At 39.6% G+C, this 72,089-nt stretch overlaps 2 protein-coding genes and 1 long non-coding RNA gene across 3 annotated transcripts in view; all 3 read left to right on the forward strand.

Annotated features, from left to right (window-relative positions):
* Window positions 1–5,344, forward strand: part of LOC114688506 (zinc finger protein 120-like) — a 5,804-nt gene extending 460 nt beyond the window's left edge. Inside the window, exons 2-4 of the mRNA XM_037199717.1 lie at window positions 2,380–2,506; window positions 2,693–2,753; window positions 3,941–5,344. Of these exons, the coding sequence (XP_037055612.1) occupies window positions 2,380–2,506; window positions 2,693–2,753; window positions 3,941–4,985 (1,233 nt within the window). The 3' untranslated portion in view covers window positions 4,986–5,344. The remainder of the gene's footprint in view (window positions 1–2,379; window positions 2,507–2,692; window positions 2,754–3,940) is intronic.
* A 5,722-nt stretch (window positions 5,345–11,066) lies between these two features.
* LOC114688505 (zinc finger protein 431-like) lies at window positions 11,067–54,311 on the forward strand. Its single transcript, XM_037199776.1, has 5 exons — window positions 11,067–11,111; window positions 30,914–31,040; window positions 31,234–31,294; window positions 32,455–33,582; window positions 54,182–54,311. Exons 1-5 carry the CDS (start codon window positions 11,067–11,069, stop codon window positions 54,309–54,311), a joined length of 1,491 nt encoding a protein of 496 aa, XP_037055671.1.
* LOC114688504 lies at window positions 48,294–52,871 on the forward strand. The gene is made up of 3 exons (XR_005090733.1): window positions 48,294–48,405; window positions 52,487–52,611; window positions 52,809–52,871. It is a non-coding gene; the product is annotated as an uncharacterized LOC114688504 (long non-coding RNA).
* Window positions 54,312–72,089: the final 17,778 nt, after the last annotated feature.

Below are 72,089 nucleotides of genomic sequence, written 5' to 3' on the forward strand. Positions count from 1 at the left end.
AGCTGTAGGTGACTCACATGGAAAAGCTGACCTCCCTCCTGGCCTGAACCTGGGCTTTTATCACTAGATTCTCTTATTCTTCTGAATTCTTCATTTCTGTAATGGGCAGAACCTCCTACTTCCAACTCTCCAACTGTATCTCCACGAATCTTATCCTACCTCAGTTTCTTTTATCTCTGAATGAAAGTTTCTCATAAGACACTGCAGTCCTTAGCTCAATGCACCAGGCACTATTGGTCAGGGAGGTGAAAATCACTGGTTTCTGTATAAGGTGCTAGGACAACCTTTACCAGTTCTTAATGTCAATTGGCAGTTATCTCCCTTCAGTCTTCAGGCCACAGTGGTGGAAATGACCTTTCTTTCAGGGTTAGTGTGAGAATCATACAGTCCAGTGATGTGGAAACTGTGTTATAATTTCTGAGAATGAGAAATAGAGTGGGTGAGTGTATTGACTTGTAGGCATGTTCCAGAACATGGGGACATTTGAAGCAAGATTAAATGCACTTTTTACCATTGGATAGTTATAAGCTTATAGTGATATTGATTAGAATATAGTCTATTGGTTGAAAATCCTCTCGGATAATACGATGTATTTGAATCCTTATCTCTCATTGGTGGGTTTCTTTAGACTGCTTATGGATATTTTAGTGTTCGGAGCCTTTCTTGGGAAGTTCCTCAGTGGGGAAGGTATTTGTGTGTCTGTAGCCTCACCCCTTATCCTGTTCTTTGGGTCTATCTTCCTGTGGTTGACACTGATCATCCAACTTATTTCTTCTGCTATCATGCCTACACCACCTTTGAAGATGAGACCTCTAAATTACATAAGATACAGTAGGAACAATTGCTTTTTATTGCTAAGTCATTTTGCTAGACTGATGGTTTTGTTTGTTTGTTTTTCATTTTTAAAATACAACCTTTTTTTCAAGGACAGGGATTCTCTGTGTAGTCCTGGCTTTCCTGAAAATAGCTCTGTACACCAGGCTGGCCGAGAACCTGGAGATAGGCATGCCTCTGCATTCCAAGCGCTGGCATTAAAGTATTCACTACTACACCCTGCTTATTCATTTCTGTATTATTGAATGATTGGCCTGGAATGCATGCTTTTGTGCGTGTCAAGCATATGCTGTTGTTCTGAGTTTCACTCATATTTTGACTTTTGAATGTTGTTAGAGGATATCATTCTATATCCAGATGACATAGATCCATGATCTTAAGACTGCATGAGCCTTCGGAGTCATGGGGTGACAGGTGTGTGACACTCTTGTCACCTTTTCTGTAATTTTGAATTTTTTTGAATAAATACGGTTTTTGTTTTTTTTTTGCCTGTACGCACAGATACATACTATAGGGGTGACTGGAGTTAGGCATAATTGCGAGCTGCCATGAAAGTACTGGCTATTGAACCTACCTCGTCTGCAAGACCATCAAGTGGAGTGGTCTTAACTACTGAAGCTTCTCTCCTGCCCTGTGCTATTTTTTCATGTTGAATTATTATTACATTTTCATCTGTCTATCTGTCACTGTTTAAACAGGCACTCACTTTTACCAAGACCTAATTAATTTTATAGTTAACTGAGGCAATTCAGGTTTCTGTAGGATAACTATATAAGTGGAGTTTATGCATAACTATTTGCAGAAACTTCTGTGAGACCCTCTGAGTTTTGTCTACCTCATTTGTACATTCATTTAATTGGGGGCATGGCCTTACTGTGGAACTCTGGCTGTCCTGGAACTAAGTACACCAGGCAGGCCTCTATTTTAATGATTCACCTGCTTCTGCCTCTTAAGTGCTGGAATTAAAAGCCTAAGTTAAAAGAAACAGCTTATATATACTTATTTTATAGTTAGAAAATGTTTATACAATTTTTCTGATGGGTACTCAGTACTCTTGATGTCTTTCTCTCTCTCTCTCTCTCTCTCTCTCTCTCTCTATATATATATATATATATATATATATATATATATATATTTTTTTTTTTTTTTTCTCTTAAGTTATATCCTGTTCAGTGGACTCATATATGACAGTGGTAAACCTCATTTTAAGACTTCTTCTAAGCCTGGCGGTGGTGGCGCACACCTTTAATCCCAGCACTCGGGAGGCAGAGGCAGGCAGATCTTCGTGAGTTCTAGGCCAGCCTGGTCTACAGAGCAAGATCCAGGAAAGGCGCAAAGCTACACAGAGAAACCCTGTCTCGAAAAACCAAAAAAAAAAAAAAAAAAAAAAGACTTCTTCTAAATGATTAAATGATTACATTAGAACTTCTGTTTCATGGAAATGTAGGAAACACAGAATTATTTGAATATATAGTCAATGAAGAAAACATTTTCAATGCTGTCAGTATCATGATTTCTGTAATACATACTTATGGAATATTTTAGGATGCAGTGACCTATGAGGATGTGCATGTGAACTTCACTAGGGAAGAGTGGGCTTTGCTGGATCCTCCCCAGAAGAATCTCTACAAAGATGTGATGGTAGAAACCTACAGGAACCTCACTGCTATAGGTAAGACTGAGTTTTTCTTTAGTTGTTATAATAAGTGGACAAGCGTTTTTTGGTTGTTGATGCTTTTTTGTGATGTTGTTTGTGAAAGAGAAAAAAATGTAAATAAATCAGGCATGGTTCTAAGGTCCTCCAAGGACAATATATTTTCCAATAATATATCATACATTTTCTGTTGCTATATTTTAGGCTACAAATGGGAAAACCAGAGTATTGAGGAATATTGTCAACATTTTAGAAGACATACAAGGTAATATACATGTGAAAGCTGATGCAAATGTGTCGCTGAAGTAATGTTTATGTGCCCTGAAAGTTCTAATGAAAAGCAAGGGAAAAAAATAAAAGTAGCTTTAAGTGTCTTGATTATTAAATTCTCACAACACTATTTGTTTCGATGTCAGATAACTGATCCATGCTTGCAAAGCATTCCTGTTAGAAACAAGAAATAGAAATAATGACTTAACAGATATCACCATTTTATTACACCATGTTAATGTCATGTTGCAGATCTGTCAATTGTTTTGGTTTCATACCACTCAGGTATTGCGAAGACCTTACATGTTGACTAGGTGATCAGTGTATGTCCAAGAAATTCCATGGAGGAAATAGTCCATTAAAAAGCTAGTGTCACTCCTACTTTTGCAGTGAGTTCCAAATACAGCGAGGGGACGTTTACAAGAGTCAGAAGGGTTGTTGTTGTGGAGAAATTTCAATCTCTATACCACTTCTATATGAGGAATGAGACTGAACATTGTAAATACAATGTGAAAACCTTCTGTTTGTTATTTTTTCAAAGGTATATCATATGCCAGTATGGACATAAGCCATGTGAGCCAAAGGGTATTGATAGAAATAATGTACTTATCTCTCCAGATCATTTAGAAGATGTGTAGTAGTCCCCATTATAGACTTGTTGACTGTGATACAACTTTACAATAATTTTGTTTCCTAGCTTTATTGTGAATTAATCAACAAACTCACAGTGGAGAAAATCCATTAGAGAATAAGAATTGTGGAAACTGTTGTTTGTCCTGGTTCACATTGAATATATATTATGATTTATTTTATAGGAAAATATTATGAATGCAGTAAGTGTTATTAAACTCAGTCCTTCCATTTTCTTCAAAAATGGAAAGAAACTCATATGGGGAAAGGATCCAATAAATGAGCACCACTGGTATCTTCAAACACGTAAAAGAACCCATATTGAAGTTGAACCTTATGAATGCTAGCAACTTAATAATGCCTTTAGTTCTGATTCCTCTTTACAATTACAGTAAAGAATGTATATGGAAGTAAAAACTTATGAATATAAACTATGTGGTAAATCTTTAACATACCAAACTTCTCAATTGTATGGTAGAGTTAAAAAAGACAAAAGGTGCATCAGTGTAATTAATTTAGTAAAGATTTGACTCATGCCAAGTTTCTTCACAGGCAGAAAAGAAGTAATTCTGCACAGAAACAATATGAATGTAAGCAATGTGGGAAAGCCTTCACATGTCACAGCCTTCTGAAAATGCATGAAAAAATTCATATTGGAGAGAAACCCTATGAATGTAATCAATGTATTAAAGCCTTTGCATATCACAGCTATTTGAAAATACATGAAAGAATTCATACTGTAGAGAAGTCCTATAAATGTAAGCAATGTGGTAAAGCTTTTACACGTCTTGTTAATCTTCAGAGGCATGAGACAATTCACACTGGAGAAAAACCTTATAAATGTAATCAATGTGGTGTACTCTTTACTTTTCACCGTACTCTGAAAATACATGAAAGAATTCATACTGGACAAAAACCTTACAAATGTAATCAATGTGATAAGGTCTTTTTATGTAGCAGTCATCTTCAAAGGCATGAAAGAACTCATACTGGAGAGAAACCCTGTGAATGTAAGCAATGTGGGAAAGCCTTCACACATGACAGTAATCTGAAAATGCATGAGAAAATTCATACAGGAGAGAAACCCTATGAATGTAATCAGTGTGGTAAAGCCTTTGCATATCACAGTTATTTGAAAATACATGAAAGAATTCATACTGGAGAGAAACCTTATGAATGTAATCAATGTGATAAAGTTTTTGTACATAAAAATAATCTTCATAGGCATGAAAGAACACATACTGGAGAGAAACCTTATGAATGTAAACAATGTGGTAAAGCCTTTACACGTGACAGTAATCTGAAAATGCATGAAGCAATTCATAATGGAGAGAAACCCTATGAATGTAGTCAATGTGATAAAGTTTTTGCACGTAAAAGTCATCTTCAAAGACATGAAAGAACTCATACTGGAGAGAAACCTTATGAATGTAAACAATGTGGTAAAGCCTTTACACATGACAGTAATCTGAAAATGCATGAAACAATTCATACTGGAGAGAAACCCTATGAATGTAATCACTGTGGTAAAGGCTTTGCACATCCCAGTAATCTTAAAGCACATGAAAAAATTCATAATGGAGAGAAACTCCATTGAATAATGGAGAGAAACTCCTATGAATGTAATGAATGTGGGAAAGTCTTTAAACATCACAGTAGTCTGCACATATATAAAAGAAAACATACTGGAGAGAAGCCCTTCAAATGTAATCAGTTTGATAAAGCCTTTATAAGTACCAGTCAACTTAACTATCATGAAAGAATGCACACTAGATAGAAGACCTAAGAGTATAATCAAAGTGGTAAATTTCTTGCAAAATAGTCACTTTAAATCCATTGGAATACTGATACTCTTCAATATTCATACGATCAAAGTCTGATATCTTAAAGTTTACCTAATTTTTTAAATCCATAAGGTTTTTCTCTATATGAATTTGTAGGTGTAAAGAAAGTGAAGAAGGGCATAACAATGCTTGAACATATTGTTCACATAAGAATATTTTATTATTTCAGAATAATTTTGTGTAACTGAACAGAGTAGAGGGCTGCTGACTGAAGATCTTTCCAAATCTTTTATAGCCATAGATGCGCTTAGCATAGAGCAAAACATTACATATTTGAACAATAAGGTAAACCTTTTAGATACCAGACTTATCTTCAATCACATGAAAATACCCAGACATACTGTGTGTATTAGGTCCTTTTCTGTCGCTGTGTGAAAACAAAATGTTTAAAGCAAATTATAGAAGAGTTTATTTCGGCTTATGGTTCCTGAGAAACAAGAGTTCATCATGACAGGGCACCCGAGAGCTCACATCATCAACCTGAAAGCATGAATCAGAGAGTGGGAACTGCATGGGGAGTGAAGCTTTAAACCCTAGAACACCAATCCCAGTGGCATGTTTGCTCCATCCATGTGGCACTTTTTAAGCCTATCCCCACCACTGGACACCAATGTTCAAATGCCTGAAAGCATGGAGGATATTTCTTATTATAACCACATATATTAACAGAGTAGCAATGCCCTCCTGTATCTCTGTCACCATCAAAGCCATGAGAGAAATACTGGAAACTCAGTGAAAACAACGTGTAAAAACATGTTTGCCAATGTTTCTGCATTCTGTTCCAGCTACTGATTAATGATGAAGCAAAATTCCATAGGTAAGCCTTTGGATACTGCAACATGAATGAGTCATTCACCTAGAGAAAGTTATGAATAGGAATTATGTTTGATTAAAATTTTTTTTTACTTTAGTTATGTTATATCATTGAGTCTACATGTGAGCATATGCATGTTTTTGTTGTGGCCCAAGGTGCATCAGATTATCTTCTACCAAGAATTAGAGGACATTGCCAGCTACCTGTCCTGGATGCTGGGAAGGAACTTTTCTTATCGAAAGAGCAATCTCTCTATCTCCATAAATAGTAGGTTAATACCTTTGTATATCATCTTGATATCAGGAAATAGGGAAAAATTCATGCAAGAAGTGCCCTATTCATGTAAACAACTTGTTAAAGACATAAAATACCACAATTGTCTCCAATTCCAAGAGTAATTCTTCCTTTGTCTCCTTTTCATCAGTGCCTTGAAGGAAGTAAATATTATACCATCTTCACTCAAGTCTTATAGTAGAAATCACTGCATTATGGACTGTACTTTGAAATTTATAGATTAGCAATAGAAGTCTTCAGAATGTGTGGCAAGTGCCTTATTGAATTTTATTTGGAGGGCCTTACATTCATTCTGTGGTTTATTTTACTCTGCTATTGTGTTTATTTGGTGATAGTTACTTTTCTGCTACAATGTATAGACTTGGGTTGCCCATCAAATAGTCCACTGATTATGTATTTGAATATTAGGTAGTTGAGAATGACAACTTGTCAAGTAGTAATTTCTTGAAGAGTGGTATATTGTTACTGATTTTGTTTTTCATATTCACACAAATTTCCTTGTGATGGTCTTCTTTGTAATCTAGCCTTCTTGGTTTTCAGTAATTAACAGGGCTACATTTGAACTTATGATCCCATGTATCTGCCTTCTGAGAACTTGGATAGACAATGTATGCCTTATGTTTTCTATTCAGTCCACATATTTCAATAATGTCACTTTTTAAATGATTAATAGAAGAGAATATCAGAAACATTGAATGCCGTGTGTGTATGTAATGCAGCATTTCCATCTTTATGGTAGAAATGTAGTAAAGTAAGATAGGTAGCACTCAATTGTTTATGCATATCTCATAACATAGACTGAGGTAGACAGATATATATATGTTGTTCCATCCTGTATTATGTTATGATTAGATGAAGTATTACTTCCTCAAGAAATTGACTTGAGATACCAGAAAATCTAACTGCAAAAAGATTTCTTTCTAACCAAACATGTCTGTGATGTGGTTATGGGCATGTAGGCCATTACAGATATGTGAAAACCAGACGACATATTTTTTGAGTATTTTCTCTGTCCTGGTTACATGGTTTCTGTGATAATGTTCAAGTTACTAGCCTTGCACACCTCACATATTTTTCCCTTTGTACCATCTCACTGGTAAAGATATAAGTTTTGTAATAATATTGTATCAATAAAGGTTTAAAATGGTAAACAGTGTTTTAATCTAAACATATGAGAACAAGGGCCAATTGAAATAATATAACTATTTGCAAGTGAAATGATAGTCATCCACATTGTGTTTGGGTTCATGTTAATTCTGAAGAGCAAATGTACACCCTTGTTCATAACACTCTCGTAAACATTGTCTCAGAAACAAAATGATCGGCACAGAGATGACTCAATGGTAATAGTGGTTGCTACTAAGCCTGATGAATTGAGTTCAGTAAGTAAGAAGCCCTGAGGACTCCCACAAGTTTTTCTCTGACTTCTAGCTCCACTTGCACTATGGCATATGCACACCCCTACACCACCACTTAGATATTTTTTAAAACCAAAGGCCTTCCTGTGTTGTATAAGCTATCATCGAATCCCTGGACACAAGCAACCTTCCCGGAAACAGCCTCCAGAGTAGCTGCAGCAGTCATCTCCCCTTAAAATCCTAAAGTACTTATGGGCATGTCTACTTAGCAGTTCTGGGACAGTCAAGGCTATGTTGTCAAAAAAAATTTTTTTGTTTATCCACAGGTGACAATCTCTAATATGCTTTTTTTGTCACCCTGCTGCATTGTGATATGCATTATGATATATTACATGGGGATCCTGAGGGTATCCTGAGAGTGCAGCGAACCATGATGGTATGCTGGGCATTTTCAGATTACTGTCATCTGTAAAATGCCTGGTTGTCAAATGGAATCAGAGGATAAATGTCAAATGGGGATAAATCATATCTGAGTGCAGACCAGGCAGCTTTCAAATCTGTTAAAAATGACAGGGACCAGTCCAAACTCAGTTAACCATACCCAGGTCTCCATGTCGTTGGCAGAAGTATCAGAACAGCATCAATCTTCTACCCACCAGGACCATGAGGTGGAAGCTTCCCCATGGAAGAGGGACATAGGGAAGACTGACCTTATTTTGTCTAGGCAAAAGGGGGTCCTGTTTGTTCACAGTCTGGGCCAGGTCCTAGCAGCAGGTACTGCATTTGAGCAACTTGCCCAAAAGTCTGTGTTGCCATTATCCAGATGGAAACATCTTTGGAGACTTTGGGTCACTGTCAGAATCTGGGAGTCTCTGTCTGATATAATAAGCTTTTTTTAAATTAACATTTTAAATGCCATATTCTTCAGATTTCTGAGCATTTGAGGACTGCCTGTCAATTAGGTATGAATGGCTGACTGTCAGCTAGTATTCTCTAAATCCCCTATATCTTAGCAGCTTCCATAAGGCGAGGACTTACTGTCGCTTGAGAACGCAGAGTGACGGGAAAGATCCCAAGGCCAAATGAGAACAGGAGAAAAGGGGCTTGTGACTCAGGGTGCAGCCCAACTCTGAGAAAAGGACCCTCTTGGTGGACCACAAACTCTATCCTGAATGAATTATATAGAAATAATAATTCCCTAGGCAATCAGTCCTCTATGCCAGGGGTTTCCTTTTGACCCAGCATTTCAGCCTATTCTGGACAGGAAAAATGGAATGATGAATTCTCTTCTGGAACTGCGTAGAGGTGGTGTTGGGGCATTGTGTTGTCAGGGCTCCAAAAAAGGCTGAAAGGCTTAGTCCAAGGCTGGGCAATGGAGCATTTGTCAGAAGCATGTGGTTGTCTGACCTGGCTCCTGAGGCAGGTGACAATCACATTTGGCTGGGCTAGTCCACATCACTTAGACAAGAATCTCTGCTGGTCCACAACTGCTGCTTTGATGTTTCTGCCAGCCTGCTGGAATATAGACTAGAGATGGGAGTTAGAATTTATGAATTGATTTGGAGATTTCAAGCCTGTAGTTTTGGTAAGTGGAGACTGGGAGAGAAAAATGTCATTCTCAGCAATAGACATATGAGAAAGACTCCTGAATTGGAGCAGGGATGGGTCCTCTAAAAAGTAGCAGTAGACCGAAATAGTATCAGAATTGTATTAATGTTAAAATTTGAAATTTAAAATCTTAAGTATTAGTACTGCTACTCTATCCTAGCATAGGGGTATGCTGTCCTCACCCACATGAGCAGCTATGGACAACTAACATCAAGCTTCCACTGAACCTCTCCCCCACCCATGCTGCTCCTATTAAAAGTAGTGGTGAGGTCATATGACCTGTTTTGACCTTAGCTAAGATGATGTCTTGACCATGTGGTTGCCCTCATTAAAGGTGCCTGACCACATGGCTGCCCTTATCACACATGGCAGCTTACCATGTGGTTGCTCTTATTTAAGATGGCAGAAGATAAGGAATGGATAAACTGAGGCATTTGAACAGTGTGAGCAGCAGTGGTAGTGGCAGTGGCAGAAATGTATTTCTGTGGCAAGTCCACCACCCTTTTCTCATGGCAGACTGTGGGGTGGGGCTCAGAACTGTGTGCCAAATTCCCACCGGTGGAACAGAAGGTCCTGGCAGCAGAGTTAAGTGACGCAGAGAAAAGATTTAAGAGATAGAATTACAGATAAGGATAGGACTTAGGAGCAAGGGACAGGCAAGGAGAGTGAGCTTTTCCTGGTGGGCAATTTTGCATGTCACAGAAAGGAACCTGGCAACAGTTGATGTAATTGCTTAGTGGAGGCTGGATATGCACGGGGAGTTGTGGATGAGGAAGGGACTGGGATATGGTAGGCATATTTTTCCATAATAAGGTATAATAAGATAGTCAATGGACCATCGTCACAGAGAATATGGGCTATGAAATTCAGAGGGCATAATGTGCCTCCATATGCCTTCATATGGGGTGGTGGACAAGAGCCCAAAAGACACAAGGTGCCAGTGAATGAAACAAGACTGGCCTCCAGCATCCCAGAGTGTCAGTGGAAACAAAGAGTGCAAGACAGCAAATGGACCATAGTCACAATAGCTATGGGCCAGGGAAGGCATAGACATGACGGGTTTAGTGCTGTGAGATGGTCTGTATGTCAAATTGCTCTGATTGGTCAATAAATAAAACACTGATTGGCCAGTGGCCAGGCAGGAAGTAAGTGGGACAGGGAGAGAGAAGAATTCTGGGAAGCAGAAGGCTGAGGAGAGAAACACTGCCAGCCGCTGCCATGACAAGCTGCATGTGAAGATACCGGTAAGCCACAAGCCACGTGGCAAGGTATAGATTTATGGAAATGGATTAATTTAAGCTTTAAGAACAGTTAGCAAGAAGCCTGCCACGGCCATACAGTTTGTAAGCAATATAAGTCTCTGTGTTTACTTGGTTGGGTCTGCGTGGCTGTGGGACTGGCGGGTGACAAAGATTTGTCCTGACTGTGGGCAAGGCAGGAAAACTCTAGCTACAGTTTAGAGCCCAAAAGACAAGTGGTACCAGCACCACAATCATGAGAGATGAGCAAATCCTCAGTTGTAGGAAAATGGCCAAAAGAGAGGCTTATCAAAGGGGTAGTGGGCATGCCAATTATGCCAGTGTTGGATGAAGTGAGTGTTGAAGGTTCCAGGGCTAGGAGCTTGTCTCAGAGTATCCCAGAAGGTTGGTAGGCTGGAGAAATGTGTCAGGAGGACCTCTGTCAAGTCCATAGCACCAACGTAATGAATTATTACTCAAGGAGGCAGGGGGTATCCCACACATTCAGGGAAACATGTTGACATGCTGCGCAGATACAGCAGTGAGCTGGCAGGCAAGCTGCTCCATGTGAGCATGGCGGCTGGGGCGGTGGCTAGGCATTCACAACGCAGATGCTACATCCATGCAGAAGTGGTTTATTATAATAGCGAGCCAAAGAGAAGATAGGAAAGAGGAGAGAGAGAGGAAAAGAGAGAGAATGGTTGAGGGGTACACACCTCATGGGAGTGGAGGGAGAGAGAGAGAAAAATAAAGGGGCAGAGTTTTTCCTTAAGAAGAGGATTCCGAACAGCATCCTATCCCAGTTCCCAGGGGAGCTCTCCTGGCTCCGTAGCCACGGTGGAAACTATATCAGCTACAAGTTCTGCTTCCAAGTAGAAGGGTCTGAGTTGGTTCCACCTTGGACTTCAAGGCCAGAGCTGAAATTAGCTGCTTCCAGTGGAGTTTGAACTGATGTGGTTTAAATTTACTGTTCACCCCAACAACAAGCCTCCCAGTTTCTCAACGAAATTTCCACTGTTTTCCAAGGTGGCCCCAAGCTGGGGTGGACGGGAATTATCCTCGTTGAGCATTGCAGTAGAAACCCAATGGGATATGACAGCTTGCATGGATTATAATAGCACCCTAACTAGAACTGAATTTTGTCTTTATTAATTTTAAAGGAAAGTTGTAAATTTCAAAAATAATAATAAAAAAAAGAAGAAGATTCTGTCAGGACACAAGGCGGCCCCAAGGGGCAGGTCAGAATATTAACAATAAGTCTGTCGCTGGATAGCCAACTTGAAGCAGTTCATTGTTGGAGACCACAGAGGTTTCCTAGTGAGATCTGAGCTTGCTTTACCAGCAGGGCTGCATAAGAAGATGATTGGACCACGGGCCTGGGTGCCAGGTGTTTGAAAGTGGCCACACTTGGTTGTATCTAGCGTGGGGAAGTCTTTTGCCTCACCCCTTGGCATTGTTATAAGAAGCCTTTTTGAATAAAGTTCTAGGCCTGTGGTTATTGACTCAGTTCCTCCCAAGGCTATCATGTTTTTCTGTCTTTCCTCTCTTTATCTAGGTACCTTTTCTACCTAAATATTTCTTCCTTCTCCTCCTCAAGAGTTCCCTGAACATAAATGTGGGAGCAGGTCTCCCACAGATCATGAAGTCTTAGGCACTTTAAGACAGCTCTACAATGTGCTACATAATGGCCCAAAGCATCTAGATGCCAGTCTTTTCCACCCCGTTGTGCAGACGCTGCAGCAGAAAGCATAGGTGGACAAATATGTCAAAGTTGTCAAGGACCGGGTTATGATGCTGTTTGAAACTGCTCTGTCTCCTCTGGGTCCTCCTTTGAGGATCCCAAGGTCCACTTCAACTTTGTCAACTGTGTGATCAAACTCAGCCTGGTTGTGGAAGGAGGTTTGTGAGGTACAGATGGCAAATAGTGGAGCATGCTGGATTCTAATATTATGTTCTTATAAGTCATTGATGAAGATAAGGTGATAGCATAGAAACTCAGTGCTGCTGTTCCTCATTAGTTCTCCCCCACATGAAGGTGATGAAGGTGCTTCTCCTATGGAAGGAGTAGACTAAAGACTCCTCATTGGAAAGCCCATGTACTGTGTGTTCATAGTTTCCAAGTGACTCCCCAGCAGCCTTGACCCACCCTGACCCACCTGGCTCTCTGCTAATGTCTAGAGGATCTCCTCTCCCTATCTCGGATTTTCCTTAGGCAGAAAAAAAAAACTGCTTCCACAGAATAGCTATTTGGGTATTATATATTTTCTGTAGCTTTTAAAACTTTATTCTGAAATTAAAATTATGCAAAATAAAAAAGATGTAGTTTTATAAATCTCACTCTCCTTGTAAAGTAACACCAAGGATACTATAAGGTTTTCCTGGCTCAGGGAACAAAAACAATGGCAGCTGGGCTATTACTAGTTGATGTGCCTTTCTTGGTAAGATGGATTGGTGACCAAATGTGAAGATTAATTCATTTTTGCCCTTGGCTTCCTGATATGACTTAATAAAAAATTGTTGGTGATTACACACCCCACGGATTTAAAGTAGACATGACTAATGGTTTTTCATCTTTAGAAGCTTAGATTTGTGATTCTTTTAAGATTTTAATAAGATTATATTTTGATACAAATAATATTTTGATCGATTCTCTCTTTGCAACTGCAAAATGAAGCCTGACAGTAAAAGAACTGACTGAGAAGAATACCCCACATGCTAACAATTTGTTAATCTGTAATGAGTTGCTTAGACATGAATGTATGTGGGTCATTGCAAAGAATTTTTTTACCTATAATGTGTAAAACATTGAATTATGTGAGGGTATTGGGGGGCATACCATTTTTTACTGGTGCTCATTTTAATTGTTCACTTGAAGAAAAATAGAATGTAATTGCATAGTAAATTTTTATTACTTTAAAGATTTTTCTGAGGGATATAAGTTGTGGGGAAAATAAAGCCATATACCATGGTATGTTGAAGTGCGTTTGTATGTATGCTCCCTCCTTTTGCTGCCCCAGATAATTAAGTTATGCTCCCTCATAGAAACAAGTCTGCTGTATGATTAGCCACTAACTCCACTGTCCTCTTCACTCCCTGAGCAGCTGAGAGCCGGTTTCTTGGCAGCACTGTGTCTCTGAATTATCAGTGCAAACTAGACCCACAATGATCACATCCATGCAGAAACTCAGAAGAATCAGCTTAATGGAAAGTCAGGGCTGATGGGGCTCTTAAGGCAAAAGATGCAGCCTCCAAGGCTCCAGTCTTTGCCCTGATACTGAGAAAACAGTTTGCCTTTGAGCAAGGGCCTCCTTGAGAAGCTACAGAAAACTAGTGGAATGAGAACAGTGACTAGGGTTGCTCCACTTCAGACTTTTTTGCCCTCCATTGGGGACTGTAACAGGGAAGTTCTCAGTGTCTTCCCTAATCTCACTCCTGTAGTCCAGGTGGATGGACAAAGAGGCTCTATCTCTCTTTCTCAATGAAGTCCTTCTCAGACTTGGTAGATCTATACCTTTCTGTTCTTGCCTATCCAGGCCATAGTTCAAGTCTGTTCCCTCTATCACAAGGACAGCTTGGGCCATAGGCATTCCCTGCTTTGCCCACATGATCACCACATTACCATAAAACCTCCGTGGAACACATTGAAAGCTCCTGGGAAGGAAAGGCCATAACTGCACCCCTATCTACACAGACTCCCAGTAGTGCTATACTGGTTAGCAGCTGGGGGTATTTGTAGTTGAAAGGTTTCTCAGACCCATTCCACTGACTCCACAGTCCTGCAATATTTTATAAAATAATCAACAGAGTCTTAATAATTTGATAACTGCTCAGCCATTAGCTGAGGCTTATTTCTGACCAGTTCTTACACTTAAATTAACCCATAATGCTTATCTATATTTAGCCACATGGCTTGGTAACTTTTCTCAGTTCTGCTTTGTCATCTTGCCTCCTCTGTGTCTGGCTGGCAACTCCTCACTCTGCCCTTCCTCTTCCCAGCATTCTCCTAGTCTGCTTGCCCTGCTTATACATCCTGCCTGGCTACTGGCCAATCAGCATTTTATTAAACCAGTGTACAAGAGCACTATCCCACGGCATTTCCCCTTTTCTTTCTAATCAAAAAGGAAGATTTTAACTTTAACATAGTAAAATTATATATAATAGAACAGTTATCAAGCAACAACTACAGTTAGTTTCTAGTCTATTTGCATTTATCAAAATTAAAGAAAATAGTCTATCATCTATCCTATACTTGTGAGTCTAAGGTTTCATATCTAATTTATCTTTTATCATAACCAAGAAGAATTATAACTATAACTATCTAGTCTTCAACTCCCTCAGAGACCCGAAAAGGAAATAATGTTACCTACTAAAACAGGAAGTGCAAACAAATGACTACAAAAATTTAAGTTATGACAGAAGCAGTCACCTGAGGTTTCTCTGCAATGTTGGGGCACCCGTTTTGGCCTACAGGCCTAGAATATCTGTCAGACTCATCTGTGAAGCAGGATTTTCAACAGAGCCTTCCTACTTTCTGTTGGCAAGGATTGGCAGTCTTTTGCTTTGTGTCTTGCTTGTCCATTTTGGAGAGCATAATGCAGCAATTAATGCTAGGGCACTTTCTTGCCCAGTGGCTAAATTTTGCTGCAATGAAAGTAAACTCCATATGGAGTTTCTTCAATTTCCATCATCTTCTATGAAGTAGATTGGTGCTGCCACAAGCAGACACGTCTCTTAGGCATTAAAAAAAAAAGAAAACATCTGTTATTAAAATGTCTTAAATGACATATTCAGTAGATCTCTTAAGTGTTTGAAGATGACCTGTATATCTAAAATATATCTCTGCTTGTTGTAGATTTCCGAAGTCTTTGATGATAACCTGTTTATCTAAAACATATCTCTGCTTGACCTTGAATACATACTTAATATGACTACAAGTCTGATTTTAATGACTAACTACTAACTTTCATTTCTTTATATCCTAATTGGTTGGTAATAATAACTTTCAAGGATAAGCAAGTTACATTACATTGTTAAATGAATTGCATAGGTACAATACCTTGAAAGATTAGAAATATATGTACAGAATTTTCTAACAAAATCAATCTCACATTTGTATCATTATACATAATTTATATACAATATGCAAAAATCCAATCCAATGTAAAATATTTTAAAACTAGTAGTTGTCTTCTAAAAGTAGATTCAATAATCTATCTTTTTATGTTATCATATCTATATTCTCTCTTTTTTCTTTTCAGAATACATTAAATATTCTACCTTTTATTCTACCATTTCTATATCTTTTTTCCAGAGTAGATTCAATAATCTACCTTTTATCCATATCCTCTTTTTTTTCTACTTCTTTTTCTTTTTTTCCCAAACAAGAACCTTAAATATAATCTTCTTTGTTGAGCCTTTTTCCTGATTATTAACAATAACAACCTGTAACCACCCATCCTAAACAGTGGAAATTATCCAAAACCCATTGAAAGACCAAAAAATCCCCTACCTTTTGGGAATATGGGCGTCATGTTCTTAAAATTACTTCCTGCTGTCTGGGGGCAAAGGCATCTTTAGAGGATCCTGAAAGGAAAAAAAATTGAGTTAATTGTCAAGTCCTGGGAGAGGTAGCTGTATCATTTGTTGTCCAGTCTCTGGATAATGAGAAAGTACAGGGCTTGTCTCAAGTCCTTGCTCGAGTAGTCTGTGAGGCTGGATCATCTCAGCTAGCCATCTCAAAATTGTCCTGAACAGTTTGTAGTGCAAAGCTGATCTTTGGGTGGTGTTTGTCGTTTAGTGGTATTATCATAATCCTGATTGAATCATCATTGTGGAGCCCCATCATCTTTTTGGAAACTTCAAATTTGCTGTTAGTCATAGTCATGATTCCCTGCAGAAAAATGATAGAGACTCAAACACAAAAACATGTACAGGCAGCTAAATGAAGACTTTTTTTCTAGAATTACTTAGTACACTATATGATCATTAATATCATGACAAAAGTTTAAAATATATACATATAAATTTTATAAATTCATACCTTAAGAAAAGTTTTAAAGAGTCAAAATAAAACCAAAGAATTATTAGGTGAGTGACAATGGAATAGTCCCTTAGTTTTGGTTTTTCTTCTGTCTCATATCAGGTTTCTCTTCTGACATTTGTAGTAATATTCCATCAGTAAACATTGTATCTCCTTTGTAAACTGCAAACAGTATTGTCATCCAAGGACACAGTGAAATAGGGATATTTGAATAATACATCCTATTTGCCAGTCAAAATGATAGTTGTACTCTTACTTTGTTGTTTTTTTTTTTTTTTTTTTTTTTTTTTTTTTTTTTTTTTTTTTTTTTCTTTGTGTGTATGTCACTTTATTTTGAAGAATAAACATAAACGTGTTTATAACAGCTTTTTTAAAAAAATATTTATTCACATTTTATGTATGAGTGCTCTGCATATATACATGCATGTCAGAAGAGGGATTCAGTTTCTATTATAGATGGTTGTGAGCCAACATGTGGTTGATGGAAATTAAACTCAGGACCTCTGGAAGATTAGCCAGTGATCTTAATCCCGGAGCCATCTCTCCAGCCCCCAGTGTTTATAACAGTTTTATAAACAGATTCTCAGAAATTCAATTGAGTGCCAGAGACATTGCTCAGTGGGAAAGGTAGGCGGTGCTAAGTATGATGACTTGAATCCAATCCCTGAGAAACTGATATGACTCCTGTAGCAGGAGTCTTAGATGGTCTTATTAATAAAATCAAACCTGAGCCAGGTATTGGGCTGGACACCGGAAGATCAGAGAGACAGAACAAACCACAGCTAACTTCTCCTGGCCAACTTCTCAGCTGATTTTGTTTCCTCAACTGGAAGCCTCTGTGTTCTCATATCCAAATGGCTCTCAGCTGAACTGTGCTGCTCAAAACCTAAAAGCTTAACCAGCTAAATGCTTTACCAGCCAAATGCTTCTAGTTCCTGGTCCTCACACCTTATATACCTTTCTGCTTTCTACCCTCACTCCCTGGGATTAAAGGCTCGCTTTCTGGGATTAAAGGCGTGAGTCACCATGCCTGGCTGTATCCTTGAACACATGGATTTCTGCCTCTGGGATGCTAGGATTAAAGGTGTGTGCTACCACTGCCTATGTTAAGCATCTAGTGGCTTTTCTGTTCTCTGGCCCCAGATAAGTTTATTAGGTACACAATTTTGGGGGGAACACAATACTACCACAGACTCCCATAAATTTTCCTATGATTTCTTGGCTTGGACTGTTACATATGCACATCCACACACTATCACATAAGGGAACATTTTTAAAGCCAAATAAGGGTCAGTCAAGCCCTTACTGGATAAAGGCACTTGCTGCCAATTTGAGCACTTTCATTTGATCTCTAGATCTCAGACGGAGGAAGGAAATAAACTACACATGTTAGTTGTCCTCCTATTTCCACATGCACATCACAACACACAAGTACACATGTAATTTTTTTTCAAATTGAAGAAATTAGCAAAGTACAGAAAACAGCCAAAATATTACATGAGAAAATACATGATTTAGAAGTTGAAATCAATGCATTAGAGTATTCAAAGAAGTGTTACTGTTTCCCAAAATGATAATGGTTTCTGTCTAAATTTGATATTACTTTTCATCTATGATTTAAAAATAGCTCATTATAAAAGAATATCTTAAATTTTGGAATTCTCTATTATCTGGTCATGTTTATTAATGTGTTACCTTAGGTATTGTTTGGTGATGTTCACTGAGATATATAATATGATATATTTTACTTGTAAAATTATAGTATTTAATACAATAATAATTGTATCAAAATAGGTAAGTAATCGAGTTACAGTTGAAGTTTCATGAAAATAAACTGATTTTTTTTCTGATATTCTCCCTAATGTTTCTATGATCTGTCCCAAATATATTATGTCTGTGAGAAACAAGTGATCTAGATTAATCAAGACGAATTGATTTGGCCACAGTTTCAGAGATTTTAGTCCATTTTCTAGGATGAATTTTCCTCTGTTTGTTTCATTTTTAATGTGTGTGTGTGTGTGTGTGTGTGTGTGTGTGTGTATACCTGTGCATTCACATGAATGTAGGCTCACATGGAGGATACAAACTAATGGCACACATTCTTCCTGGAGCTAGTGTTACAGGCAGTTTTATGCTGCTTGATGTAGGTGTTGGCAACTGAACTCAGCTCCTCTGAAAGAGCAGTGTGTGTTCATCTCAGTGAGCTATAACTCTGTCCCATTGGCTACTTTTCTTATGCCTCCCAGAACTACCTGCCCAAGGTGTCACTGAACAAGATTATACTGAGTCATTTCACATTAATCAAGGAAATGTCCCCATGAATTTGCCTAAAGTTCAAACTTATAGTTGCATTTTTCAACTAAGGATCTCTTTTCCCAGATGATTGTAGCTTGTGAGAAGGTTAAAAAAAAAAAACAAAAAACCTAAAACTAAATATCTTGGGACACAAACAAGTATCATACAAGCATGACTAAGCAATGTTAGGCAAACTGGCATTTTATTTTTAGTGATTCATTTGAATGAATGAATGAATGAATGAATGAATGAATGAATGAATACCACTAAATGTTTGTTGAAATTTGTTGTAATACATGCGTTGGAAATGCATGCTTTCCCACATTTTTCTTAATACAAGGCATAGATCAAATTATGTTTTCTTAAAATTGCATCATGTAGGCAGATGTATGTAGTGGGAATTTGTTCCACCCATGACCTTGGTCTATCTGGCCTGAGAGAGGTGATGCTTTTTTTTTTGTTTGTTTTTTGTTTTTCGAGACAGGGTTTCTCTGTGTAGCTTTGCGCTTTCTGGAGCTCATTGTAGCCAGGTGGCCTGACTCACAGAGATCCGCCTGGCTCTGCTTCCCAAGTGCTGGGATTAAAGGCGTGCGCCACCAACGCCCGGCTGAGAGGTGATGCTTTTTATCTGCCTATGTGACCACATAAAAGGAAGGTGAAGGGGTCATGGGTTCTTAGGTGGGTAAGACTGGATCAGTCACCATGAAGCAGGATGTGATAGATCCCCAGCTTTAAGGATTTGCAATTGGTTATACTTTATCCCATATTAGGGAGTCTGTTTTCCCCATAGAACCCCATATATGTAGACAGACCATTGAGGCTCTCATTACAATGTACTTACACTATTGTAAATATATTTGTGTTAAGTTTCCTTTCTATAGTGAAAATTACTGAAGATGCAGTGACCATGTATTCTACTATCCACAATGCATGAAGGATTGCTCTTTATATAATAAATGGGCTGTTACAAGTCTTTTCAAAAGCTACTTGCCTTGGAGGTGGAGAGAATGGGGAGTGGATTGGGGGGAAGACTGGGTGTTGGGAGGAGGGAGGACAGGGGAATCCATGGCTGATATATAAAATGAGATTAATTATAAAATAAAAATACCTATGGGCTAGAGAGTTGGCTCAGAGCTTAAGAGCACTGGCTGCTCTTCCAGAGGTCCTGAGTTCAATTCCCAGCAACCACATGGTGGCTCACAACCATCTATGAGATCTGGTGCCCTCTTCAGGCCTTCAGGGATACATGCAGGCAGAACATCGTATACAAAATAAATAAATAAATCTTTTAAATAAATAAATAAAATAAAAAAGAAGAAGGGACAGGGTGGATACATAGATTGGGAAGGGACATTGTATGGAACACTAATCTTTGACCTGAGATTCCATTGCCTTCAAATAAATTATGTTCTTTAAAATAAGAAAAAAAGCTATATATGTGAATAAATAAACAAATAAATACAACACTAACTGTGGCAAGGAAGAACTAACATATTGTCACCTTACATATTCTGAACTGAGATAACATAGGGGGATGCTGAGACCATCATCATCAGACAAGACCACAATGGGACATTCAAGGTATGGTAACAGGAAATAACCATGAGAGGTTGCTCTAAATGGAGTGGCAGCAGTTCTTACCAAGTGCTGGTTTTGTCAGAGAATTCAATTCCAAGTTGTGGGTGGCAGGCCAAAATGGGCATATGGTAGACTCCACACAACTGGCAGGGATAACTAAAAGAGGATTTGGTAACCCTAAGACCTCTGGCAACTTGGTCCTTTGAAAGGTCTTTTTTAGAATTCCATGGGAAACACCCCTTTAAACTTGCTAAAATTGCCATTGGCTATTAACTTTACCATTAAATACAATATGACCTTTATAACATAAGAGAGAGTGACTTTCTCTTCTACAAACATTGTGAATACCATATAATATGAACAAATACTTGATGATACCCCAGACACAAAATTCACATTACACTTAGATTTACTTTCTAAGAGAGAAGACCAATGTTTCAGGTGCTACTAACATAGACCTTCTTGATCCACTAGCAAGAGTTTTCCATTTATAAATGAACCAAGGACTTTGAAAAGAAAGAAAACTCTGAAGTCCATGCCGACGCTGTAAGCAATCTGTTCCTGAGGTCCACGTACCTTGTCGGGGAATCTCAGTCCCTATTACCATTATACTTTTATGTTCGCTCATGGATAGACTGATGTTGTCATTGAGGTCCAACATGAAATGTGTTAGAAGAATTTCCCCACTTTGATCTACCACACCTATGTCATGCTTCCACTAATGTATTTTAAATGCCTTGATTCACAACTTCTTTGTTGTCTTATCATAGGTGGAGAAATCCTTTGTGGGAGTGTTATTATATGGGAACACAGACTTTGTGTTAATTTAACCTGTGTTACTAGGTGATTGTCACAGATATTTGTCTCCAGAATTGAATTTTTTGCCTGAATGTGAAATATCCTTCACAGTTCATGTGTTTGAATACTGGATCATGTTTTGAATTTTTAAAAACTTTGGGAAATGGAGTCATCTTTGAGAAATTAATTGTAGTGGAGTACTCAAGGTTTATGGCTGTTGGAAATTTTTATTTGCTGCCTGATTTCTGAGCTCAAACTAATTTCTCAAGCCATACTTCCCACACTATTCCACAGTCTTTCAAAAAACAATAGAGTATTTGCCTGGAACTACAAGCTGGAAAAGACCTTTAATCATCTCTAATGTCACCTATTGTCAGGTTTTTTTTCTGAAAAAGTGAAAGTAAATCAAAGAAATCTCTCATGTTCTCTTGTAGGACAGAAGTATATTTTTGTGTCACTGACTTTTTTTTTTTTAATGAGACAAAGTTTCTCTGTGTAGATTTGGCTGTCCTGGAACTCTCTTTGTAGACCAGGCTGGTTTTGAACTCACAGATCCACCTACCTCTGCATCCCAAGTCCTGTAATTAAAGGTGTGCACCCCCCACAATGCCACTGATGTATCTAAGTGTCAGGACTCATAGAAAATCTTCTCATTCATACAATCATCCAAGTCAGTGGCAGGTACCAACTAGCTTATACGTAACTACTTAGCATTATTGTTTCCATGGGCATGTACTCACAGACTTTTGTGAGCAGTCATGTGGGTGCTAGGAATAGAATCTGATTCTACAGCCAGTGCTCTTAACCATTCATCGATCAGTCTCTCCAGCCCCTCTAACACACTTTCCACAGAGTAAAATAGAATGCCATACAGAGGAGAGTGGAGAAATGAAGGCCATGGGATGTCCTTTGAGGAAGGCTTCAGGCCTGCAGTGGATCTGTCCTAAAAGAGAAGCTATGTGTGTTGCAGGGGACAGGGCTGGAGGACTGGGCCTACATAAGCCCCGTGGAGTTTAGGCAATTTCACCATAATCTCAGGATCCTGGACAAGGAGCTTCAAGAGCTGATGTTCGCTGGAATTTGATCTTGCTTTGTCTGTACATTCCTTGCTATGCTCTGCTTCTTTCTTTGTGGAATAGGAATGGTTGTTCTGTGCCATTGTATGCTGGAAACATTATAGTCTCCCATAAGGCTGTGGTAGAGTTTGGTCAGATAAGAAGTTATTCTCCTATCCAATTGTTGAAGAGAGCTGGGGTGGTTAAATAAGAACGGCACCCCTAGACTCATATGTTTGACTCCTGATTTCCCAGTTGGTGGGACTGTTTGGAAAGGAGCAGAGCTATGGCATTTTTGAAGGATGTGTGCCATGGGGGTTGGTTTTGAGAGTTCAAAAGCCTCTGAGCATGCTTAGTGTACTCTCTACCTCCTGCATGAGGTTCACAATATGAACTCTCAATTCATCCTACTCTCAGATATTTTCTCTGCCATCATGTACTCTAACACTCCGGAACTGTAAGAGCAATTTAGTGCTTTCTTTTATCATTTACCCTGGAATGGTGTGTTTATCACAGCATCTATAGAAATGGAACAATACAGAAGTGTTCTGTGGAAGATCAGAACACAGGAAAGTCTTCCATTTTAGATACAGAAATTGGAGAGGAGTTTCTTCTAACTGCAGCTTGAGAGCAAGTAGTATCAGTCCCTTGCCTTTACGGGTAGGAATGATCCCAAGATTGACAAACCTAGGAGGCCATGAAGAAGAAACCCTTTTCAGAATATTCTTTTTATTTCCAACCAGAGCAATACTAAATTCCCTGGATGATCTCTCTTCTCCAAAAAACTGGCAAGCTAGGAATGATGAGCCAAAGGCAAAGGGTTAAGTATATACCAGTTTTATTAAAGATTCAGACTATTATAGTGCACTTAGTGAATCAAAATCAGCTGGCCTTCAAAACAAGATGCTGTCTCTAACAAACAAGAAAACCAAAACTACATTAACTTTTATTTTGGAGATGGCTCTTGCTGTGGAAGTGAGTAGGGAGATTAACATGCCCTTGAACTCCTGATATCAGCCTGTCTTTGCTTAACAAGTACTGAGATTAATGGGATACCCTCTCATGATTGGTAATATTCATTTTTGGGAATTGTGATATGGCACCTGTGGCAGATATCTGAAATAACTTTAGGCCGTATTATGTTGTGCCAATTCTACAATGTTGCTTTTCTTTTATGTTATTCAGTTTTGCTCTTTTTATCGTGTGTGTGTGTGTGTGTGTGTGTGTGTGTGTGTGTGTGTGTGTGAACTATGCAGCACTGGGTTCCATCAAAATTATAGTGATCTTGTTGCCAAGATGTCCTTGGTGGTATATTACAGGAATGCAGTATCACATCCAGCTTGCAAGATAAGTTTGCAGGGCAGTGGTGGTGTATGCCTTTAATCCCAGCACACTGTAGGCAGAAGCAGGTGGATGTCTTTAAGCTTGAGGCCTTCCTTGGCTACAAAGTGAGTTCCAGGGAAGCCAGGGCTACATTAAGAAACATTGTTTGAAAAAACAAGGAGATAGAGAAAAAGAAAAAGAAGTTTTATGGTACAGGTTCTCTCATTTTACACAAAGAATATTAGTCATTATTTTATGTATAAGGGTGTTTTGCCTGTATGTGTGTCTTTGAAGCCCATTTATGACTGGTGGCCAGGGAGGCCAGGATATGGTGTCAGAAACCAGGAACTGGAGTTACAGAGAGTAGCAAGTTGAAGTGTGAATGGGGAATGGTAACTGGGTGCTCTGGAAGAACCGTCGGTGCTCTTAACTATTGAGGTATTTTCTACCCCCAGTTTTCTATTTTTGGTAATGCTTCCTGACCAAGGCAGCCTAAGTCACGTGGGGTCAGACTGCTGTTGCCCATTAAAGAACAGAATTCTCCAGCACGTGGGAGAATTAGCCTTAGGAAGGGATGAGCTCTCTAGTTATCCAGTACAGCATGGTTCCTCTGAAACCATATACACACAAAAAATGGACTCACAGGTAGTATTCATATATTTGAGCATAATTATACATACTTAACAAGGAAAAAGTTGGAAGGGAAGGATTTGGAAGGGATGGAAAGAGGACAAGGAAAGGGAGAAAGTGATGTAATATGGTTTCTTTTTTTTTCTTTTCTTTTTTTTGGGGGGCGGTTCAAGACAGGGTTTCTGTGCCTTTCCTGGAACTCAGGCTAGTCTTGAACTCACAGAGATCTACCTGCCTCTGCCTCCCCAGCGCTGGGATTAAAGGCGTGTGCCACCACCACCCAGCCATATTTTCATTAAAATGTAGAAAAATAAATTTTAAATTAAAAAGGAGAGGTCAAGGGGATGACTCAGCAGTTCAGAACACTGGGTGTTGTTTGAGAGGCCCTGGCTTCCAACCATAGCACTCACATGTAGGCTAACCACATGCTGTATCGCCAGTCCTAGGGGATCTATCAGCTAGTTCTGCACTATACAGCACTGAACACAGACCCAGGCATGCAAACACCATTATACATAAAAATAGGTTATGTTATGCCCAGGTCACAAGAACCCCAAGCAAGACCACCACAGAGTCAATATCCGATGCAAGCACACAAAGGTTTTTATTAACAAAACAAGCAGCATCCAACATCCAACACAACAGGAAAAACAGCCCTGAGCACGCACTTGAAGGGGTTTATATAGGAAAGGTTTACATGCAGCTTGGGATTGGACGAGGGGGTTAGGGGTGAGCTATTCCTTTGAAGTTACTGGCTGAACTACAAGCATGAGGTTACTGATGGCTAACAGGATTCAGGGTATCTACAGAGAAATAAGTTTTTACTCCCTATGTTCTGCTTTTGCTGAATCCAGGATACATACATTCAGATTTATTGTTCCAGTCCTACTCTCCTCTGAGGTCAACTTCTGGTCAGTTGAGCGCATTACTCCCTATGTCTTGTTTTTGCCAAGTCCAGGATACATAGACTTATTGTCCCAGCTTATAAGTTCAATTTTTGGTCTCTTCTCAAACTGCTGGTCAGCAAATATCTTTGGAGGAGGGGAGAGGGAAGCATCTCACAAGATGATTACTAATTTTCTTCTTTCAGTTAAAAACAGTAGAATTTTCTACAATGATGAAACAGAACTGAGACCGACAACAGCCCGGGCCAGTTAAAATGAATGCTCTCTGGTCCTGCATTGAAAAGGCTGTGGTCTTCCTCAGAGCCAGACTGCCCAAGGGCTAAAACAGTCTTATTCTGAGGTTAGGATGGCTCAGGACAGTCATCCAAGAACAGTGTTCGCCGTGCTGATCGGCAACTTTGCCTTGGTCTTTCCTGCATTCACGTTCTCTCTCCTGTGTATTCGTGTGAACTGTAGCATCAATACGTCTATCTTTGAGAACATACATCATTTTTAAAAGGTAGCATTGGCTCCTAAGCAATCTACATCCTCAGTATCAGTTACTTGAGTTTAGACCTGTGAGAAAGGAGGAACATACTAGAGGCATTTCTGTCCATCATTTTGGAATTTATGTATTTATCTGCATGACTTTGAGCTAAGAGTGCCCCAAATGTGTCTGCTTTTGTATTATGAGTATGAGCACATTCAGAAGTAGATCTGTTCTACTTCTTAGGACATACATACACCTCTAAACTGTCATGTCCAGACTCCCCATGTTAAGTCCCATTCTTCCTTTGTTGAAGAAAGGCATTGATGTGGAAATGGCTCCCATGCTCTCCATGTCCGCCACAGGTAAGAAATCTTTCTCAGCTCTTTTGTGTTGGCTGCTGTGGCTATTCTTGACAGTCAACTTGACCATATATGGAATTAACTTAAATCCAGATAATTAGGTACATCTGTCAGGTTTTTTTTTTAATTAAATCATGTGAAAAAAAGAAAATCCATCATTAATTCAGGTCTGCTTGAGTGATAAGAGACACTTCTTAGGAATTCCTATGAACAGTGAAGCCCAGCTGATACATCCAGTCTCTTCATTTTCTCTTTCAATTGTAGGTGGAAAGCCGTTGCTGGTCTAGCTGGAACACAGCCAATGAACCATTCTATTAAATCCCCTTTTGACATAGAAGAAAGAGATTCATTCTATCAGTCCTGTCTTCCTCGAGAACCTTAACTAATACTGCTGTTTTATTTGATGTTTGCTCTTTTTTGCTGCTGTGTTTTTTCTACCTTTTCACTCTGGAAGATGTGCTGGGTAACAACCAGACTCATCCAAAGCATTCTTCCTTGTCCTATTTCTCTCTATGTATTCATGTTAACTTGGAGACTATTCTTTTCATTATTATTCATTTTTCAAGAAATTGACTTGGATTTCAGGAAGAAAACTCCTACAGAATGGAGCCATCATCCAGCCTAGACTTATTACAGTGTTTGTGCTCTGGCTCCTGCTTTTATCTCAGTGTTGCCTGAAGTCCCTGAGCTGATTAGGTAAAAAGTAACTACCATTAGCCTGAACTCAGCATGATGCCACAGAAAGTCTCTTTAATTTTTAACATCCCAGGCACCCTTCTACCTGAGGTACAAGACTATCACTCCACTCCACATTTTGTAATGAGCTGTGCAAACTAACCACCTTGTATCCAGGAGGAGAGGGGAAGTGTCTAAGGAATGCTGGAAGACAGAAGAATCAGCTGTTGGAGGCCATGTGCAAGTGCTATTAAAATGCACATTTCTGCAGACCTGGGAAAGGTCTGGGCCTGGCTTGAAAGCCTTGGCCAGAACCCATTGTGTTGAGTCCTTGAGCACACTCAAACCCTAAGGGAGGTGCTCCTGCCACTCAGACCTCACTAGCCAATCAAGATCTCCAGACAGACCACCAGTCAGAGGGGGAGGAGGGCTCTTCCAGACTCCATGTTGCAGGCTAGGATCCACAGCTGAGCAAGCAGGAGTGGTTTGGAGTTCTGTGCTGTGACCTCTGCTGAAAGGAGCTGTGTGGAGAGAGTGGAAGAACTTGGAAACAGCGACATGGTGAGTGAGGTGCTGCTCTCCTCAGATGGGGAGGAGCAGAAGCCTTAGCCTTGAGAGCCACGTGGTGGATTCTTTGTAAATGGGAGGCAGCAGGCAGAAATGGCATCTTATAAAGTCCTTGTAACTCCCTGGCCAGGGCAGGAGCCTGTGTATAAAGTTCCCGTGGGGCTGCATCTGCTTAGAGCACTAGGAGCACGGTGAGTGAATGTGGGTGCAGTAAAGAAACCAAACTTGCAACTCGGTGGGTGAAAAAATTAAAAAATTGGCAAGGCTGTGTGCTGGGAAACTGTCAAGAACAAGAAGGTAGATAGACACAGTTTAACAAACGTTGTATTTTATTATGCTGAGGGTCCTCAGAAGGTTCACATTCTGAATTCCTACCTGCAGGGTCAAGCCTGTCTTCCCAAGGCCGCTCACCTGTGCCTTTTATTTCAACAGAAAGTCAGGTCCATTTTCTGACAAGTCTCTTATTCCATCGTCTCTGATTCAGGCATCAGGATATGGGGGAGACTCTCCAGCCACAGGACAGATCAAGGTGGCGTCTCACCAGATGAGGAGAGCAGAGCACTGCTCTTGACCTCTGCTAATATACTATCCAGTGGGTGTCATGGGGCTCTAGGACTGTGTCTAGTTACCTTTAGTGAGTGATATCACTGAAGTCTGCTTATCTGGTACAACCTTGGGTGTGTTTGGGGGATCCTGACTAAGCTGTCTTTACATGCCTAAAAAGCCGTTTTCACTATGCTTATTAGAGGTTGAACGGAGAAGCAGTAGGGAATGTTTCCAGGGTCAAATGGGAACAGAGGAAAGGGAGTTGTGAGCTGAGGGGTTGGGGTAGGGTTTATGAGCAGGAAGCCAGGAGGCCAGCACTGACCTTGACAAATTAATAGGCACACAGTCCTGTAACTGGAAGAGCTACACGTCCCTCTTGCCTGAGAAAGGAGTATGACTTGGTGTTTTTGCAAGTAGGAATGTTTGTCAATCCCCTCAGAAAATGGTGACTTTTGTCTGAATGTCTGATCTTGGGAAAAGGGGTTTCTTGGGGACCAGACACAGGGAACTGTGTGTAGAAACATCCTGGTTATTAATGTCACAATGCTTTTGGTGTCTTGGAAGGCATGTTGCCATACTCAGAAAGGTCTGGTTTCTCTAGTATCTTCTAGAAGTTCTGCACTTCACACTTATTATTATAAAGTTATAAAATCCATTTGGAGGTTATTATTATTATTATTATTATTATTATTATTATTATTATTTTGGCTATAAACTGCATCTCATGTGTTGGCTAATTCTCCACTAAGCTGTGATGTAGAAGCGTGGAGCTGATGATATAAAGGATTTACCAAAGTTTAGGAGAAAGTAAGTCACACAAAACAGGATTGAGCAAAAGGAGGGCTGCCTCTAAAAGTCCCCAAAGATAAGTAGTATGCTAACCACGCCTGTTAGATATGAAGATGATAGAATGTAACTGTGTGTTCATGAGGATTAACTAGAGTTGTGGCTACAAACCATAACAAAAGAGAAACCTTGATTTAAAATCAATCACTAGTCCCATCCTCATATGCAAGAGCAAGCCTCTGAGAAGCTGCTCAAAAGAGGATCACAGGGTCAAAACACACACTAAGGGCTGGTGTTCCATAAACGTCCATTCCTGCAAAAAGTATAGTTTTGCCAGATGGGCAACATGACCCTGGGTGACAACTATTAGAAAAGGAAAAAGTGGTGTGTTGAGGGATGGCCTGCTGAAGTGAGACTTTCTCAAAGAAGAAGAAATAGCTCCTTCTTAATCCTTGGAACGTGCGTGGTAGAGCCAATAAGAGCTTGAAGCCTAGCCCTTGGCGGCTTTTCCTATGGCACCAGGTATAGAACAAAAACAGCTCCTTCTTTTAAACCAGGAATATGCTTGGGAGAGCTGGCAATGGTCTGGGACAAGGGCCTTTGGGAAAGGGGTTGCTTCAGATCCTGAGAACCATAGCTCTCCCTCCTACATGGGTTTCTGTTTATCAGTCCCATGTCTACTGTGGACTTGGTCAGTAACATTCTTGAGACAATAATAATATGATGTATTTGAATCCTTGTCTCTCATTGGTGGCTTTCTTTAGGGTGCTTATGGACCTTTTAGTGTTAGGAGCCTTTCTTGGGGAAGTTCTCCACTGGGGATGGGACTTGTGTGTCTGTAGCCTCACTCCATAGCCATTTGTTTTTGTCTAATTTCTTGTGGTTGGAACAGATCATCCAACTTCTTTCTCATGCTGTCACGGCTACACCACCATTATAGACTAGACCTCAAAATTACACAAGATACAGCAGGAACAATTGATTTTTAACCTTAAGCCATTTTGCTAGCCTGATGATTTTTTTTGTTTGTTTATTTGTGTTTCACTTTTAAAATACATATGTCTGTCCATGGCAAGGGTTCACTATGTAGTCCTGGCTTTCCTGAAAATAGCTCTATAGACAAGGCTGGCCTGGAAACCAGAGATCTGCCTGCCTCTGCCTCCCAAGTGCTGGGATTAAAGGTGTGCTCCATCATACCTTAATTTTTTATTTCTATATTATTGACTGATTTACCTGGAATATATATTTTTGTGCATGTCAGTCATATGCTGTTGTGCTGAGCTTCACCCACATCTTGAGTTTTAAACTTTGTCAGAAGGTATCGTTCTGTATCCCAGGATGGCATATATCCATGATCTTAAGACCGTATGAGCCTTCAGAGTCAAGGGATGGCAGTTGTGTGACAGTCTTGCCACCTTTTCTGTAGTTTGAATTTTTTGAATAAATATGAGTCTTCAGCCTGCATGTACAAATACACACCATAGAGGTGACTGATATTCACAGCAGTCAGATTTCCTTAGAATTCCGGATCTTGGAGTTTTGAATAGTTATAAGCCCCCATGTAGGTATTGGGTATTGAACATACCTCTTCTGCAGGACCAAAGTGTTCTTAAATGCTGAGCCATCTCTCTTGCCCTATACTTTTTTTTTTGTGTTCAACATTTACATTGATTACATTCTTTTCTGTCTAACTGTGACTGCTTAAATATGAACTGACTTCTAGCAAGTTCTTACTAATCTTACAGTTTAAACTGGGGCAATTCAGGTTTCTATGGGATAAAAACAGAACTGAAGTTTATGCAGAACTATTTGCAGAAACTTCAGGGAGCCCCTCTGAGTTTTGTCTATCTTGTTTGAATGTTTATTTGTTTGTTTTTGGTCATGATCTTAACTATGTACCTCTGGCAATCCTGGAACTAATAGCAGACACCAGTCAGCCCTCTATCTTAGTGGTCCACCTGCCTCTGCCTCCTGAGTGCTGGAATTAAGGGTCTGAGCCAAATGAATGAGCTTACCCATCCTTTTTTTGTAGTTACAGTTTTCCTGGTAGGTACTCAGTACTATTGATCTCTTTGCTTCTCTCTTTCTCCTTCTCTCTGTGCACATCTGTTAATAGATATATCTCTTGTAAATGTATATCCTGTTCAGTGGGCTCAGAAATGACAGGGTGAACCTCATTTTCAAGTTTCTCCTAAATGACTTGGTGATTACATTAGAACTTCTGTTTCAGGGAATAAGTGTGGGAAGCACACAGAATTATGGGAATATATTGTTAAGGAAGATTACATTTCCAATGCCGTCAGTATCATAATTTCTGTAATATGAATGTGTGGGGTATTTTAGGATGCTGTGACATATGAAGATGTGCATGTGAGCTTCACTAGGGAAGAGTGGACTTTGCTGGATCCTTCCCAGAAGAGTCTCTACAAAGATGTGATGATAGAAACTTACAGGAACCTCACTGCTATAGGTGAGATAGAGTTATTCTTTGTAAAAAATACGTGGACAAGTATCTCTTAGTTGTTGATGCTCTTCTGTGATGTTGGTCATGAAGGAGGAAGAAGGAAATAAATCAGGCATGGTTCTAAGGTTCAGCAAGGTTAGTATTATATTTTTCATATTTTCCAATAACATATCATACATTTTCTTTTGCTATACTTTAGGGTACAAATGGGAAGACCAGAATATCAAAAAACATCATCAATGTTCTAGAAGACATGGAAGGTAATTTTCATGTGAAAGCTAGTACAAATGTGTCTCTGAAGTAATGTTGATATGCACTGGAAGTTTTCATGAAAAGCAAGGGAGGAAATAAGCATAGCTTTAAGTGTCTTGATGATTATTAAACTCTCACAATAGTATTTACTTCAATGTCAGGTAGCTGATCCATGCTTACAAAACATTCCTCTAAAAAGTAAGTATGGAAACAATGGCTTAAGTGATATCACCATTTTCTTAAACCCTGTTTATGCCATGTCATAAAACTGTCAATTGTTTTGGTTCATATCATTCAGGTTTTGCAAAAAGTTCACATGTTGGCTAGGTGATCAGTGTATGTCCAAGAAATTTCAAGAAGGAAATAGTCAGTTAAAGGTAGCTAGTGTTACTCCTACTCTTGTAGCAACTTACAAAATAATGAGTGTGCAGTTTATGAGAGTCAAGAATGGTGTTGGCATGGAGAAATTTTAATCTCTATACCATATCTCTAAGTGGAATGAAACCAAACTGTATTAATTCAATGTGAAAATATTTTATTTGTTATTATTTTATAGGCATATCATATGCCAGTCTGGACACAAGCCATGTGAGCCTAAGGGATATGTATAAAAGTAACTCTTCCCAGATAAATTAGAAGATGTGTAGTAGACCCCCACTATGAGTAGACTTGTTGAATGTGATACAAATTTACAATAATTTGATTTTCCATCTTCTCTGAGAATTCATCCACAAACTCACAGTGGAGAAAATCTATGTGAGTGCAAGGCATTTGGAAACTGTTGTGTTTGTCCTGGTTCACATTGCAAATGCATTGTGACTCGTAATATAGGAAAGTATTATGAATACAGTCAGTGTCGTAAAGCTCTGGGCCTTCCAGTTTCCTTCAGAGATGTAAATAAAGTCATATGGAGAAAGGATAGTACACATGTGAGCCATGTACTAAACGATTGAAGCACCACAGGTATCTTCAAACACATAAAATAACCCATATTGAAGTTGAACCCTATGAATGCAATGCCTTTAGTTCTGATTCCCTTTACAATTATAGTAAAGAACTTAAGTGGAATTAAAGCCCTATGAATATAAACCGTGTGGTAAATCCAAACATCTGTATTATATGGTAGATTTCCAAAAGACAAAATGATGCATCAATGTAATTAATGTAGTAAAGAATTTACTCATGCCAAGTTTCTTCACAGGCACAAAAGAAGTAATTCTACAGAGAAAGACTATGAATGTGAGCAATGTGGGAAAGCCTTCACATTTCACAGCACTCTGAAAATACATGAAAAAACTCATACTAGAGAGAAACCCTATGAATGTAATCACTGTAGTAAAGCCTTTACACGTCTTGTTAATCTTCAGAGGCATGAAAGGATTCATAATGGAGAGAAAGCCTATGAATGTAATCACTGTAGTAAAGCCTTTACACGTCTCGTTCATCTTCAAAGGCATGAAAGGATTCATAATGAAGAGAAAACCTATGAATGTAATCACTGTAGTAAAGCCTTTACACGTCTCGTTCATCTTCAAAGGCATGAAAGGATTCATAATGGAGAGAAAGCCTATGAATGTAAGCAATGTGGTATAGTCTTTACTTTTCACCGTACTCTGAAAATTCATGAAGGAATTCATACTGCAGAGAAACCTTACAAATGTAATCAATGCAATAAAGTCTTTGTATATAACAGTCATCTTCAAAGGCATGAAAAAACTCATACTGGAGAAAAGCCCTATGAATGTAAGCAATGTGGTAAAACCTTTACACGTAGCAGTTCTCTGAAAATACATGAAAGAATTCATACTGGAGAGAAACCCTATGAATGTAATCAATGTGGTAAAGCCTTTTCACATCACAGTTATTTCTTGCAACATGAAAGAAGCCATACTAAACCCTACAAATGTAGTCAATGTAGTAAAGTCTTTACACGTAACAGTTCTCTGAAAATGCATGAAACAATTCACACTGGAGAGAAACTCTATGAATGTAAGGAATGTGGTAAAGCCTTTATATGTAATAACCATCTTCAAAGGCATAAAAGAATTCATACTGGACAGAAACCCTATGAATGTAGTCAATGTGGTAAAGCCTTTGGATATCACAGTTATTTGAAAATACATGAAAGAATTCATACTGGAGAGAAACCCTATGAATGTAACCAATGTGGGAAAGTCTTTGCATATCACATTAGTCTCCAAATACATGAAAGAACACATACTGGAGAGAAGCCCTTCAAATGTGACCAATGTGATAAAGCCTTTATATGTAACAGTCATCTCTACTATCATGAAAGAATGCACACTAGATAGAAACCCTGTGAGTGTGGTAAAGCCTTGGCACATCCATCAGTTTAAATACTTTAGAATACCTGTATTCTAGTACTCATAAAATCAAAGAAAAGTCATATCTCTAAAAGATTTGCCTTATAGTTTAAATCCATAAGGCTTTTTTCTATATGAATTGGTAGGTACAGAGAAGAAGAGGGACATCAAAATACTTGAACATACTGTTCACATTAAACAGATTTTCTTTCTTTGAGATTAAATAATTGTGTAATTGAACAGAGCAGAGGGGTATTGGATGAAGATCTTTCCAAATCTTTTATAGCTATAGATTCTCTTAGCAGAGAGTATAATCTTATACATTAAAACAATAATGTAAACCTTTTAGATATCAGTTTCAATTGCATGAAAATACTAAGACATACTCTGTGTATTAGGTTTTTTTTCTGTTGCTGTAGGAAAACAAATTAAAGCAAATTATAGAAGAGTTTATTTTGGCTTATGGTTCCTGAGGGACAAGAATTCATCATGACAGGGAACCTGAGAGCTCACATTATTAACCTGAAAGCATGAATCAGAGAGTGGGAACTTACTGGGGACTGAAGCTTGAAATCCTCAAATACCAATCCCAATGACATTTTTGCTTCAACAAAGCTACATTTCCTAAACCTTCCAAACACCACCATTACTAGACACCAATGTTCAAATGACTGAAAGCATGGAGGACATTTATTATTCAAACCACCACATGAATTAACAGAGTAGCAATGACCTTGCATGTCACTGTCACAATCAAAAACATGAGTGAAATACTGGAGAGAAACCTTGTGAATGAAAGCAATGTGTAAAAAGCTTTTTGCCACCTGGACTGCCTTTTGCTACATCTACTGATTCAGGATGAAGCAAAGCTTTGGAGGTAAGTCTCTGGATACTCTAAGACTTGTGTTATAGAAATGAATTGTTCCCCTAGTGAATTATGTTTGTTTAAAGATTTGATTTATTTTTAATTATGTCAATGTGTCTACATGTGGGTATATGCATGCTTTTGTTGGTACCCAAGGTATCCAGAGATATAAGATTATTTCTGTCAGGAATTAGAGGACATTGTTAGCTACCTATCCTGGATCTGGGAAAGGAACTTTTCTTAACAGTAACAACCTCTTCATCCCCATAAATAGTTCTCTAATGCCTTTGTATATCATCTTGATGTCGGGAAATAAGCAAAAAGTCATGCAAGAGAAAGTAGTACCCTCTTCATATAAACAACTTGTTAGTTAATGACATTAAATACCACAACTGTCTCCAATTACAAGAACAATTCCTCCTTTGTCTCTTTTTCATCAAAGTTTGAAGGAAGTAAATAATATACCATGTTCACTCTAGTCTTATAGTAGAAATCACTGCATTGTGCGCTGTACTTTGAAATTTATAGATTAGCAATAGATGTATTCAGAATGTGTGGCAAATGCATTATTGAATTTTATTTGAAGGTTCTTACATTCCTTCTGTGGTTTATGTTACTTTTCTTTTATGTTTATTTGGTGATAGTTACTTTTCTGCTACAAAATATAGAATGTGTTGTCCATAAATATGTGGTCCATTGATGATGTTGATGATAATATATTTCAACCACTAATTTCTTGAAAATGTGGTGTATTTTTATTGACTTTGTTTTTCATATTTACACAAATTTCCTTGAAATGGCCTTATTTGTATTCTAGCCTTCTTGGTTGTCAGTAATGACCCAGGGCAGCATTTGAACTTATGATCTCATGGATCTACCTTCTGTGTACTTGGATAGATGATTTACACCTAACATTTCCTATTTAGTCCATTTCAAAAATGTACCTCTTAAAATGATTAATAGAACAGAATACTAGAAATATTGAATACCTTTTGTCTATGTAAAACTGCTTTTTCATCTATATAGTAGAGATTTAATGCAATAGGATATGTAGCATTAAATTGTGTATGTATATTTCATAACAGACTGAAGTTTTATGGAAATATATATGATATCCCATCCTCCCTTATGTTATTATTAGATGAAGTACTGCTTCCTCTTGGAATTGACTTGAGATACCAGAAATGGAACTACAAGATTTCTTTCTAAACAAGCATTTCTGTCATGTGGTTATGGGCATGTAGTCCATGACAGATATGTAAAAACCAGATGACATCTTTTTGGAGTGTTCTTTTTGCTCTCTTTATATGAATTCTGGATCATGCTGTAGTTACTAGCTTTGCACACCACACATATTTCTCTTTGAACCATCTCACTGGTGAAGAAAGATTTGTAATAATAATGTATCAATAAAGGTTTAAAACTGTAAACAATATTTTCATCTAAAACATTGGAACATGGGACAATTGAAATATATCTATTTGCAAGTGAAAAGGATAATCATCCCCACTGTGTAATACTCCATTGTGTAAATGTACCACATTTTCTTTATCCATTCTTTGGTTGAGGGGCATGTAGGTTGGTTACAGGTTCTAATTATTATGAATAATGCTGCTGTAAACTTTGGTGAGCAAGTGTCTTTATGGTAGGATTGAGACTCATATGAGTATATGTCCAAGACTGGTATTGCTGGGTCTTGAAGTAGATTGATTCCCAATTTTCTGAGAAACCATACTGATTTCCAAAGTGGCTGTTACCACCCTTTGCCCTCCCACCAAGAGTGGTGGAGTGTTCCCCTTACTCCATATTCCAACATAAGCTGTCATCAGTGTTTTTTGATCTCAGCTATTCTGACAGGAGTAAGGTGGTATCTCAGAGTCATTTTAATTTGCATTTCCTGATGGCTAAGGATTTTGAGCACTTCCTTAAATATATTTTGGACATTTGAGATTCTTCTGTTGAAAATTCTCTGTCTAGATTTCCACCAGATTTTTTTTAATTGGATTATTTGGTTTTATGATGTCTAGTTTCTTGAGTTCTTTATATACTTTGGAGATCAGTCCTCTGTTAGATGTGGGGTTGGGGAAGAAATTTACCCATTTTGTAGGCTGTCATTTTGTCTTATTTACTGTGTCCTTTTCCTTACTGAAGCTTCTCAGTCTCAGGAGGTCCCATTTATTTTTTATTGCTTTCAGTGTCTGTACTACTGGTGTTATATTAGGAAGTGGTCTCCCTTCCCAATCCATTCTAGGCTGCTTCCTACTTTCTTTTCTATCAGGTTCAGTGTAACTGGATTTATATTGAAGTCTTTGATCCAAAGGATTTGGGTTTTGTGCATGTGAATAGATATGGATCTACCTGCATTATTCTACATGTTGACACTCAGTTATGCTAGCACCATTTGTTGAAGATGCTTTCTTTTTTCCATTGTACAGTTTTGGCCTCTTTGTCAAAAATCAGGTGTTCATAGGTATGTGGAGTAATGTCAGTTCAATTCCATTGATCCACTTGTCTGTTTTTATGCCAATACCAAACTCTTTTTCTTACTATTGCTCTATAGTAGAGCTTGAAGTCAGGGATTTTGATGCCTCTGGAAGTTCCTTTATTGTATAGGATTGTCTTTGCTATCCTGGGATTCTTGTTTTTTCCTTGTGAAGTTGAGTATTGTTCTTTTTAGGCCTGTGAATAATTATGCTGGGATTTTGTTGGGGATTGCATGGAATCTGTAGATTGCTTTTGGTAAGATTGCCATTTTTACTATGTTGATCCTACCCATCCAAGCACATGAGAGATCTTTCCATTTTCTCATATCTTCTTCAATTTCTTTCTTCAAAGACTTAAAGTTCTTATCATACAGATCTTTCCTTGTTCTGTTAGAGTTACTCCAAGATATTTTATGTTATTTGTGGCTATTGTAAAGGTTGATGTTTCTCTGATTTCTTTCTCAAGCCAATTATTTGTATATAGGAGAGCTCTTGGTTTTTGTTGTTTTTTTTTTTTTTTTTTTTTTGTTTTTTTTTTTTTTTTTTTTTTTTTTTTTTTTTTTTTAGTTAATCTTGTATGCTGCCACATTACTGAAGGTGTTATTCAGTTGGAGAAGATCCCTGCTGGAATTTTGGGGGTCACTTATGTATACCTTTTTTTTTTTTTTTTTTAGTTTTTCAAGACAGGGTTTCTCTGTGTAGCTTTGGAGCTTGTCCTGGATCTCGCTCTGTAGACCAGGCTGGCCTCGAACTCACAGAGATCTGCCTGCCTCTGCTTCCTGAGTGCTGGGATTAAAGGCGTGCACCACCACCACTGCCGAGCCACTTATTTATACTATCATATCATCTGCGAATAGTGAAAGTTTTACAACTTCCTTTCCAATTTGTATCCCCTTGATCTCCTTTTGTTGTCTTATTGCTGTAGCTATAATTTTGAGTACTCTATTGAATAGATATGGAAAGAGTGGAAAGTCTTGTCTTCTTCCTGATTTTAGTGGAATCACTTTGAGTTTATCTCCATTTAGTTCAATGTTGGCTGTTGGCTTGCTGTATAATCTTATGTTTAAGTGTGTTCCCTGTATCTCTAATCTCTCCAAGACCTTTATCATGATGTTAGATTTTTGTCAAAGACTTTTCAGCATCTAATAAAATGATCATGTGGGTTTTTTTCTTTGTTTGTTTATATTGTAGATTACATTGGCATATTTTTGTATGTTAAATACCCCCACAACTCAGAGATGAAGCCTTCTTGATCATGGTGGCTGATATTTTTGATGTGTTCTTGGATTTGGTTTGCTAGTATTTTATTGAATATTTTTGCATGAAAGTTCATGAGGGAGATTGTTCTGTGATTCTCTTTCTTTGTTGAGTCTTGGTGTGGTTTGGGCATCAGGGTAACTGTAGCCACACAAAAAGCCCTGATGGTTTTTGTCTAAGTTTGATGTTATCTTTTCATCTATAACTGTACCATGAATCTTTTTTTTTTTTTTTTTTTTTTTTTTTAATACTTAAATTGCTTTAATTCCAGTAGGAAGATTTATTCTTAATGCCTTGGTGGAAATGGGTTCTGTTGCCATGGAGCGTAAGTCCAAGGAACTTGTGGAAGCACGCCTGGGTTAGGAGGATAAGGATATGCAGCTTGTGGTACCAGCTGATGAGACGCAAATTGTGAATAAACTGGTTGTTGATAATTGTAAGAAACAGGCATGGGAAATGGAGAATAGCCATTTCCTGGATAAAGGCATTTGCTTGCGGGTGCCTAGCAAAATAACTAAAATGTTCAGAGTACGAATGATTAAAATGTGTGTTCTGGACAGAACTTGCAACTGCAGTCATCATGGGAGGAGGAGGAGGTGTGTCGTACGTCGTCATCCCTTGGTACGTGTGAGTAACAGCAGTGCCACTGCTGCTGCTGTACTGATAAAAACACCAAGCATAGTATGGATATGAAGTTCCAAATGAATGCTCAGAAGAATTATATACTGCAGTATGTGTGGCTGTGGAGGTGCGTTCCAGGATGTACCAACTTTCTGAGTCAGGACTTTTGGATTCTCTCCATCCTGTTCAGAGAGAGTATGTTGTGCTGTTTGATTCACATCAAGGGCTGAGTTCCCATATGAACCAAATGGTGTGGTACTGGGATTCAGTGCATCTTTTATACACATTTCTGGTGACTCAGTTTTTACAAGCTGTGTTTATCTACTTGTAGGACAGGAATTTTCTCCTGGATACACACAGGTTCTGGAGAGCTGGTATATATACAATCTTTAATAGACAAATTTAGTACTTCATTATCTTCATGTTTAAAGCCTGTGTCATTCATTTCAAGATTGCTATGGTTGGCCCTCACAGAATGGGAAATAGGCGCTGATGAATTAGGCACAAGAGGATCATCATTTCCTGCTCTTATGTTTGAAGGACAGATCTGTGTGTGATCTGTAGGGCTTTCATGCAACTTCTGTGCAGGTGTGTTGTCAGGTGAGCAAGTGGCATCTCTATCCTTTTCATCACAAGTTACTAAAGGACAGTCTTCCTTATCATTTGTTTCAGCAGCACTAAAAATCCCATTTCTTTTCTTTATGATATTTAAGTTTTCCTGCTGTTCAGTGAGATACTCTGAAACATCACATGAGCTATCTGTCGGCTCTATTTTGCTTTCTGACTTTGGTATGCAAGTGTCTTGTATGTTCTCAGAAGGTGAAAGCGAGCCAGGTATTGAGCTCTGTCTTTGGACCATTTCTGGAGATGCAGAGTCTCTTTTCAGACTGTGAAATGAATTTGTTCCTGTTTTGTTTTCATCTTTGGGATGAGATGCAGTAGTCCTTGGACTCTTGGATACTGTCTTTTGTCCATTTCTTTCATCTTTCATGGTAACCAAGCCTCTTAGGAAATCCTGTGGATGGGAATCTCAGCGATGTCATAAGTTGTCCATTACCTGCCTTTTGACCAATAAATTTTACTGTTACTACTGCATATGGAAGACACTGTCTAGGTTTATCTACTGGCCTTGAAAAGAAATCATATTCATAGAAGTACACCATTGAATTATAGGCTTGTAGCTCAATGGTATCTTTCAGAGAAGGCATATTTCTTGACATGTGGCAATCAAAGTTAGGAGAAGGATCCAGAGAAACTTTGTTTTTATCCATACAAGGTTGAATTTTCTTTACTTTTCCAAAGAGAACCTTAAAAATCATAATACTTTCTACAGTAGTGCTTCGACTATAAGCGTAGCTCAGGGCAACATCAACATGTCTAAACATATAAACTCCAAGAACAGGATTCCCGAGTATCTTCAGTGTGGATGCTCTGGTACTCGGCCCATTCTGGTAGATTTCTACCATAGCACTCTGAGGAAGTGCTAAGAAGCAGAAATGTTCTTCCAGTTCTCTGCCATATCTTCCATTCTCACGCATCTCTGACCTCTTAGCAGAAAACTGTTTTTCGAGATATTCGTTGCGGACCAGTTTGGTATCTCCAAACTGCCATGTGACCTGCAGGTCACAGCTTGTATTAAGCCTGCACTGCTTCAGAGTGCCATGTATGAAGTCATACTCTCTAGTATTGGTGAAACACGAAGACAAGTAAACTTTCTCAGTTGTCCTCCTGATCTTTGGAATGGTGAATTTCTTCCCAGAACTGGCTTCTGCATCAGTAGTCCATGAAGATTCACTGTCTGGGCTCATTCTCCATGTCTTATCATTCTCTTTCATTTCCATTTTGTTGGTGGCCACTGTGCAACAGTACCTAGTATCATATAGTTATGATCAGGACTCAGTCCACACATGGAGAACAATAAAGGAACATCTGGGGCCGTCGGCGTCCACCCGCTCCTGCAGCCGGGAGCTCAAGGACATCGTCCGAGCTCGGCGGCGGCGGCGGACGAGGCGCGGGCCCCCATCTCCGCCGCCTCGTGAGCCGCTTCGCCGGCGAGCGAGTCCCAGGGGCGGCCCCCCCGCGCCGCGCGTGGGTGGCGCCTCCGTGGGGTCCACCCAGCCCCCCGGGACCGAGCGGCAGCGCCCGGGAGAAGCCAGCCAGGGCGCCCGTCCGCTTTCTCGCACCCCCCGCCCCGCCCCCCCTGTACCATGAATCTTAAAAGGTCTTATTAATAAAAACAAACCTGGATCCAGGTATTGGGGTGAATGCTGAATGATCAGAGAAAAAGAATGAGCCACATCTAACTTCACCTTGCCAATTCCTCAACTGATCTTGTATTCTCAGACTGAAAGCCTCTGAATCCTCATCCAAGTGGATCTCTGCTGAACTGCTGCTAAAAGCTAAAAGGTTAACAAGACTCTAGTTCCTGGTCCTCATGCCTTATATACCTTTCTGTTTCCTGCCATCACTTCCTGGAATTAGAGGTGTGTGTCACCATGCCTGGCTGTTTCCAGTGTGGCTTTGAACTCACAGAGATCTGGGTGGATCTCTGCCTCTGGAATGCTAGGATTAAAGGTGTGAGTGCCACCATTTTCTGGCCTCTATGTCTATCTAGTGGCTGTTATGTTCTCTAACCTCAGATAAGTTTATTAAGGTACACAATATATCGGAGGGACACAATATCACCACATATCACTTTAAATAGCTCATTATAAAAACATATCTTAAATTTTGGAAAGTTTTTATTACAATCTCATCATGTTTATTTATTTATTTGGTTTTTCGAGACAGGGTTTCTCTGTGTAGTTTTGGTGCCTATCCTGGATCTCATACTGTAGACCAGGCTGGCTTCAAACTCACAGAGATCCGCCTGGCTCTGCCTCCTGAGTGCTGGGATTAAAGGTGTGTGCCACCACTGTCCGACACTCATCATGTTTATTAATGTGAATTAACTTGCATATTGTTTTCTGATGTTTACTGAGATATAGTATGATATATTTTACTTGTAAAATTATAGTATTTTATACTATAATAAGCGCATAGAAATAGGTGAGTAATCGAGTTAAAGTTACAGTTTCAGAAAAATAAACTATAATTTTTTTCTAATATTCTCTCTACTGTTTTCAATGTATTATGTCTGTGAGAAAATAGGTGATCTAAATGACTCCAAATGAATTGATTTGGCCACAGTTTCAGAGATTTCAGTCCACTGTCTAGGATGAATTTGTTCTCTGTTTTGTTTAATTTTCTAGCATGTGTGTGTGTGTGTGTGTGTGTGTGTGTGTGTGTGTGTCTGTGTGTCTGTGTGTATACCTGTGCATGCACATGAAGGCTCACATGGAGGATACAAACTAATGGCATGCCTTTTTCCTGGAGCTAGTGTTACAGGCAGTTTTATGCCGGTTGGTGTAGGTGTTGGCACCTGAACTCAGCTCCTCTGAAAGAGCAGTGTGTGTTCATTTCAGTGAGCCATAATTCTGGCCCCATTGGCTACTTTCTTATGCCTCCCAGAACTACCTGCCCAAGGTGTCACTGTGCAATTGATATGAGTCATTTCACATTGATCAAGGAAATATCCCTACGAATCTGCCTAAACCAAGCTTATAGGTACATTTTCTCAATTGAGGATCTCTTTTCCCAGATGATACTAACTTGTATCAAGATGGAAAAAAAAAAAAACTATGATGGGGACACAATACAAGTACCATATACACATGACATGTAAGGTTAGGTAAGCTGGCATTTCATTTTTAATGATTTATTTTGATCAAATACCACTAAATGTATGTTGAAATTTGTTGTAATACATGTGTTGGAAATGAATGCTTTCCCAGAATTGTTCTTAATACAGAGGCACAGATCAAAGTATGTTTTCCTAAAATTGTATCCTGTAGGCAGATGAACTTATATGATTGTAAACAAATATGTGTTAAGTTTCCTTTCTACAGTGAAAATTACTGGAGCTGCAGTAACCACATATACTGCCATCCACAATGCATACAGAATGCTCTGTATATAATAAATGGGCTGTTATAAGTCTTTCCAAAGGCTAACTAGGTAAATAAATAAACAAACAAATACAACACTGATTGTAGCAAGACAAAATGAACATATTCTCACCTTACACATCCTGAGTTGATATCATCTAGGGAGATGCTAGGACTAGCATCATCAGACAAGGCAAAAGTGGGACATAAAGGGTTTGGTGACAGGAAGTAACCAGGAGAGGTTGCTCCAAATGAAGTGGCAGCAATTCTCCAAAAGTGCTGGCTTTGTCAGCAAACCCAATCCCAAGTTGTGAATGGCATGTGAAAATGGGCACTGGGTAGCCTTCATAGAACTGAGAGGGATGCCTAAAAAGGGACTTTGTAATCCTAAGAACTCTACCCACTTGGTCCTTTGAAAAGTCTCTTTTAGAATGCCTTAGGAAACACCCCCTTTAGTCTTGCCAAAATCTTCATTGGCTATAATCTTAACCATTAAATACAATATGACCTTGAAACCATAAAGAGAAAATGACTTACTCTTCTACAAAACATTGTGACCACCATATAATGTGAATAATTATTGATGGTACTCCAGTTACAAAATCACATTACACTTAGACACTCTCTGAAAGAGAAGACAGTTGTTTCATGTGCTATAATATAGAACTTCTCGAATAGCAATAATCTCTAATAGTCAAAAGCCAATATCACCAAGACTCCTCAAGCCTTGGCCTCAACTTCTGGAAGCGTTCTTAACTCTTCTAGGTATAGCTTTGCCGTAATCAGCTGACTCCAACTTCATATATTCTTTGTGGCTTGTAGCATAGTTTTGGGATTTCCATGGTGTTATGATACCAGGTTTCTCTGTGTAGATATGGCTGTCCTCGAACTCTCTTTGTAGACCAGGCTGGTCTCAAACTCACAGAGATCCACTTGCCTCTGCATCCCAAGTGCAGGGATTAAAGTTGTGCACCACCATCACCCAGCATGTGCCACTGATTTTTGTTTCTACATGTCAAGACTCAGAGAAAAAACTTCTCATTCGTGTAATCACCCAAGTCAATGCCAGGTACCTAACTACTTAGCATCATTTTTTACATGGAAATGTAGTTACAGATATTTATGGGCTGTCCTGAGTGTGCTAGGAATAGAATTGGGGTCAACAGTCAGTGCTCTTAATTGATCTCTCCAGCCCTTCTTACACACTTTCCATAGAGTAAAATAGAATGCCATACAGAGGAGACTGGAGAAATGAAGACTGCTGCAGGCCGCAGGAATATATCATAAGAACTCAGCTGGTTATGGCAAAGTCACGACCTGGAGGAATCAGGGAATTCCTCCAGAGGAAGCCAAATCCCAAGGAGTTTTTTAGTGTTACTTGGCTTGTTATAGATCAGCTGTCTTCTGTTATGAAAATCATGTGTGCCTTCATAGTTTTCCCAATTGACTTTTCCCTAAGAAGGGCTAACAGTGTGGACTGATCACTCTCTGGACATACACATTCCAGGTATTTGGAGAACAGCCTCGGGGAAAGGCTTTCTCTGGAATCAGATTATCTCCCTTGGCCACTTTCAAGGACTACAGGAAGCACCACCCAGGTGGGCGCCCAACTTCCAAGGATAACAATGATAACAGACCACTTACAAGTCTCCTGACTTAAATTCCACAAGGAGACACTGCTGGGCGGGGGGGGGGGGGGGGGGGGGCCGTGGCGTGGCCAACTTCTGAGGACTAATAATGATAACAGCCCACAGGCAAGTCTCCTGACTTAAGGTAAATCCCACAAGGAGACACTGGCTAGGAGAGGTGGACGTTAAGTAATAGCTTTACACAATTTAGCTCGGACCCTCCCTTTATATACCGGGACTTTCAGGGCGGGGTGGGGGGGGAGATGGAAGAACTAGATGGGTAAGGACTTGAGAGGAACAAACTGAGATGGGGAAGAACTAGATTGAAGGGCTAGAAGAGAGTACTAGAGGAATGAAATGGAAGATGAGGAAGAGCCAGATGGGGAACAAGATGAGGAAGACCCAGATGAGAGAGAAGGAGATGGGAGAGAAGCTGAAAGGGGAAAGAACTAGATAGATGAGAACCTAGAAGGGACAGAACTAGATGAAGGAATTAAGATAGAACCTAGAGGGGACAGTAGATAAATATAGAGAGAAATCAGGCAAGAAAGGAGCTAGACATGAGAGCAGAATACAAGCTGTGCAGAGAGAGAACTATCACAGAATAATAAAGTGTATGAACTAAGGAGTTTTGTGTACATAGATTCATTTCTTTTCATCAAAGATTAATTATCAGCTGGTTGTAGATTCTTCCAGACCCTGAGAGGGGACTATCGGGGGGCTGGATCCCCATAGTCCCCGATAGAAGACCATGGGATGTCCTTTGAGGGAGGCTTCAGGCCTGCAGTAGATCTGTCCTAAAAGAGAAGCTATGTGTGTTGCAGGGGACAGGGCTGGAGGACTGGGCCTACATAAGCCCCGTGGAGTTTAGGCAATTTCACCACAATCTCAGGATCCTGGACAAGGAGCTTCAAGTTTTGATGTTCGCTGGAATTTGATCTTTCTCTGTCTGTACATTCCTTGCTATGCTCTGCTTCTTTCTTTGTGGAATAGGAGTGGTTGTTCTGTGCCATTGTATGCTGGAAACATTATAGTCTCCCATAAGGCTATGGTAGAGTTTGGTCAGTGAAGAAGTTATTCTCACTACCCAATTGTGAGAGAGCTGGGTGGTTAAATAAAAACGGCACCCCTAGACTCATATGTTTGACTCCTGATTTCCCAGTTGGTGGGACTGTTTGGGAAGGAGTAGAGCTATGGCATTTTAGAAGGGGGTGTGCCATGGGGGTTGGTTTTGTGAGTTCAAAAGCCTCTGAGCATGCTTAGTGTAGTCTCTACCTCCTGCATGAGGTATTTATCTAAGTTCTATCTTAATTCTCTCATCTTAATTCTGCCTCATCTAGGTCCTTTCAGTTTGTTCTTACCCAGCTAGTACTTCCCCATCTGGCTCTTCCTCATCTTCCATCTCATTCCTCTAGTACTCTCTTCTAGCTCTTCAATCTAGTTCTTCCCCATCTCAGTTTCTTCCTCTCATGTTCTTACCCATCTAGTTCTTCCATTCTCTTTTCTCTTCTCCATCCCTTGTGCCCTTGAAGTCCTGGTATATAAAGCCAGGCTTCCAAGGTCCAATGAAGGGGTGATAAGAATCACACTGAGAGGCAATAACCATTAATTATCATTTGCAACCCCAAAGGGAAGTGACCAATGGGGAAATGAGTTAACTAAAGGCTAAATTCGGGTAGTATCTAAGAAGAAGGAATCTTATGTGCTCAACTATAGTCTTAAAAGTGATTAGTAGAAAATGTTAAGAATCTATAAGTTGCTAGGTCAATGGGAGAAAATAAAACTGTCTCCTTTTTTCTGTGGCTCCTATCTGTTCAAGCTATCTGCTGTTTTTTTGGCAGGGTGGGGGAAAGTGTGCTCAGTCGCTAGGCAACCTGTGTACAGCTAGATGCCTCTGGTGATAGTTAAAGGGAGATCTGGAACTGGAGGTAAGGTTTGGGAAAGGAGGAAGTAAAGCTTAATTGGCACACCCACCAGGACTTCTCAAATGGGTAGTCTGGATGCTTAAATCTGTTTTTAGAGAGTACAGAGGTATCTCCGATAAGATACTTTCCTCTATCTAGGGATGGACCTGGCTGGATGCTGTCAATGATGATAATTACAGGGAGGCTTGGGTTCTGGCTGAACATAACTGTCAGCACAGAGAGTTATCTAAATATTCCTAGAAGTGGTTAGGTAAGGGGTTAAAGGTCTATAAAGTTAGTAAGAATGTAGGAAAGGAGGCTCCGAGCTAAATTGTGTAAAGCTATTACTTAACATCCACCTGACCTAGGCGGTTTCTCTTTGTGGAATTTACATTAAATCAGGAGACTTTCATGTAGACTGTTCTTACTGCTAGTCCTTGAAAGTGGCTCAAGGAGATCTGATTCCAGAGAAAGCCTTTCCTGAGGCTGTTCTCTAAATACCTGGAACGTGTATATCCAGAGTGATCAGTCCACACTGTTAGTGCTTCTTAGGGAAAAGTCAATTGGGAAAACTATGAAGGCACACATGATTTTCACAACAGAAGACAGCTGATATATAGCAAGCCAAGTAACACCAAAAACTCCTTGGAATTCGGCTTCCTCTGGATTAGATTTTTTGATCTAAGACCTGTGGTAAAGGAAGAACATGCTACAGGCATTTCATTCCATCATTTTTGTAATTTACATATGTTTCTGCATAATAGAATAATTGAGATAAGAATGCCCCCAAATGTCTCTTTTTTTATGAGAACCTTCAGAAATGGATTTGTTCACTGAGCAAGGTTCACTGAGCAGGTGGAGGGAGAATAGCCCCGAGCACTCACTTTAAGGGGGTTTATATAGGAAAAATTTACATGCTGCTTGGGATTGGAGGGGGGGGCTAGGGTTGAGGTAAGCATAAGGTTAGTAATTGCTAACAGGATTCAGGGTATCTATAGAAACATACATTTTTATTCCCTATGTCCCGTTTTTGTTGACACATTCAGATTTATTGTTGAAGTCCTACTCTCCTCTAAGGTCAGCTTCTGGTCAGTTGAGCCCATTACTCCCCATACCCTGAATCCTGTTAGCCATCAGTAACCTCATGCTTGTAGTTCAGCCAGTAACTTCAAAGAACGACCTCACCCCTAACCCCCACAGACCAATCCTAAGCTGCATGTAAACAACCCCTTCAAGTGAGTGTGTGTGTGTGTGAGTTGTCTTCCACCTGCTGTGTCGGATGTTGGATGGTGGACCAAGCTTGCTTGTTTTGTTATTAAAAACCTCTGTGTGCTTGCATGGGATATTGGCTCCTTGGTGGTCTTGCTTAGGGGTCTTGCGACCTGGGCACGACAGAGCCATCATCCAGCCTAGACTTATCATAGTGTTTGTGCTCTGGCTCCTGCTTTTATCTCAGTGTTGTCTGAAGTCCCTGAGCCTAGTAGGGAAAAAGTACCTGCAGTTCACCTGAACTCAGCATGAAGCCATGGATCAAAAACCTTGTTTTGTGTCCTAAAAATCTCTCTTTAGTTGTTAATATTCCTGGCACCCTTCTGTCTGTGGTACAGGAAGTTCTCTCCACACCACATTGTGTAATGAGCTGTGCAAACTAACCAGCTTGTATCCAGGAGGAAGATGGTAAATGCCTAAGGAGTGCTGGAAGACAGAGCATCAGCTCTTGGCAGCCAGGTGCAAGTGCTATTGAAATGCAAATCTCTGCATACTTGGGAAAAGTCTTGGCGTTGCTTGAAAGCCTAAGCCAGAACCTGTTGTGCTGTGCCCTTGAGCACATTCAAACCCTAAGGGAGGTGCTCCTGTCACTCAGACCTCACTAGCCAATCAGGATCTCCAGGCAGACCACCAGTCAGAGGGGGAGGAGGGCTCTTCCAGCCTCCACGTTGCAGGCTAGGATCCACAGCTGAGCAAGCAGGAGTGGTTTGGAGTTCTGTGCTGTGACCTCTGCTGAAAGGAACTGTGTGGAGAGAGTGGAAGATCTTGGAAACAGCGACATGGTGAGTGAGGTGCTGCTCTGCTCATGTGTGGAAGAATTGATACCCAAGCCTTGAGAGCCATGTGGTGGATCTTCCACAGAGCGGGGTGGGAGCAGGCAGTCGGAAATGGCATCCTATAAAGTCCTTGTAACTCCATGGCCAGGGTAGGAGCCTGTCATTGAAGAATGACCTGTTCTTTCAGCTCACTTTTGTACTTAAGAAATAATTCTGGGAATATCTTTGCTGTGTAAATCTCCCATCGCCTTAGTGGATGAATTGCAGTCTCCTTTCCCTGTTTAAATTGTTCAAAATATAAGTTTGGGCCTGAACCGAAAAGAGGTTTAAGGATGACAGCACACGTGAAATGCTAAATCTGGTCCAGGCTGACTCCTTGTTGAGCAGTAGCCAGAAGGCCGTGCACACTCGTATTAAAGAGATTCTACTTTATTAATCTTTGAAGTGTGTGCAGTGTTTTCTCCTTGGAAACACACATTGATTCTAGAACAGTTGAACCTCTAGCCTTTCTAAGTATATTTTTGAGACAAGCTCTATTACCTTGACTTAGGTGACCTTGACCCCAGTCTGTAGCTCCACAAGGAGTAACCTTGCAATTTGCTGATTAAACTTTCTAAATTCTTCAATTAAAGGACTGTAGCACTACAGTTTCACAATTACCTATTTGAATCATGTAGAGGACTGTCCATTGCATAAATAGGAAATGGACTTGCATGTGGAGCATGGTTTCTTCCTTTCAACAGAATTGGAGGAATCATTTTTGTGTATACCACAGGGGCAATGGTGTAGGCAAAACCTAGAACAGAGACTTATGTTTAAGGCAGTCCACTACAGAGTGGACATAATGAAGAAGGGCCTGATTGGGGCAGACTAAATGACTTCTACATAACTTTCCAACATATATTAATTCATGCCCTGTGAATGAAAGTGGACCAGATTAGGAGGTACTCAATTTGGGGAGGGTAGCTTGAGCCAATGAATATTGAATTTCCAATTAGAGAACTCTCCTATGTTGATATGAGCAATTCAGATGGAAACAGTTAAGTCAGCTCAAAGGTTTGAGATGCAAGCCACTCACTGCCTGTTTTTTTTTTTTTTTTTTTTTGTATTAAACTATAGATAGCAGCAAATAGTCTAGAAATTGGTAGAAAGGTTCTGATGGGAATCATCCTTCAGCAATATTTGATTAGAATGCTTTTAACTTCCTGCTTCCTTCAGCTACAATAGTGTGATTCAGGGAATTTCAGTTCCAGGACACAAAAGAGGTTTATGAGCTGCAATGGCTTCTCCCGTGTGCGTGGTGTTGGGCAGGTGGATAGGCAATTTCTAGATGTGCCATCGTTGATGGGGCAGGAAGCAGATGTTAAATTATTCTTTGGTGTTATTTTCTGTGTAGGCATCTGTGGGGCTGGATTTACATGGAACCAAAAGGAAATAAACATTCCTTCAGCTACATCCCACCAAAGAGTCCCTGCCAGCCCAGTCTCAGGTGCCTTCTCACCACCCCAATAGGATCTGGGACTGGAATGTAAAGATGTCAAGGTAGGGGGGCAGTGGCAAGCAAGTGGTCTGATGCTCCTCCCCTCTAAGTCAGAGAGACCAGAAGGAGGATACTCAAATGAGCTCTGACTTATAAAGCCAGGTCTGTGGGCTGTAGGGAGGCCTCTCTTACATCACCCCATGCAGCTTAGGTTCAGCTTAGACTTTGTCCAGACCACCAGGATCTGACCTACTACCGTGCTTTTCAATCAAGTTCAGGACTTAGACGACTAACCCAAATAGCTCCATGGTGTTCACACATTACCCTCATAGCCAACCATTATCAAAGAAAGTCTAGAGAGAGGTCTGTAAGCCAAAGGTGACACACATGGGTAGGATGAACTCCCTTTTGGCCTGAACCTGGACTTTCATTAACTGGATTTTCCTTCTTACTCTGAGTTCTTCATTCCTTAAGGGGCAGAACCCCTACTTCCAATTCTGCAACTAAACCTTCAGAAAGCTTATGCTACTCAGGTTTTTTTTTTTTTTTTGTTGTTTTGTTGTTGTTTTGTTTTTTTATCTTTGGATGAAAGTTTCCCTAAGACACTGCAGCCCCTGTCTCAATGATCCAGGACAAATGGTGAAGGAGGCGAAGTCCCTCATGTTTGTGTAAAGTACTAGAACCTTTACTAATTCTTAATATCAGTGGCGGTTATCACCTCTTGTCTTCAGGCTACAATGAGGCAATGACCATTCCTTCAGGGTTAGTGTGGGTATCATGTAGTCCAGTGACATGGAAACATTCAAATCTGTTTTATAATTTCTGAGAATGAGAAACAGAATGGGAGAGTGTATTGACTTGTGGCATGTGGACATTTGAAGATAGATTAAATACATTTTCATCATTGCATGGCCATAAGCCTAGAGTGACCTTGATTAGAATGTAGTCAGTTGATTGAAAATTCTCTGAGGTAATATGATGTATTTGAATCCTTATCTCTCATTGGCTTTCTTTAGAGTGCTTATGGATCTTTTAGTGTTAGTAACCTTTCCTGGGGAAATTTCTCAGTAGGGATGAGATTTATGTGTCTGTACCCTTACTCCATGTCCTGTCCTTTGTGTCTACTTCATTATGGTTCAGACTGAGCACCCAACTTCTTTCCTGTGCTGTCATGCTTACACCACCATTATATAATATACCCTCAATCACACAAGAAACAGTAGGAACAATTGCTTTTTATTGCTAAGTCATTTTGCTAGCCTGATGTTTTTTTTTTTTTTTTGTTTATTTGATTTTCATTTTTAAAATACATCATTTTTTTTTTTTGAGGACAGAGATTATCTGTGAAGTCCTAGCTTTCTTGAAAATATTTCTGTAGACCAGACTGACCTGGAACCCAGAGATATCCCTGCCTCTGCCTCCCACATGCTTGGATTAAAAGTGTGCTCTACCGCATTCTGCTTTTTCATTTCTATGTTATTGACTGATTGGCCTGGAATGTATGTTTTTGTTTTTGTTTTTGTTTTTGAATGTCAAACACATGCTGTTGTGCTGAGCTTCACCCACATCTTGACTTTTGAACTTTGTCAGAGGGTGTCATTTTGTATCCCAGGATGGCACATGTCCATGACCTTAAGACTGTATGAGCCTTCAGAGTCATGAGATGACAGGTGTGTGACACTCTTGGCACCTTTTCTGTGAGTGTTTGCCTGCGTGCATAGATAGACACCACAGGTGTGCCTGATGCTCAAGGAAGTCTGAAGGTGGCCTCAGAACCCCTTGCCTTGGAGTTTTGAGTAGTTGTGAGCCCCCAGGTAAGTACTGGCTATTGACCCTACCTCTTCTGCAAGATCAAAAAAGTGCTCCTAACTACTGAGACTCCTTTCTTGCACTTTGCTATTTCTTCATGTCGGACAATTACATTGCTTACATTTTTCGTGTGTTCATCTGTAACTGTTTAAACAGGCACTCACTTTTAGAAAGATCTTATTAATCTTACAGTTTAAACTGGGGCGATTCAGGTATCTAGGGGGATAGATACAGAACTGGAGTTAATGCATAACTATTTGCAGAAACTTCAGTGAGACCCTCTGAGTTTTATCTATCTTGTTTGTAAGTTTGTCTTTTAGATTGTGAGCATTGTCTTACTGTGAATCTCTGGTAGTCCTGGAACTGATTGAAGACATGAAGCAGCCCTCTATCTTAAGGATTCTCCTGGTGCTGCCTCCTGAATGCTGGAATTAAAGCCCTAAGCCAATAGAACAGGCTTACCAATCCTTGATTTGTAGTTAGTAATTGTTCATACACCTTTTCAGATGCGCACTAAGTACTGTTGATCACTTTGCTTCTCTATCTCAGCATGTGTATATCTGTTGATAGATATTTCTCTTGTAAATGTATATCCTGTTCAGTGGACTCAGAAATGGCAGGGGAGAACCACATTTTCAGTTTTCTTCTAAATGATTTGGTGATTACATCTGAACTTCTGTTTCTTGGAATAAGTGTGGGAAGCACACAGAACTACGGGAATATATTGTCAAGGAAGAATACATTTCCAATGCTGTCAGTATCATGACTTCTGTAATATAAATGTATGGGATATTTTAGGATGCTGTGACATGAAGATGTGCATGTGAGCTTCACTAGGGAAGAGTGGGCTTTGCTGGATCCTTCCCAGAAGAGTCTCTACAAAGATGTGATAGTAGAAACCTACAGGAACCTCACTGCTATAGGTAAGACTGAGTTTTTCTTCAATTGCTAAAATAAGTAGACCAGTGTTTTGTGGTTGTTGATGCACTTCTGGGATGTTGATTATGAAAGAGGAAAAATGTAAATAAGTCAGACACAATTCTAAGGTTCAGCAAGGATACCATAATATTTTGCAAACATTCTAATAACATATCCTATATTTTCTGTTTCTATATTTTAGGATAAAAATGGGAAGGCAATTATATTGAAGAATATCATCAATCTTCCAGAAGACATGGAAGGTAATTTTCAGGTGAAAACTGATACAAATGTGTCTCTGAAGTAATGTTGGTGGGCCCAGGAAGTTTTCATGAAAAGCAATGGAGGAAATAAGCATACTTTAAGTGTCTTAATGATTATTAAATTCTCACAACACTATTTACTTCAGTGTCAGGTAGCTGACCCATGCTTACAAAGCATTCTTTCAGAAAAAGAAAGAAACAGTGGCTTAACAGATATGACCATCTTATTAAATCCTGTGAAAGCCATGTTGCAAAACCATCCCTTGGTTTGGTTTCATATCATTCAGGTATATGCAGAAGGCTTACATATGGGCTAGGTAATAGGTGTATGTTCAAGAAATTTCAAGAAGGAAATAGTCCATTAAAAGCTAGTGCTATTCTTACTCTTGCAGTGGCTTACAAAAATATTAGGCAGCAGTTTATGAGAGCCAAGAAGGTTGTCATGGAGAAATTTTAATCTCTATACCACTTCTCTATGTGGAACAAAACTAAATTCTGTAAATGCAATGTGAAAATCTTTTCTTTGTTATTCTTTTATAGGCATATCATAGGTCAGTCTGGATATAAGGCATGTGAGCATAAGGGATATGGAGAGAAGTAATGTACTTATCTTTTTCAGATCAGTTATAACATGTGTAGTTTTCCTACTATGAGTAGACTTGTTGAATGTGATACAAGTTAACAGTAGTTTGATTTTCCAATTTCATTGGGATTTCATCAACAAATTCACAATGGAGTAAATCCGTATGAGTACAAGATATGTGGAAACTGTTGTGTTTGTCCTGGGTTACAAATGTATTGTGACTCATAATATAGGAAAGCATTATAAATGCAGTCAGTGTGGTAAAGCTCTGAGTTCTTCCAGATTTCTTCAAAGATGTAGAAAATTCATATAGGGAAAGGATACTATAAATGTGAGCCACATACTAAATGTTTGGCCACTATAGGAATCTTCAAACATATAAAAAGAACTGATATTGAGGTTGAACTCTATGAATTCAAACAGCTTAATAGCACCTTTAGTTCTGATTCGTCTTTACAATTATAGTAAAAAAATGTGTTAGTAAAACCCTATGAATATAAATTATGTAGTAAATCCTTAAGATATCAAACATCTGTATTGTGTGGTAGACTTCAAAAAAAAAAACCAAAAAACAAGAAGATGCATCAGGGTAATTAATGTACTAAAGAATTGACTCATGCCAGGTTTCTTCACAGGCACAAAAAGAAGTAATTCTGCAGAGAAATACTTTGAATGTAAGCAGTGTGGTAAAACCTTCACATTTCATGGCACTCTGAAAATTCATGAAAAAACTCATACTGGAGAGAAATCTTACAAGTGTAATCAGTGTGATAAAGTCTTTGTATATAATAGTTATCTTCAAAGGCATGAAAAAATTCATACTGGAGAAAAACCCTATGAATGTAATCAATATGGTTAAGCCTTTGCACATCACAGTTATTTCCTATAACATAAAAGAAGCCATTCTAGGCTTGGACTTTCCCCCCACCTTTAAAGATGGAAATCCATATAGATTCTATTAACTGGCCATGCCTTTCTCAGTTCCTTCACTAATACACCTCTCAGTTTGGAAATGAGATGTCTTCCCTGTCAGAGAATGTGTCTCACATGAGGGAGACACAGGAGTCCATCTTCTATATCACTGGTATATTAAAGTTTGGATCTCATAAAAATTGCCGTGTAATTTTAGGAAATGGAGAGACAGACACACTAAGGCTATCTGAAACTGACAGCCCTTTTATGGTCATTGAATTATATATAATAATAAATCATATAGGTGATAGTCAAGAGTAGGTGGCTTACTTGGCCTTCGTGGAGCATGTGCAGAATCAGGTTTTTGTGGTGGTATGTAAGACTGAGTCTGTTGATGAGTGCTGCATGTAGCAGCTTAAGGAGTTTGGTGGTCTTGGTGACCAAGGAGGGCCTGATCCTACTAGAAAATGAAGAGAGAAATAAAATAGAGGAAACCACGGCAGTGTTTGAGAAGTTCTGCAATCTCATGAAGGAGGTCTTATACAAGAAGGCAAGTTTGTGCTGTAGTTTCTCCCTTGGAAACATTTTGGTGCTGTATGAGAAGTCAGTGGCTTCAGGCAGCATAAATCCGTGTCCTGTGCCCCAGCAGTAATAGACTACTGTTTGTGCAGGGCATGACAGATTGTTTTTACTCTGTTGATGAAGTGGGCATTTAATCTTCTTTTAATTTTTGTAATACACACACACATGTTAATATATATGATAATTCAGTGTGATGTATATAGAAAGCAAAGGCCTTTCTGTGTTGTATAGGCTATCCTTGAATCCCTGGATACAAGTGACCTTCCTGGAAACTCAGCCTCCTGAGTAGCTGGGGTTAGTCATCTCCCACTCTTAAAAACCCAAAGTACTTACGGTCATGTCTACTTAGCAGTTCTGGGACAGCCAAGGCTATATTGTGGGGAACCCTGTATCAAAAAATATTTTTGTTTATCCACAGGTGACAATCTCTAATAGGATTTGTTGTCACCCTGCTGCATTGTGACAAGTCTCTATGGCTGGAGAGCCAACATGAAGCAGATCATGACGTCTTAGGCGCTTCAAGAGAGCTTGGCAATGGCCTACATAATGGCCCAAAGCACCTAGATGTCAGTCCCTGCCCACCCTGGTGTGCAGACGCTGCAGCAGAAAGCAGAGTTGGACAAAAACGACAAAGCTGTCAAGGACCTGGTGGTGACGTGTTTGCTACGGCTCTGGTCTCCTCTGGTTTCCCCTGTGAGAAGCTCCTGATATACCGCAGTGCTTCAACTGTGAGGAGGCTTGTGAGGTATACATGGCAAGGAGTGGAGCATGCTGGATTCTAATATCCTAGTTTTTTTAGGCATTGATGAAGGTAAGGAAGCAGCAGAGAAACACAATTGCTGCTGTTCCTCATTAGTTCTCTCCCTGACTTGAGGGTGAGGAAGCTGCCTTTCCCATGATAGAAGCAGATTAGAGACCCCCTTCTCAGTGGAAACCCATGCCCTGTGCATCGTTCCCCAGTGGCTCCCCCAGCAGCCTTGGCCCACCCTGACCCACCCTGGCTCTTTGCTAATGTCTAGAGATCTCTTCTCCCTGTCCTCAGATTTTCCTTAGGCAGAAAAAACCTGCTTCCACAGAATAGCAGTTTAGGTATTGTGTACTATATGTGGCTTTTTTGTTTTGTTTTGTCTACTTTATTCTGAAATTAAAGTTATGCAAAATAAAAAAAAGATGTAGTTTTGTACATAACTGCTTTCATGATGCTCTGTGCTTTTCCTGGCTCACAGAACAGAAACAAGGGCAGCTTCTTTGGTACTAACGTTCTTGTTAATGCCTGTCTGGTTATCAATTAATTCCTGTATTAATTCCTTGTATCTATTTTTACCTTTGCTTCATGTTATGATTTACTAAAAAAAAAAATATTGGATAGTGAATGTGCACCCTGAGGATTTAAAGTAGAAATGACCGTCTTTCATTTAAAAATGCTTAGGTTTGTGATTCTTCTAAGATTTTCTTATATTACTTTTTGGAATAAATAATGTAATGATTGATTCGTCTTTTGTAACTGCAAAATGCAGCCTTCCCATAAAAGAACTTGCTGAGAAGAATAGCTTGTTTGCTTACACTTTGTTTACCTGTAAAAGTTGCTTAGACATGAATATATGTGAGTTCTTGGGAAGAATTTGTTTTTACTTATCATATGTAAAACATTTAATCTTGTATGGGTATTGGTGGACATGCTGTTTTCTACTAGTACTCATTGTAATTATTGACTCGAATATAAATACAATGTAATTGCCTTGTAATTTTTTATTACTTGAATGATTTTGCTGAAGGATATAAACTGTGAGGAAAATAAAGCCAGAGACCCTGATGGGCTGAAGATGTGTGTGTGTGTGTGTGTGTGTGTGTGTGTGTGTGTGTGTGTTCAACCATTTGCTGACCATGGAGAATTAAGTTTTCCTGCCTCAGAGAAAAAAGTCTGTTTTGTAAATACCCACCAACTCCATGTGTCCTCTTCAGTACCGGACCTGCTGAGAGCTGGTTTCCTGGCAGCACTGTGTACCTGAATTACCACTGTAATAGGTTAGACCCACAATTGTCACAGCCATACAGTAACTCAGAAGAATCGGCATAATGGAAAGTCAGTGATGGGGCTGTTGAGGCAAAAGATGCAGCCTCTGCTGGGCGGCGGCGCAGGCCTTTAATCCCAGCACTCGAGAGGCAGAGGCAGGTGGATCTTTGTGAATTTGAGGCCAGCCTGGTCTACAGAGCGAGATCCAGGAAAGGCGCAAAACTTCACAGAGAAACCCTATCTTGAAAAACCAAAAAACAAACAAACAGACAAACAAACAAACAAAAAAACCAGATGCAGCCTCCAGGGCTCCAATCCTTTGCTCTGTGCTCTGATACTGAGGAAACATTTTGCCTTTGAGCAAGGGTCTCCTTGAGAAGCTACAGAAAAGTAGTGTGATGAGAACAGCGACTGGAGTTGTGCCATTTCAGCCCCCTCAGTAGAGAGCTATACCAGGTCAGTTCTCTGTGTCCTTCCTGCCCTCACTGATGCAGTCCAGCGGATGGATAAGCAGCCCCCCTCTTCCTCTGTCAATGAAGTCCTGGCCAGACCTGGTAGATCCTCCTCCCTTCCTGTTCTCACCCTCTCAGGCCCCTAAGTCCAGACTTTTCCCTGTGTCACAAGGACAGCTTGGATCACAGGCATTCCCTGCTTTGCCCACTGATCACCACATTCCCATACAATCTACGGAACACTTTGGAAGCTCCTGGGAAGGAAGGGCCACAAGCTGCACCCCTGTCTGCACAGGCTCCCGCCAGTGTTACACTGTTGAGCAGCTAGGGGGTGTTGGTCTGGGGAATTCTAGTGTCCAGGCCATAGGCTCCCTCTGTTTCCTTCACTGCCGTTCTCAATACCCAGCAAGGCAGAAAAAAAGTCTTATTCTTCTTGCCTCTCAGCTGTCTATAGTGCCCTAGCCACAGTGTCCCAGATCAGCCTGGAGACAGTACAGGCCCAGGTCCTGCATAGAACCTCAGTTAGAATGTGCCAACCTGCTTAGTCACAGTCATCAGTTCTGCCATCCAAGATGCAGTGATAACCCCTGCAACGTAATGGGCCAGACTTGTGAATATCTGTGAGTCAATGCTTCCCCTTGTGTTAGTTTCCTATTTTTTAACAATGATGTTTTTGACTGGGTCATTTCCACTATCATTTATAACCATGACATTCAAGGTTCTGTATGACCTGTAGCCAGGCAGGAAGTAAAGGCGGGACAAGGAGAGAGGAGAATTCTGGGAAGTGGAAGACTGAGGCAGAGAGACACTGCCAGCCACCACCATGAGAAGATGTTAAGATACCGGTAAGCCACGAGACACATGGCAACTTATAGATTAATAGAAATGGGTTGATTTAAGATACAAGAACTAGTTAGCAAGAAGCCTGCCACGGCCATACAGTTTACAAGTAATATAAGTCTCTGTGTTTACTTGGTTGTGTCTGAGTGGCTGTGGGACTGGCAGATTAGCGAGATTTGTCCTGACTATGGGCCAGGCAGGACTGGAGAAAACTCCAGCTACACATTGTTCTGTCCCATTCATTACTCATCTTATGTCCAAGAGATAGCTTCTCTCTTCCTCCCAAAGAATGATCTTCCACCCACTTCATTGTCCTCCTTCCTGCTAGTTCACCTTCTGCTCTTCACCCATTGCAAGTTATCTTCATGCACTTTGGTATTTTATTTTAACAGCCATCTAACTCACAGCACACACTTGCTTAGTGGTTATAAGAAAGCATCAGAAACTATGTTGGTTTGTTTCTTCTTGTTCTTAGCCTTGCTTTAGGATTACACTAGCCCTGTGCTCTGGCCAGGGCAGATGGGTAAATACCTTGGGACACAGCTCCTCCAGCAGCTATGCATTCAGCTTCCAGGTAGGAAGAGGTTGGGGCTCTGTCTTGATTTTACTCAGTACAAAACAGTGGCTTCCCTGAGATTACTAGATCAACAAAGTATTGTGGAGTTTGTGACACTAGGAAAAGATCATAGACCCACTCCAATTATATAATCCAATGAATTTGTGTTGACTGAAAAGTCATTTCTACAGCCTCAGAAATAATTTGTTGTTGTTTTTGAGAACGGATTTCTCTTTGTAGTGTTGACTGTCCTTAAGCTCACTCTGTAGACAAGGCTGGCCTCAAAATCAGAGATCAGCTTGCTTCTGACTCCCAATTGCCACAACCCCTTAACTTAGAAATAATATTTAAAAGCTTTTATGTGTCAACTTACTGTAATCACATGGGAAGTAACTCAGAACAGAGATAAACTGTATTCACAAACAATTTGGTAACACTTTGTCACAATTGTATTTGATTACAGGAATAATTGTTGTTACATCACTTTTCACCAAATCCTTGAACAACAGACATAATTTATCATGTTCACCCAAGTCTACTGGTGGAGATCATTGTGGTTTGCATATTGAAACTTTGGAAGTAGCTATTCAAGTCTGCAGAATGTGTGGCAAACTTCTCCACTGAATTTTATTTGGAGATGTTTTCTTCAATTTTAGTTATATTCCTCCTGTTGTTTATGTTCCTCTTTTATTGTGGTTTGACTTGGTGATAAGTATTTTTCTGCTGTGATATGTAGAATGCATGCCCACCGTAAAAGTGGTCCATTGTTTATGTGAATAGCACATAGTGAGTGATGACTTATTACATATGTAATAATGTCCTTAAAAGATGGTGGGTTGATTTTTTTTTCATATTGTGACAAATTCTCTTGAGAAGAACTTGTTTGTATTTCAATGTCTTGGATGTCAGTAATTAGTCAGTGCTGCATTTGAGCATGAGTCTCAAGTATCATTCTTCTGAGTACATGGATTGAACATGTACTCCCAATGTGTCTTTTTTGATCAGCACATCTTAATAATGTATCTGTTATAATATTTAATAGAAGAGGATGTCAGAAACATTAAATATCTTATATGTGTATTTAAGGTAACATTAACCTACCTGATAGAAATATAATGAAATAAGATATTCCTCAATCAACTTATTCATCTCATAACATTATAATATATATTTTGCTATGTATAAATTATTTGATGTTCTCTATTACTTTATGTATTAATAGAGTTTCCTTTGTTCATTTCATATTAAAATACTGCTCCCAAAAAAGAATTATCCTGATATACTAAAAATCTAACTACATTGAGACTTTGATTTTAACAAATACCTCTGGGGTGTGTGTGTGTGTGTGTGTGTGTGTGTGTGTGTGTGTGTGCTGTGTGAGTATGGGCATGTTGGCCAAGGTAGATATGGAGAGACTGGATAATAATGTTGTGGAAGGTTCTTTCCACCATCTTTACATAAATTTTGAACATTGAACTTAGGGTACCAACCTTGCATACCACACACATTGTTCCCCTGAACCTTTTCACTGGTGCCCAAATAACACTTGTAGTAATATTCCAACAGTAAATATTGTATCTCTTTTTAGAACCACAAACAGTATTGTCATCCAAAGATCCAGTAAAATTGGAATATTTGAATAATAAATCTTACTTGCAAAATGATAGTCATAATTCATCTTGTATGTGTTACTTTATTTTGACATGTAAACATAAACACAAGTTTATAACAGCTTTTTAAATTTTTTTCTTTATTTATATGGAATGTATAAGTGCTCCGCATTTATACCTGCTTCCAGAAGAGGGATTCAGGTCCTATTATTGATGGTTGTGAGACAATATGTGTTGCCGGGAATTGAACTCAGAATGTCTGGAAGAGTAGCCAGTGGTCTTAATCCCTGAGCCATCTCTCCAGCACCCAGTGTTTATAACATTTTAATAAACAGATTCTCAGAAATTCAACTGAGTGCCAGAGGCATTGCTCAGTGGGTAACTGTAGGCAGTGCTAAGTCTGATGACTTGAATCAATTCTGGAGAAACCCACATGACTCCCATAAATTTTCCTCTGATTTCTTGGCTTGGACTGTTGCATATGCACATCCACACACTATCACATAAGGGAACATTTTTTAAACCCAGATAAGGGCCACTTACTGGGTAAAGGTACTCTTTGCCATTTTGAGCACTTTTATTTGATCTCTAGATCTCAGATGGAGAAAGGAAATAGACTACACATGTTAGTTGTTCTCCTACTTCCACATGCACATCACAGCACACAGTACTTTTTTAAAAATAGAAATTAACATACTACAGAAAACAGCCAAAATATTACATGAGAAAATACATGATTTATAAGTTGAAATTAACATATTAGGGTGTTCAAAGAAGTGTTACTGTTCATCAAACTAATGATGGTTTCTGTCTGTTTGATATTATCTTTATGATTTAAAAATAGTTCATTATAGAAGCATTTCTTATATTTGAGATATTTTCTATTGAACATGGTCATGTTTATTAATGTGAGTTAACTTAGGTAGTGTTTTTTATGTTTACTGAGATATAGTATGATATATTTTACAACTAAAGTTGTAAAACTTTACTATTTTATAAAATAATAATTGTATAGCAATAGGGTAGTAATTGAGTTACAGTTACAGTTTCAGAAGGAAATAAACTATGTGTTTTTTTCTGATATTCTACCTACTGTTTCCATAATCTGTCCCAATTTTGTTATGTCTGTGACAAAATAGGTGATCTAAATGACTCAAGATGAATTGATTTGGTCACAGTTTCAGAGATTTCAGTCCACTGTCCAGGATGAATTTCTTCTCTGTTTTGTTCCATTTTTTAATGTGTGTGTGTGTGTGTGTGTGTGTGTGTGTGTGTGTGTGTGTGTGTGTGTTTACCTGTGCATTCACATGAATGTAGGCTCACATGGAGGACACAAACTAACGGCACACATTCTTCCTGGAGCTAGTGTTACAGGCAGTTTTATGCCGCTTGATGTAGGTGTTGGCAACTGAACTCATCTCCTCTGAAAGAGCAGTGTGTGTTCATTTCAGTGAGCCATAACTCTGGCCCCATTGGCTACTTTTCTTATGCCTCCCAGAACTACCTGCCCAAGGTGTCACTGAACAAGGTTATACTGAGTCCTCTTACATTAGTCATTAATCGAGGAAATGTCCCCATGAATTTGCTTAAAGACCAAACTTACAGGTGCATTTTCTCAATTGAGGATCTCTTTACCCAGGTAATTCTAGCATGTGCCAAGGTGAAAAAAAAAAATACTATCATGGGTCACGATACAAGTATCATACACATGAATAAGTAAGGTTAGGTAAGCTGGCATTTTATTTTTAATGGTTTATTTTGATCAAATACCACTAAATGTATGTTGAAAATTTGGAATACAGGCATTGGAAATGAATGCTTTCCCAGAGTTGTTCTCAATATAAAGGCACAGATCAAATATGCTTCCCTAGAATTGCATCATGTAGGCAGATGAACTTATATGATTGTAAAACTACTTGTGTTAAGTCCTTTCCACAGTGAAAATTACTGGAGATGCAGTAATCACACAGTCTACCTTTCCTAATGCATGTAGGGTTGCTCTCTATATAATAATCAGACAGGAATGTTCTGTATATAATAAATGGGCTGTTATAAGTCTTTTTAAAAGCTAACTATGTAAATAAATAAACAAACAAGCACACACAACATTGACTATAGCAAGGCAGAACTAACATCTCCTCACATTACAGATTCTGAACTAAGACAGTATGAGGGTTCCTCAGACTAGCATCATCAGATAAGGCAAAAGTAGAACATTAAATGTATGATGGTAGTAAGTAGCCAGGAGAGGCTGATCCTACTGAAGTGGCAGAAGATCTTGCCAAGTGCGAGAATTGTTAGGGAACACAACCCCAAGTTGTGAGTGGCATGCCCAAATGGGCATATGGTAGACTCCATAGAACTGTGAGGGATGCCTAAAAAAATGATCTTGTAACTGTAAGACCTCTACCCACTTGGTTCTTTGAAAGGTCTCTTTTAGAATTCTATGGGAAACACCCCCTTTAATCTTGCCAAAATTGACATTGACTATAATCTTAAATATTAAACACAATATGACTTTGGTAACCTAAAGAGAAAGTGACTTCTTTTTCTTCTTCTACAAAACATTCTGACCACCATATAATATGAACAAATACTTGATGGTACCCCAGTTACAAATCACATTACATTTAGACTCCCTTTCTAAAAGAGAAGACAAATATTTCAGGTGCTGCTCATCCACTACCAAGACTTTTCTATTTACAAATGAGGTAAGGAAACTGAAAAGAAAGAAAACACTGAACTCCATAGTAACACTGTAAGCAAACTGTTCTGAGGTCCACTTACCCTGTAGGGGGATCGCAGGCCCCATTACCATTCTATTTGAATGTTCATTCATGGATTGACTACCATTGTCATGAGGTTCAATTTAAAAAACTTTAGAGGGGTTTCCTCACTTTGATTTAACACACTTATGTCATGCTTCCACTAATATATTCTAAATGCCTTGATTCATAACTGTGTTATCTTATCATAGATGGGAAAAGCCTTTGGGACTCTTAGTACTGGGGACAAACACAGAATTTGTGTTAATCTAATACTGTTACTAGATGATGGTCACATATATTCGGGTCAAGAATTGACTTTTCTGTCCAAATGTGAAATATTCTCCACAGTTCATGTGTTTGAATACTGGATCCTGTTTTGCATTTTTGAAAAATTTAGGAAATGGAGCCATCTTTGAGAAATTAATTGTAGTGGAGTACTCAAGGTTTATGACTGTTGGAAATTTCTATTTGCTCTCTGATTCCTGAAGTCAGACTAAATTCTCAAGTGAGATATCCAACACTGTTCCATAGTCTTTCTCACAATAATAGAGTGTTTGCCTTAAACTACAAGCTAGAAAATACCTTTCATCATTGTATCACATGTTGTCAGGTTTTTGTTTTTGTTTTTGTTTTTGTTTTTTTGAAAGGAGACAGCAATTCAAAGAAATCTCTCATGTTCTCTTGTAGGATGGAAATATATTTGTTGTTGTTGTTGTTTGGGTTTTTTTTAGTTTTATGAGACAGGATTTCTTTGTGTAGATCTAGCTGTCCTGGAACTCACTTTGTAGAGCAGGCTGGTCTCAAACACATAGAGATCCACCTAACTCTTCATTCCAAGGATTAAATGTGTGTACTACTACCACCCGTCTGTTCCACTAATTTTTATATATGTCAGGACTCACAGAAAAACTTCTCATTCTTGTAATCACCCAATTTCTTGACAGGTACCAGCTTATACATAACTACTTAGCATTATTGTTTCCGTGGGTATGTACTTACAGACATTTGTGAGCAGTCATGTGGGTGCTAGGAATAGAATCTGATTCTACAGCCAGTGCTCTTAACCATTCATCGATCAATCTCTCCAGTCCCTCTAACACACTTTCCACAGAGTAAAATAGAATGTCATACAGAGGAGACTGGAGAAATGAAGACCACGGGATGTCCTTTGAGGAAGGCTTCAGGCCTGCAGTGGATCTGTCCTAAAAGAGAAGCTATGTGTGTTGCAGGGGACAGGGCTGGAGGACTGGGCCTACATAAGCCCCGTGGAGTTTAGGCAATTTCACCACAATCTCAGGACCCTGGACAAGGGGCTTCAAGATTTGATGTTCACTGGAATTTGATCTTGCTTTGTCTGTACATTCCTTGCTATGCTCTGCTTCTTTCTTTGTGGAATAGGAGTGATTTTCTGTGCCATTGTATGTTGGAAACATTATAGTCTCCCATAAGGCTGTGGTAGAGTTTGGTCAGATAAGAAGTTCTTCTCCTACCCATTGTTGAAGAGAACTGGGGTGGTTAAATAAGAATGGCACCCCTAGACTCATATGTTTGACTCCTTATTTCCCAGTTGGAGGGACTGTTCGGGAAGGAGCAGAGTAATGGCCTTTTTGAAGGAGGTGTGCCATTGGGGTGGGCATTGTGAGTTCAAAAGCCCCTGAGCATGCTTAGTGTGCTCTCTACCTCCTGCATGAGGTTCACAATATGAACTCTCAATTCATCCTACTCCCAGGTATTTTCTCTGCCATCATGGACTCTAACACTCCGGAACTGTAAGAGCAATTTAGTGCTTTCTTTTATAATTTACCCTGGAATGGTGTGTTTTATCACAGCATCTATAGAAATGGAACAATACAGAAGTGTTCTGTGGAAGATCAGAACACAAGAAAATCTCCCATTTCAAATACAGAAATTAGAGAGTTGTTTGTTTTAACTTTAGCTCTAAAGCAGGTAGTATAAGTCCCTTGTCTTAAGGGCAGTAGGGATCTCAGGAATGACAAGTCTGGATGGCCATAAAGAAGCAACCATGTTTGGAATATTCTCTTACTTCTAACCAGACCAATATCAAGTTCCTTGGAGGTTCCCTCTTCTATCAAAAACTGGCATGCTAAGAATGAAAACCCAAAGGCACAAGGTTAAATATATACTACTATTTATTAAAGATTCATTGAGTATTATAGTGTGCTTTGTGAAAAAGTCAGTTGGCTTCCAAAATAAAAAGCTGTCTCAAACAAACAAACAAACAACAATAAAAAATTGAAATTATATCAACCTTTTTAGTTTTGAAATGTCTCTTGCTATGAAAGTAACTAGGTAGATAAACATGACTTCTAAGTCATAGATATCAGCTTGCCTTTGCCTCACAAGTGCTGGGATTAATTGCATGTGTTCTTATGATTAGCAATATTCAATTTTGAAAATTATAGTATGGAACCAGTGGCAAATTTGAAATGACATTAAGAGGTATTGTATTGTGCCAATTCTCCAATGTTGCTTTTCTTTTGTGTTATTCATTTTTGTTTTTTTCCAGTGTGTGTGTGTGTGTGTGTGTGTGTGTGTGTGTGTGTGTGTGTGAGCATGTCTTGACTATGTAGCACTTGGTTTCCTCAAAATCACAGTGATCTTGTTGCCTTGGTGCTCATATTACAGGAATGCAGTATCACACCCATCTTGAAAAATAAGTTTGCAGGGACCTGGCTGATCATGCCTTTAATCACAGCACCCTGGAGGCTGAAACAATTGAATGTCTGTAAGTTTCAGGCCAGCCTTATCTACAAGGTGAGTTCCAAAATAGTCAGGGCTACACTAAGAGACCTTGTTTGAAACACACACACACACACACACAGAGAGAGAGAGAGAGAGAGAGAGAGAGAGAGAGAGAGAGAGAGAGAGAGAGAGAGAGAGAGAAGTTTTATGGCGCAGGTTCTCTCTCTTACAAAATGAGTTTCAGTCGTTATTTTATGTATAAGGGTGTTTTGTCTGTATGTGTGACATTGTAGCTCATTTATGTCTGGCAGCCAGGGAAGCCAGGAGATGGTCTCAGAACCCATGGAACTGGAGATAGTAGTGAGCTGCAATGTGAATGGGGGAATAGAAACTAGGTGCTCTGAAAGAATCTTCAGTGCTCTTAACTAGTGTGGTATTTTCCCCTCCCAGTTTTCTATTTTTTGATAATACTCCCTGGCCAAGGCAGACAAGGTCACATGAGGTCAGACTCTTATTACTCATTAAAGAACAGAATTCTCCAGCAAGTGGGAGATCTAGCCTAGGCAGGGATGAGCTCTCTAATTAGTTATCCAGTACAACATGGTGGCTCTGAAACCATATACATAAAAAAAAATGGACTCAGCAGGTAGTATTCATATATTTGAGCATAATTATTCATACATAATTAACAAGGAAGAAGTTGGAAGGGACGAAATTTGGAAGGGATTGGAGGAGGAAAAGGGAGGGACAAAGTGATGTAATACATTTTCATTAAAATGTATAAAAATGAATTTTAAAATAAAGAGGACATATTAAAGAGATGGCTCAGCAGTTAAGAGTACTGGGTGTTGTTTGAGATGATCTGGCTTCCAACCATAGAACTCACATGTTGGCTAACACCTTTGGTAATCTCAGTCCCAGGGGATCTATGACCTTCTTCTGGCCTCTACAGGTACTGAACATAGACACAGGCATGCAATCACCATTATACATAAAAATAAAGGTTTAAAACAGTGCAATTTTCTACAGTGATGTCACAGCTCTGAGACAGACAGGAGCCAGGACTAGTTAAAAGGAATGCTTTCCGGTCTTGCCTGGAAACAGCGTTGGCCTTCCTGTGAGCCAGCCTGCTCAGAGGCTAAAGCAGCTTTATTCTGAGGTTAAAATAGTTCAGTATAGCTGTCCAAGAACAGTGTTTGCAGTGCTGATAGGAAACTTTTCCTTGATATTTTCTGAATTCATATTCTGTGTCCTTTGTATTTGTGAGAACTGTAGCATTGCTATATCTATCTTTTAGAACGTACATCAATTTTAACAGGGAACATTTGCTCTCAAGTGATATAGTTTCCCAGTATCACTTACTGATTTTGATCTAAGAGCTTGTGGTAAAAAAGGAACCTGCTGTAATGATATGGCACTCAGGATACCCTAGCTGGCCAGGCCAGGGTGTCCCATGGGTGAGGGAAACATGCCATGCAGATGTGGCTGTGGGCTGTGGCACGCATATCAAGTCACCCAAACTCCAGGAACTGCATCCACATGACAAAAAGTTCATTATCTATCTATCTATCTATCTATCTATCTATCTATCTATCTATCTATCTATCTATCTATCTACCTGTCTGTCTTTCTGTCTACCTGTCTGTCTGTCTATTTATTTTTGGGGTTTTTTTGAGATAGGGTTTCTCTGTAGTTTTGGTGCCTGTCCTGGATCTCACTCTATAGAGCAGGCTGGCCTCCAACTCACACAGATCTACCTGCCTTTGCCTCCTGCGTGCTGGGATTAAAGGCATGCGCCACCACCTCCCAGCAAATGTTTATTTTAATAATAGAAAGAGAGAAGATTGGGAAAAGGGGAGAGAGAAAGAAAGAGAGAAGGGAAGGAAAGCACAGGTGTGCACACCTCCTAGCAGGGAAGGGAGGAAAGGGAAGAGGATGGGAATGGAGTAGTTTTCCTTAAAGGAGGTTTTATCTCAGGATGCAGGGCAGCCCCAAGGGCAAGTTCAGAATGCTAACACCGGGTAGAGGCATTTCTCCCCATCATTTTCATAATGGACATGTTTCTGCATGACGTTGTGCTAAGAATGCCCCCAAATATCTCTGCTTTTTATGATACAAGCACATTCAGAAGTGCATTTTTTTTCAGAAATGTGTTTAGAGGCAGACCTTTAAACTATCATGCCCAGACTCCCTATGTTAATCCCTATTCTTCCTTTGTTGAGGGAAAGCATTGCTTAGGAAATAGCTCCCATGTTCTCCATACCTGCTACAGGTAAGAAGTCTTTCTTCGCTCTTTTGTCTTGCTGTTGTGATGGCGATTCTTGGTAGCCAACTTGACCATATATGGAATTAACTAAAATCCAGACAGTTAGGCACACCTGGCAGGGATTTTTTTAAAATTAAACCATGTGAAATAAGAAAATCCACCATTAATTCAGGTCTGTTTGTATGATAAGATAAAATTTTTATTTTAATCAGGGCCACACCTTCTGCTGGCAGCCTAAATATATAAAGGACATTGAGAAAGTAAGCTCTCTCTCTTTGCCTGCTTACCCTAGATCTGACTAGCAAAGGGAAGCCTTTACTGGCATTAGATCCTACTTCTTAGGAATTCCCCTGCACACTGAAGACCAGCTGAGACATCCAGTCCCATAGACTGAACAACTACTGGAATCTTCCATTTTTTTGTAGGTAGACAGCCATTGCTGGTCTAGCTGGAACACAGCCAGTGAATGATTCTATTAAATCCTCTTTCCACATACAAGAGAGAGATTCATTCTGTCAGTACTGTCTATCTCGAGAACCTTAATTTATACTTTTGTTTTATTTGTTGTTGTTTGCTTGTTTTTTTTTTTTTTTTTTGTATTTTTTCTACCTTTTCACTCTGGAAGATGTGCTGGCTAATAACCAGACTCATCAAAAGCATTCTTCCTTGCCCTATTTCTTTCTATTTATTTGTGTTAACTTGGAGACTATCCTTTTTATTATTATTCATTTTGCAAGAAATTGACTTGGATTTCAGGAAGAAAACTCCTACAGAATGGAGCCATCATCCAGGCTAGACCTACCACAGTGTTTGTGCTCTGGCTCCTGCTTTTCTCTGTGTTGTCTGAAGTCTCTGACCCTACTAGGTAGAAAGTACCTGCAGTTCACTTGTATCCAGGAGGAGTGGGGAAGAGCCTAAGGAGTGCTGGAAGACAGAAGAATCAGCTATTGGAGGCCAGGCGTGAGAGCTATTGTAATGCAATCTCTGCAGACCTGGGAAAGGTCTGGGCGTGACTTGAAGATCAGGGCCAGAACCCATTGTCCTGTGTCCTTGCTGTCAGTCTTAACCTGAGGGAGGTGCTATCATCACTTAGACCTCACTAACCAATAAGGATCAGAATTCACAAGGATTCAAGGATCCTGCTCATGTTCCCAGTGAATCTTATTGTAACAACCACATTTCACTCCTTGGCCCCCATAGGCTTATACACATATTATAATGCAAAATGCAGGTAGTCCAACTTAAAATGTTCTGACACAGACACAACAATGTTTGAAAGTCCAAAGACCAAAGTCTCTTCTGAGATCCATGGCAAGCTCTTAAATGTAATCACGTGCAAAATCAAAATCAAAAAACAGATTACATAATTCCAATGTAATTGGCACAGAATATACTGCACCATTCTAACACACAAGAAATAAGACATAATGAGGACATACCGTACCAGTGCAAGGCCGAAAGCCATGAGGGTAAACTCCAACCCCTAAATTTCTGATATTATGATCTCTTCAGATCTCTAACTCCTTTTGGTTTGTTGAGCACAACAAACTTCTCTCTACTGAGCTGGTTCCACAACTGTTCTGCTTGTTTTCATGACAGATATCCCATGACACTGTAATCTCCAAGATCTGGGGCTCTCCAAGTAAATCCAGGCATCCATCACTGTCACAGCTTTAACCAACAGCTTCTATGAGCCTTCCGGCAGGGCCACCCCTGACATACACCTCGCTTCAGCAACTTTCCTTAGCCATGGAGTGAGATTCAGCAGCCCCCTACTTTTGTCCTTAACTCTGAATCCAGGACCACGTGGTCGAACCAGCCATGTTCTTCCACCTGCTGGTCCTGGAACCTGAGCCGCTCCATCAAGCTCTTCTCCATCAGCTTTCTTCTGATCCCATTCTTCACTGCTACAGTTTTTCTTCAGTTTCTCTTCACATTTTGAAAGCTTAACTGACTAGGGTCTCACCCTGAGGTCATCAGTTCCTTTATTCCATTTAGCACCAGGCTTTTCTTAAAACATTTTATCTCATTGAGCACTGGACTTAACCTCATTGTACTTCCTGGTGTTTTTTTCTCCTCAGTTGTACACGTTGTATTTTCCTTTGATGATGTTGCTCATGACAGACCTGTATAAGACTAACCAGTGATAAACACATGCCAGTAAATATGAGTCTATATTGAAATCTCCTCTGCAAACACTGTTAAAACTAAACTGTTCAATATAGACTGATGCAGATGTTTTTGAACAGAGGCAGAAAGCAGCCACAATTTTGCCAAAATATCACAACAGTTTCTGGGATATTTATTCATATTCTTCTCTGAAACCTATTGAGCTATGCCTCCATAATCAACACTGCTCTCCTTACTACTGTCTTCCATGTTCTTATTAGTATGGCCCATTAAGCCCCACTTTAGAAATTCAACTGCTTTCCTAACCAAAGTCTCAAAGTCCAAATTCAGTCAACAAGCAGCATGATGAGGCCTGTCCCAGCAATTTCCCACTCCTTGGTACTGTTGGGTCTGGGGTCTCACAATAATAAAGTTCAGACCAACAAAGTCTACTAAACCAGAAGCAACCTTTATTCCATAAAAAAACAAAGAAAAAATTTAAAAAAAATCACTGTGGAACACAAAAACTTATCAGCTAGCTGAGACCACAGCCAGAGTTGGATTTTAAGGCTGTAGCAATGGAGGTGGATACTGGCCCCCTTTTATAGTATCAGGCATGGGGTGCATGTTAGGAGTTACATGGAAACATCAGACATAGGATGCATGCTAAAAGTCATATAGAAACAACTATTAAAAGTTAACTTTGGTCCAGGGAGTTGTTGGCTATAATAGGCAAAGGGGTTAAAAGTTAACCCCTGGCTGTTGACAGGGAGCTGGCTGTAAGCAGACAGCCACTGTTAACAGTTAACCTTTAGAGCTGATGACTGTCAGTTCTCATCTCTTAAGCTTATAATTTTATATTTCTTTATTTGTGGACCCTTCAGCACCAACTTCTTCTGTCTTAGTTGCTGTGCTGTTGCTGTGAAGAGACACCATGACAAATATTTGCTAAAGAAACATAGCAATTAAATGACTCCTAGAAGAGGGAGAGCAATGAAAGAGATACCATGATAGAGGGAGACATCATGGGGATAGGGAGAAACTGTGTGCTAGGGAAATTCCCAGGAACCGGATGATCCCAGCTTAGACTACTAGCAATAGTGAAGAGGATGTCTGAACTAGCTTACCCCAGTAATCAGATTGGTGAATTTCCTAACCGTCATCATGGAGCCTTCATCCAGTAACTGATGGAAACAGATGCAGAGATCTACAAGCAAACACCAGGCCAAGCTCCGGGAGTCCAGTAGAAGAGAGAGAAGAGGGATTGTATGAGAAAGGGCATCAAGATCATGATGGGAAAACCTACAGAGTTAACCAAACCAAACTAGCAGGAACTCATGAACTTTAGGCCAACAGCTGTGGAAACTCCATGGGACTGGACTAGGCCCTCTTCATAAGCAAAACAGTTGTGTAGCTTGATCTGCTTAAGGGGCTCCTTGGCAGTAGGACCAGGATAAATCTCTGGTGTATGAGCTGGATTTTTGGAGTCTAGTACCTATGGTGGGACACTTTGCACAATCTTGATGCAGGGGGAGGGACTTGGATCTGTCTCAGCTGAACGTACCAGGTTGTGCTGACTCCCCATGGAGGTCATACCTTGTTGGAAGAGAGAGTTGGAGGGGCAGGAGGGGGAAAGAGGAGGGGATCTGTGGTTGGTATGTAAAATGAATAAAAACTTCCTTAATGCAAAATTGACTCCTAGATGAATATCCTGCTTAGCCATCATCAGAGAAGCTTCCTCCTACAGGAGATGGGAACTAATACAGAGACCCACAACTGAACAGTAAGCAGAGAGTGGGAAGACCTGGTAACTCCCAGGACTTAA

This window comes from Peromyscus leucopus, chromosome 1 (assembly GCF_004664715.2).
Source record: "Peromyscus leucopus breed LL Stock chromosome 1, UCI_PerLeu_2.1, whole genome shotgun sequence".
In the NCBI taxonomy this organism is placed as follows: domain Eukaryota; kingdom Metazoa; phylum Chordata; class Mammalia; order Rodentia; family Cricetidae; genus Peromyscus; species Peromyscus leucopus.

Coding starts and splice junctions, on each gene's coding strand:
- LOC114688505 (XM_037199776.1), top strand. CDS start 11,067: ATGCTGCGCAGATACAGCAGTGAGCTGGCAGGCAAGCTGCTCCAT. Junction 11,112..30,913: donor TGGCAGGCAAGCTGCTCCAT/GTGAGCATGGCG, acceptor GGGGTATTTTAG/GATGCTGTGACATATGAAGA. Junction 33,583..54,181: donor CATCTCTACTATCATGAAAG/AATGCACACTAG, acceptor AATTCATGAAAA/AACTCATACTGGAGAGAAAT.